Source organism: Sparus aurata, chromosome 22 (genome assembly GCF_900880675.1).
Source record: "Sparus aurata chromosome 22, fSpaAur1.1, whole genome shotgun sequence".
Taxonomy (NCBI): domain Eukaryota; kingdom Metazoa; phylum Chordata; class Actinopteri; order Spariformes; family Sparidae; genus Sparus; species Sparus aurata.
In genome coordinates, this window is record NC_044208.1 from 30770378 (window position 1) to 30839428 (window position 69051).

At 45.4% G+C, this 69051-nt stretch overlaps 6 protein-coding genes across 20 annotated transcripts in view; 2 read left to right on the top strand and 4 right to left on the bottom strand.

The window, feature by feature from the left end:
* Positions 1-261: 261 nt before the first annotated feature.
* On the bottom strand, positions 262-9539 carry ubr7 (ubiquitin protein ligase E3 component n-recognin 7). Of its 7 annotated transcripts, none has more exons than XM_030405672.1 (13): positions 7995-8294; positions 6964-7095; positions 5801-5934; positions 5494-5554; positions 5021-5116; positions 4472-4525; positions 3430-3535; positions 1822-1868; positions 1684-1779; positions 1118-1282; positions 843-1008; positions 699-760; positions 262-610 (listed from the first exon to the last, which is right to left on the bottom strand). In XM_030405672.1, the coding sequence occupies exons 2-13, from the start codon at positions 7078-7080 to the stop codon at positions 518-520; spliced, it is 1197 nt and encodes a 398-aa protein (XP_030261532.1). In that variant the 5' UTR covers positions 7081-7095; positions 7995-8294; the 3' UTR covers positions 262-517. The 7 variants fall into 7 exon arrangements, with proteins under 7 accessions (XP_030261532.1, XP_030261535.1, XP_030261534.1 ...); XM_030405675.1 differs by having other exon boundaries at positions 1831-1868; positions 7995-8293; XM_030405674.1 differs by having other exon boundaries at positions 1684-1770; positions 7995-8293.
* A 559-nt stretch (positions 9540-10098) lies between these two features.
* On the bottom strand, positions 10099-13693 carry tmem251 (transmembrane protein 251). Its single transcript, XM_030405676.1, has 2 exons — positions 13567-13693; positions 10099-11148 (listed from the first exon to the last, which is right to left on the bottom strand). The coding sequence occupies exon 2, from the start codon at positions 11138-11140 to the stop codon at positions 10751-10753; it is 390 nt and encodes a 129-aa protein (XP_030261536.1). The 5' UTR covers positions 11141-11148; positions 13567-13693; the 3' UTR covers positions 10099-10750.
* Positions 13694-13729: 36 nt separating this feature from the next.
* Positions 13730-23543, top strand: LOC115574256 (E3 ubiquitin-protein ligase TRIM50). Of its 2 annotated transcripts, none has more exons than XM_030405667.1 (10): positions 13730-13819; positions 15164-15296; positions 15784-15910; positions 16055-16225; positions 19429-19524; positions 19971-20201; positions 20528-20550; positions 20990-21120; positions 22684-22865; positions 22997-23543. In XM_030405667.1, exons 2-10 carry the CDS (start codon positions 15196-15198, stop codon positions 23405-23407), a joined length of 1473 nt encoding a protein of 490 aa, XP_030261527.1. In that variant the 5' UTR covers positions 13730-13819; positions 15164-15195; the 3' UTR covers positions 23408-23543. The 2 variants fall into 2 exon arrangements, with proteins under 2 accessions (XP_030261527.1, XP_030261526.1); XM_030405666.1 differs by having other exon boundaries at positions 13759-13819; positions 15176-15296.
* Positions 23544-27439: 3896 nt separating this feature from the next.
* Positions 27440-41998, bottom strand: asb2a.1 (ankyrin repeat and SOCS box containing 2a, tandem duplicate 1). 2 transcript variants are annotated; one of them, XM_030406296.1, is made up of 10 exons: positions 41759-41998; positions 35502-35873; positions 34634-34744; positions 34399-34568; positions 33987-34142; positions 33526-33771; positions 32697-32868; positions 31905-32481; positions 31343-31496; positions 27440-30898 (listed from the first exon to the last, which is right to left on the bottom strand). In XM_030406296.1, the coding sequence occupies exons 2-10, from the start codon at positions 35846-35848 to the stop codon at positions 30762-30764; spliced, it is 2070 nt and encodes a 689-aa protein (XP_030262156.1). In that variant the 5' UTR covers positions 35849-35873; positions 41759-41998; the 3' UTR covers positions 27440-30761. The 2 variants fall into 2 exon arrangements, with proteins under 2 accessions (XP_030262156.1, XP_030262155.1); XM_030406295.1 differs by lacking the exon at positions 41759-41998 and adding an exon at positions 36259-36394.
* A 4817-nt stretch (positions 41999-46815) lies between these two features.
* Positions 46816-66232, top strand: ppp4r4 (protein phosphatase 4, regulatory subunit 4). 6 transcript variants are annotated; one of them, XM_030404323.1, is made up of 26 exons: positions 46817-47143; positions 47832-48009; positions 53529-53602; positions 54471-54573; positions 54675-54861; positions 55537-55610; positions 55946-56052; positions 56255-56362; positions 56447-56568; positions 56715-56837; positions 56966-57105; positions 57633-57752; positions 58067-58144; positions 58431-58514; positions 60482-60655; positions 60749-60854; positions 61882-62029; positions 62123-62267; positions 62374-62412; positions 62503-62574; positions 62657-62714; positions 62815-62892; positions 63328-63418; positions 64196-64257; positions 64346-64850; positions 65948-66232. In XM_030404323.1, exons 2-26 carry the CDS (start codon positions 47908-47910, stop codon positions 65991-65993), a joined length of 2946 nt encoding a protein of 981 aa, XP_030260183.1. In that variant the 5' UTR covers positions 46817-47143; positions 47832-47907; the 3' UTR covers positions 65994-66232. The 6 variants fall into 6 exon arrangements, with proteins under 6 accessions (XP_030260186.1, XP_030260183.1, XP_030260185.1 ...); XM_030404321.1 differs by having other exon boundaries at positions 46818-47143; positions 62651-62714; XM_030404322.1 differs by having other exon boundaries at positions 46818-47143; positions 54471-54567; positions 62651-62714.
* A 178-nt stretch (positions 66233-66410) lies between these two features.
* Positions 66411-69051, bottom strand: part of serpina10a (serpin peptidase inhibitor, clade A (alpha-1 antiproteinase, antitrypsin), member 10a) — a 4082-nt gene continuing 1441 nt past the window's right edge. For both annotated transcript variants that reach the window (XM_030404333.1, XM_030404332.1), the window contains exons 2-6: positions 68924-69051; positions 68502-68795; positions 68098-68371; positions 67738-67885; positions 66411-67469 (exon numbers count right to left, since the gene is read on the bottom strand). The exon at positions 68924-69051 is cut by the window's right edge. In XM_030404333.1, the coding sequence (XP_030260193.1) occupies positions 67281-67469; positions 67738-67885; positions 68098-68371; positions 68502-68795; positions 68924-69051 (1033 nt within the window). In that variant the 3' untranslated portion in view covers positions 66411-67280. The remainder of the gene's footprint in view (positions 67470-67737; positions 67886-68097; positions 68372-68501; positions 68796-68923) is intronic.

A 69051-nucleotide genomic window follows, 5' to 3' on the forward strand; every position in this document is an offset into this window, starting at 1 on the left:
CGTTACAGCAGAGTTACAGCAGCGTTACAGCAGCGTTAGGGTAGCATTAGGATAGCATTACAGCAGCGTTACAGCAGTGTTACAGCAGCGTTACAGCAACGTTACAGCAGGGTTAGGGCAGCATTAGGATGGCATTACAGCAGCGTTACAGCAGCGTTAGGGCTAGGGAAAGGAAAAATATGCAGAGAACGCTTCCACTGTGACATCATCAATAATCAATCAGTTCTATTAATTCATCCTGAAATATGACAGGACTCCATGTTGTTGGTTCAAAGGATTCAGTTTAATTAGTTTTCAGTAAAAAGGAAACAGACTCATACATGTTGGTAAAACACACATTAGAAACAGGAAGTCTGACAGTTTCAAAATAAAATGAAGGTAAAAACTTTATTCAGAAAATCCACAACATCGCCTGGAAACAAGACATGGGAAGAAGATAACAGATGGACGACATTCCCAGTCAGGAGATCACAAAAGGTCAAAGGTCTTTAGAGGGACAGCTGGAGGTCAAAGGTCGTCAGGGGCTGTAGAAACGTCCGGCATCAACTCGCCGCCTCTTACGACTCTGCTGCTGCTCGAAGAACTGACGGATGTCATCAGGAGTCACAACCTATCAGAGAAGTCACATGACATCATCACTCAACCTATCAGAGCAGAGACAGTCACATGACATCATCAGTCTTCAGTCTCAAACTCACTTTTCCTTCTGCAGCGAATCTCTGCAGGAAGTCCTTCAGTTCACTCTTCATGTCGTTGTACCCTGAAACCAACAAACACAAAGAACTCAGTGACAGACCTGTGTGCATGTGTAGTACTGTGTACACATGTAGTTTTCCGTGTACCGTGGATGATCTCCAGCTGCTGCACCCGGTTCAGGTTGTCGAGCGCTGACATCAGCGGGTCGTGACCCGGCTGCGTCTGTTCGCTGTTCTTCCCTTTGTTCTCGTAGGCGAGGACGGTGTCTGATTCGTCCAACAGGAAAGACAGACTGGCAGCAGACACACGCTCCTGATGACAAAATCATCACATCAACATAAGTACACATTAAAATATCGGATAACCTCATAGTTGCATAATTAGGGCTTCAGCCAATAGAAACTCAGACAGGTGACGCTACCTGGCAGGCCGTGCAGGAGCAGAGTTTGGAGCGCCAGCCTGATGGCCAGAAGACCGCTCCTGATTGGACTCTTCTCTGACCAATCGTAAGCAGCTCCGCCAGTCTACAACTTGGCTCCGACTCCTCATGACTCCGTTTACAGCTGGGCTGGATGACATCATCACCCTGAAAGGTTAAGGACCATTAATCAATCGCACTGATCAGTGTGAATCAATTTCATCCCACAGATGGAAACAGACTAAATCGTGACTGATTAATAAAAACAGAATGTTCAATAATCAGTTTGAACTCTCAGCGTATCAGATGATTGAACGACTTCAGCTGATGACATTAATAATTACTTTGTTCCGGAACGATCAATCAGTTTGTATTTCTGTTACTTGCCTCGGAGAAATACAGTCTGGAAACCTTTGCACGAATTTGATGATGTTTTTAGAACTGAAATGTGATGTCTTAATTAAGACACGTGATGTCATCAACGACACGTGATGTCATCAACGCCTTGTAATCTCCTTTTAAAGACTCAACTGTGCACATTAAGATTCAGATCAGTGTTGCCCTCTCACCTTCTCTTCTTTGTTAGGAAGGTTTGTGTTTGACTCGTCTGCTCCCGTTTCCTCCTTCACCTCCTTCACCTCCTTCACCTCCGTCACCTCAGTCACCTCCGTCACCTCCTTCACCTCCGTCACCCTCACCTCAGTCACCTCAGTCACCTCCTTCACCACCGTCACCTGTACATCTGCACCTGGAACTGAACAGGAAGTTCATCACAGAGACAGGACGTGTCAGATGCACACATGGACAGATGTTTGTAGACCAGTTTTTCTTTATAAACAGTGAAACATTTGAACAGTAACAACCTTCAGTCCTGTGATTATCTGTGCTTTCAGAGGGACTTTGAACACATTAGAGGTTCTAATTGATCACCAGACGGACATGCTAAGCTAACAAGCTGTAAACATGACTGACAAACAGGAAACATCGTCGTCTCCCTCTGCCCTTTCTACCTTCCCACAGAGTTCCCACAGCTCGTTTCAATCCTGGTTTACATTGACCCCAGAGCAAACGCTTCCACCACCATAGACCACATAAAGACAACTAAACAAGCTGGAACTGATATCCGCGGACTCTCCCAAATTCATCCGGGGAAACTTCAACCACTGCTCAGCTGATAAGTCACTGAAAGGATTTCATTAATAAATGCCACCTGCACCGCCTGCCTGGGGAAGAGTCTGGATAAATGCTATGGATCTGTTCCAGATGTATAAAGATCTGTTGCTTCTCCCTCTCTTGGCCTTGCTGACCAAAACATCATCCTGCTGGCACCAGCCTACATCTGAATCATTAGGAGGACAGAGAAGGTGACCAAACACATCAAGCAATGGACCAATGTCAACACTGCAACTCTGCAGGGATGCTTTGTATCTACAGACTGGGATGACCTTCTTCCCCCCTCCAGCTACATCAGTGAGTGAGTAGACACGGCTTCTTCATATCTCCTTTTGTGTGGAAAACATGACTCCCAACAATAAAGTAACAATCTCTCCAAATAATAAACAAGAAATTCTCAACAAAAAGAAAATAATATTCTTCACTGGCACCAAATCTGAATAAAGGAGGTAAACAAAGAGGTAAAGTGTGCCAACAAACATGCCAAGCTGAAGTATAAGAACAAGGGAGCCTCTGTTCAGCCTGGCAGGAGATTAAGAATGTCTGACGTTGACATTGTGGAATCTTTTAAATATCTGGGTGTGGTGCTGGACAAAATTCTGGAGTGGACTACAAACATGGAGGCAGGCAGTCTACAAGAAGGGCCTGAGCTGATTCACTTCCTGAGGAGGCTCCAGATGTTTTATCAGTCTGCTGTTGGGAGCTTCTCCACTGTGGTGTTCTGGAGTGTGGGGCATTAAAGTGAAGGATGCAGGGAATCATTCCTGCCTGCTGCCATCAGACTTTACAACACTTTAAACAACAAAGGATTATGAATGTAAAGAAAACTGCAGCTTATGTTCCACTTACCAGTACTCCACGATACCTCAGCATTTTACTTTATTTCATACCTTCTTAAGCATTTTACTGTTTATAGTACTTTATTGTTTCTATATTTGCCTTTGTATTTTGATTGTATTTGTACTTGGATGTACCTGCTGCTATGACGACCTAATGTCCCCTGGGGGAGGTATAAAGTTATCTTTCTATCCATCCATCATTCTTCTTCTTCCTTTAAACTCTGAGATCACACAGCAGGAGACACACAAGCTGTGTGTGAACACATGAGCATGAAAACATGACAGATGAACAGGAGTCTTTACCTGCCAGGTGAGCAGCGTAGGTCCAGAGGAAAGGGTTTCTGTTCATACAGGATTCACAGATCATCTCCTGAAGCTCCACACAGTCCGGAACCACACAGCCCAGGTGCTGAAAATACAGACAGGTGGGTCAGTCACATCAGCCAGCAGAGGGCGCCACAGTAGTCTGTGTCAGGTGTGCTGCTGCTACCCGTGTCAGGTGTGCTGCTGTTACCTGTGTCAGGTGTGCTGCTGTTACCTGTGTCAGGTGTGCTGCTGCTACCTGTGTCAGGTGTGCTGCTGTTACCTGTGTCAGGTGTGCTGCTGCTACCTGTGTCAGGTGTGCTGCTGCTACCTGTGTCAGGTGTGCTGCTGCTACCTGTGTCAGGTGTGCTGCTGTTACCTGTGTCAGGTGTGCTGCTGTTACCTGTGTCAGGTGTGCTGCTGCTACCTGTGTCAGATGTGCTGCTGCTACCTGTGTCAGATGTGCTGCTGCTACCTGTGTCAGATGTGCTGCTGCTACCTGTGTCAGGTGTGCTGCTGTTACCTGTGTCAGGTGTGCTGCTGTTACCCGTGTCAGGTGTGCTGCTGCTACCCGTGTCAGGTGTGCTGCTGCTACCTGTGTCAGGTGTGCTGCTGTTACCTGTGTCAGGTGTGCTGCTGTTACCCGTGTCAGGTGTGCTGCTGCTACCTGTGTCAGGTGTGCTGCTGCTACCTGTGTCAGGTGTGCTGCTGTTACCTGTGTCAGGTGTGCTGCTGCTACCTGTGTCAGGTGTGCTGCTGCTACCTGTGTCAGATGTGCTGCTGCTACCCGTGTCAGGTGTGCTGCTGCTACCTGTGTCAGGTGTGCTGCTGCTACCCGTGTCAGATGTGCTGCTGCTACCTGTGTCAGGTGTGCTGCTGTTACCCGTGTCAGGTGTGCTGCTGCTACCTGTGTCAGATGTGCTGCTGTTACCTGTGTCAGGTGTGCTGCTGCTACCTGTGTCAGATGTGCTGCTGCTACCTGTGTCAGGTGTGCTGCTGCTACCTGTGTCAGGTGTGCTGCTGCTACCTGTGTTGGACTCACCCTACCGTGCAGCCAGTCCTCACACACCACACACTGAATCATCTCATCCTCCACCTGGACACAACCACAGACAGAATCACACACCTGTGAGGATTCAACTCCTGACCTGAATGAAGCGAACGATCCAGTCGAGGGTTAAACGGCTCCATCAAGACTAACTCAACAGGTTCAACTGTTAAAAATAACGTGTGCAGTTATTTACTTTTAATTTATTAAAAACAAATTAAACTTACATTTCACAGTTTCATTTTTAAACATTTAAAAGATATAAACCAAAACATTTAAACATGTTGCACTATCTCTGTTTTCCTCACAACAACCACAATCATAATAATAATAATAATAATAATAATAATAATAATAATAATAATAATATAATATAATATAATATAATATAATATAATACACACCTGACAGCTAACCTATCTCTGACCAGGTTAGTTTCCAAGTTTCAGTTGCCATAGTAACAGAATGGACTGTGTGGCTTTGCTTTATGGAACTAAGTGAAATGAGCCTAGCCAATGTGGTTACAACAGGTGTGTATCTCACCTGGTCGTCTGGGTCAGGGTAAGGTCGGCTGCAGGTGCAGTAAACCCCAAAGAAGTTATGACTGTATTTGTTTAGAGTGTTGACCTCCTCCTTCTCCTGAAACAAACACACACTTATAATTTATTTATCCTATTGCATACAGCACTTTTTCCTCTTCACTCCAAACATCTGGGCTAATATAGTGTCTATAATATAATATAATATAATATAATATGAAAGTTGTTTGGTGGGTGGGACTTGGTGCAGGTTGTTAACATGTGATTATGGGCTGGGCGGTACAGATGGGCTCCTAACGGGCTGGATGGTGCTGGTATTAAACCTGCACTCATCACTTCCATCCAGTGGAAACAGAACACGTGGAGAGTTTACACCGAGGCCTTTGTGTGTCTTTGCTCTCAGTGAATCCTCAGAACTGAACTCTGCTCCTGTTGTATGTATGTGAATAATGTTTGTATGACCACGTGTGAACTCACGGCGAACAGTTTACACTGCAGCTCTGTGAACTTCCTGTTTCCACAGTCACAGCGGAAGTTCCTAATGCAACCACAGAAAAAGAGTGAGTCAGTGACATCATCACGTTTGTTATGGTTATAAGTTTTATACATGTATTCATAATCAGATTTTTCCTTTATAACCTGAACATTTGTTTCTACAGTCAACAAGTTTTACATTTGATTGATTGATCAATGTGACAGTAAACTATGTTTTCACACATTCAGTCTAATTCAATCATCAGCTTATTAGAATCAGTGATACATAGAGAGGATATTTGACTTTGACCTCTTGGTGTAAAGTTCGAAGAGGTCGTGTCCTTCATGACATTTGTATGAACACGCCAAACACACGCCTGCTGCCTCTCCGCCTTTAGGTGTGCACGTGTTACAGGCATACAGAGCCTGACGCTTCACGTAGCCCTGAAACACACACAGATACACACATAAATACACACAGACACGCACATAAATACACACAGACACACACATAAATACACAGACACGCACATAAATACACACAGACACACACATAAATACACACAGACACACACATAAATACACACAGACACACACATAAATACACAGACACGCACATAAATACACACAGATACACAACATAAATACACACAGATACACAACATAAATACACAACATAAATACACACATAAATACACACAGATACACAACATAAATACACACATAAATGTCGCATGAAGGAGGAGGAGTTATAATGTACTGTATCAATAAAGATTTTTGATAAACCTGCCCCTGAGCCATGTCATGTGATCAATCAGCTTCAAACTCCACTCAGCTGTTACTAGAACGACATATTTCTACCTGAGGGGAACCGGACTACATCATCCTGAGAGGTGTTCTATTGTTCTGTTCACCCTGAAGAATATTATAAAACTGAACCCTGCAGACATCAATCGTTCCATTAAAACACCAACTGTGACCTCAGCAACAGCACTGCTGTGACTGAACCATCACGAGTGGATCCGTAAAGATCAGCTGATCATTGTTATGTCTTTATCCTGACCGCTTTTTAATAAGTTCAAATAATATTCAGCAAAGATAAACAAAACACCAGCTGCAGTTTCAGAAGTCTGTCCGAAGTGAACCATCGTCACAAACAAATCAATAAAGGATCTCTGAAAAAGAAAGAAACCAACATCCGATGCCGAATTTGACTGTATTGTTTATTGAATGTTGATTATTGGGTGTGAAAACATCAGAGCGCCTGACTGTACAGATGTGAACAGTCAGTGTTATTCCCACACGCTGCTCAGTGAAGCTACAGCAGACACACATCTGTTCAACATCTGGCTGAATGATTCTCAGCTGCACATCTGTTCAATGCTTCTTTCTCTTGTTTACAATTCACTTCACATATTTCAGATCTGATGGAGCCACTCAGTGATGGTAAACATTACACACAGGTGCACTCACCTGAGGATATGAGCAGTGATCAGAGTCACTTCCTGCCAGGACAGCTGACGCTTCTTCCTCCAACTCTTCATCTTCCTCCAGAACATCAACCAGAGACACCGTCTGCTCCTCCGACATGTTCAGAGCCTGCAGCTGCAACACCACACAGTCTGTGACTGTCACTTCTACTCACTCTGTCTCTGTCTCTACTCACTCTGTCTCTGTCTCTACTCACTCTGTCTCTACTCTCTGTCTCTACTCACTCTGTCTCTACTCACCCTGTCTCTGTCTCTACTCACTCTGTCTCTACTCTCTGTCTCTACTCACCCTGTCTCTACTCACTCTGTCTCTACTCACTCTGTCTCTACTCACCCTGTCTCTACTCACTCTGTCTCTGTCTCTACTCACTCTGTCTCTACTCACTCTGTCTCTGTCTCTACTCACTCTGTCTCTACTCTCTGACTCTACTCACTCTGTCTCTACTCACTCTGTCTCTATCTCTACTCACTCTGTCTCTGTCTCTACTCACTCTGTCTCTACTCACTCTGTCTCTACTCACTCTGTCTCTATCTCTACTCACTCTGTCTCTGTCTCTACTCACTCTGTCTCTACTCACTCTGTCTCTATCTCTACTCACTCTGTCTCTGTCTCTACTCACTCTGTCTCTACTCACTCTGTCTCTACTCACTCTGTCTCTGTCTCTACTCACTCTGTCTCTACTCAGTCTGACTCTGTCTCTACTCAGTCTGTCTCTACTGGTTCTGTCTCTACTGAGTCTGTGTTTGCGTTTTCATCTCTTGTGGATTACTTGACTTCTTAAGTACATGATGACGTCGCAAACAGCGCCACCGTCAGCCTCTACCTGAGCTCTGTGTGCACCTGTCGGATGCAGTCAGGTCGGTTTGATCAGCTGAATGATCGGGAAACGGTTTGAGGTCCGTCTTCAGTTAGCGTCAGTTAGCATCTCTTAGTTTGAGCAGCAGTGATGCATGTGAATCCGCTACCTGCTAATGCTAACTAACACTATTACGTGATTAAAAACACAAACTTACCGAGCTGAAACGGAACCGAACCGGAACGTAAGACAGATAGTCTGCACCGTCTGATCCGACTGTAAACCAGTCAATAACCCGATCAATAACAATCAATAATCCGCTGCGCCTGATCAGCTGATGGATCTTTGTTATCAACCCGCTAGCTGCTGTTAGCCCAATGACAACTTCCGGTTTATTTCCGCAGATCGTATTTGGCGGCACTATGGGGTCAGAGGTCAGCGACGTTTCTAACAAAACAAATTACACGAACAAAAACAGTCGAGCGGAGAAACACAACTGATTAAATGTGACGGGAAATTAACTGTAGTGACGTTACGACGTAAATAAACTATAATGTTGTACTGTGGTGCATTCACGTGACAACCAGAAATCACGGAAAGAGTAATTAAAGATCAGCGTAACAGATTAGTCTTGTCTAAATTTATGTTCGTCAAATAAAAACATCCTGTGTTCCTGCAGACACAACATTTCAACATCTGAATAAAAGTTGGAAGCTTCCTTGAATACAGCCAATAACAATAAAACTCAAGAAGAAAATGGAGTTTCAAAGGCTATGAAACTACAGTTTTCGAGGGTTGTGAAGGCGGCAGACTGTACGTGATGACGACAGCACTACGTTGTAGCAAAGATGGCGGCTATGGCTGTGTATGCGGAGCTGAAGTTCAGAGATGGATTGAAAGAGAAGATCAGCGTTAATGTAGAAAATAATCTGAGTTCTCTGATCAACGGAATTCAAGAACTGAACCCGAACGTATCACGACTGCTCAGCGAGCTGGTGGAGCGAGAGAAAGCCCGCGGAGACTGCGCAGACGGTGAGCTAACTGATGCTAACTGCTAACATGACAGCAGAACACATGACATGTTCATGCTATACTAAAACATCTCACATGCTGTTTTAGCATACTCAGTAGCATGTTAGTGTGGGATTTCGGACGCAGCCACATAACAAACACTGATAGGAAATGCGTTGGGGAGTATGCTATTCAATACAAAGGGAGAGCACACAACTACTGTTGGCAGAAACGTTAATACATGTTTCGTGTGCATATTTAATCTTCACTCTACTTTTCGCTGGAAGCAACAACCATACATTTACGAGTAACCCTGAACGCAGCATGTATCTCTGTGTACTGATGTCCAGACAGCCACAGCAGCGGTAACAACAGTCTCTGCAGCCCAGAGAGTACAGAGTACATTTAGTCATTATTTGTTATTATTAGGCTGTTCAGAACCCGGATGTTAGCGGCCAGTGTACCTGTGAGCTGTGGGACACATGTTGACCTACTGACTCCTGTCCGTACACACTCCACCTGAGTGCTGACGCACCGGGATGAACGCGGCCATCAGTAGTGTTGGTTATCACACCTGTGCTTTTCAAAATGTCCGCTGTCGTTCTTCTGATTCACCTGTTTGACCTGCTGCAGATGAGGAAGAGGAGGACGACAGTGATGAATCAGAGCCGGAGCATCCTGAAAACTCTGAAGTTCAGCCTCCAGCTAAAAGATCCAAAACCTGAAACACCTGCGGACTGCGTGAGACGGGATGACGTCACTGTCATACCTGTTTGGACTGTAATTGATGTCAGGTGATCAGTCACATGACCAGGTGAAGCAGGTTCAAGTGTGTCTGACTCACTGTTTACACTCGGATAAAGACCAAAAATAAACAAACACTTTTTCAAAATGTGGTGAGCAGTGTGTGTCTTCTTCTCCATCAGCTGATCACTCATCAGTCACCGCTGACGACAGGTGAGTTCACTCGGAGTCCAGATGTTATCAGAAATATTTATCGAGACATCAAATAGAAATAATTAAAAGAAAAATAATTCATCTTTATTTAAACAAACGAAATCACATGTTGTTGACTTCATGAAGATTTTAGTGTGTGTGACAGTGACACGAGTCCAGAAACCAGGAAGATCCTGCAGTATCACAGTATTACTGCAGTGATACTGTGATACTGCAGTGAGACAGTATTATTGCAGTATTACTGTATATTACTGCAATAATATTGCAGTGTTATTGCAGTATTACTGCACTCATCTCCTCAGTTTATTTCTGAATTTTAAGTTTTCAAAATAAAATACACATTTTAACTTCACTTCTTTTGCTGTCATTTTTATTGATGTTGTCATGGTAACCAGCATGTGTCACGTGACTCATTAAACACCAGTCATTTGATTGGCTGCTTGGCTCACAGCTGTCAGTTCCGTTCAGCCCCAACAGTATGTATCAAAACATTCATTTAAACAAAAAGAGGTGCGTTCAACACGCTGCACACACACACACACACACACACACCGCAGGTTCAGACACGTCGCTGCTGATTGGCTGATGTCTTCCATTGAGTGACTGCTGATTGGTGAACACCTCTTACACACAGTGTGCCATTCAACCTGGACGCTGATTTAAGATTGAACATGCTGCAGTTGAACTTTCAACTGCGGGTAACCATAGCAACAGTACTGATGCTAACAGGCTAAACTGGCCACAGACAACCAATCAGAGTGTAGGATTATGTGTGTCCTAACAGTAATAAATAACTGACCAGATCCTGACAGTCACGCTCAGGGCAGTTTGACTCTAGTCCTGACAGACGGGGCGGAGGGTTTAAATCCAACAGGAGTGTTTGTTACACCATAAAAAGGCACACAGGAAGTGACATCACAAACATCAGCACAAACAGTTCAGTTTGTTTTATGGCCTCAACCTCCCCCATGGCCCCGTCCCTCTGTCACTGATTGGTCCACTTCTCTATGTGTCGATGAGCGGCGAGCCTCTCAGATTGGCCGTTTTGCGGGCAGCGTGACGCCGGCTGCACAGCAGGGCGAGGCAGACAGGAAGCACGCAGTAGCCGACGGCTCGAGGGTCGGCTCTCGTGCAGGAGAACAGGAAAAGGAAGAGTTGCAGGTATGGCAGCAGGAAGACCGACGCCCACATCCAGACAGGAAGTGGTGGCAGGCGAGAGCTGATGCTCTGAGACCAGCTGTTGGGGAGGGGCGGAGCCGAGGGGCTGGTCCCACCTCTCTGCACGTGCTCCAAACTGAAGCTGTGAACTTCAAAGACATAATACACCGCCACGATGCTGAGCAGCAGGTAGAGAGCCACACCCACCCATCCCATCCGCTGACGGAAGTTCATCATCCTCCATACTGCAGGGAAAACAATCAATACTCAATCAATAATCAATCTATAATCATCAACACTGCAAGAAATCAGTTAATCATCAATACAACATCCCATTTACTGTGATGACGTGATGTTCATCATCCTCCATACTGCAGGGAAAAAACAATGAATAATCAATCAGTGAACAATGATCAATTTGTCATCCAATCCACTGATGGAAGTTCATCATCCCGTGTGATCAATACATCTATACTCTGAGGAAAATACAGCCATCATGTATGATCACTAATCAATACAGTGATGGAAAACATAATATATGCTAAATCTATCAATACTGAAAACAAACAACAATAGATCAATACATCTTCCATCTGTCTGTCTGTGACATGACTGTGTTACAGCGAGGGGTGGGCCATATGGGCAAATAATAATATCTCGATATCTTGGGGGATTTTGGCGATAATGATAATCAGTCGATATCCTTTAAATGTGATTGAATGTGTCCAGCAAACACGTTTTTAACTCCGAAGGCGCTCAGCGCTCTGAACGCTGAAGCTCATAGGATTTATATTCAAAACAGGCGCTGCTAGCACTAAAAACGTGTTTGGTGGACACAGACCCTTATACCTACTTAAAGATTACAATAATGGGCACAATGTTTAAGGAAAACACTTATGTATTTTCTTTAAACTTTAGAATTAAAGTACAAATAAAACAAAGACTCTCCATTTTTGAACTTCTGAACTCAATAATTGAACTACACTGTAGGAATACTGAATTCTGTAACGTTCAGATGCTCTGCTGTCAGGTAAATTGTGCTGTAGTGCAGACAAAAAAGAGCATATAATAAAATAAAAACAGTAGCATTTGTAACAAAGTGCTCCATGCAAATGTTGAGAACTATTGTGCATCATCATCAAGTCTATCTTATGGCCTTATTAAACAAATGACTAACTTAAAGTTCCGTCCAAGATTGTACAACAACAACAACAAAAAAAAAAAAGACATTTGCTAAAAAGGTTCACTGAGGGTTTTCTCAAATATTGTACAAAAACAATTCAACACGCTGTAGTTCATATTCCAGCCTATAGTTGGCGCTTGAAATTCACCACAAACGGAGAAGAAGAGACGGAGCTTATGCATAAAGCTTGCGCGCTGTAAACAGACAGTAGACGGAGAAACCGAACACAACATGAAGAAGACAAAAATGGCGAGTGCAAGGAAACCAGAATCGTTAGTGTGGACCGATAATGACGTCGAACTGCTGCTGCGACTCACACTCGACTACAAGGAGAGTAAATCTTCTGCAGCACGAACACAAGCATGTAGTCCGCCATTGTTGTTGTTTTTATGAGACGTCGCGGGGTTCAAAGGCCGAAGCCCGAGGGGTGGGGCGATGGCGTCATCGATACGCAACGAATGCGGATTCGGTGTCCACACAAGAACGCAAGGGCTGCTTTTTCAGATTTTTCCAGCCTGAGACCCGGTTTCAAAAAAGTGCGTTTTTAGGATCCGTGTGAACGATGAAACAATGCAAAACGTGCGTTTACACAAAAGAGCGTTTCCATGTGGACGCCCCGAAGTGGATGTGCGTTTCAATATTTTTGGCTAAGTAATTTAAATACTCGATAATGGAAATGTGCACATCGTCAAAACAACAGTGAGGATATTATCAAAAACATGACGGTGTGTTACAACATGAAGGTGTGTTACAACATAAACATGACGGTGTGTTACAACATGAAGGTGTGTTACAACATAAACATGACGGTGTGTTACAACATGACGGTGTGTTACAACATGAAGGTGTGTTACAACATAAACATGACTGTGTGTGTTATAACCTCTGTTGATAATCTTATTCATATGTAGGACAACGATATTAAATCTGACCTTTTTGCCAGTTTTAATCTGTTGTTTTCTAAGTCTCCCATTTTAAATCTGACTCTGTGTCAGTGCAGAGCCACGGGGTTCTGGAGACTCTCTGCCAGGTTTCATTCATTTTTCGCCCAGTTTAATTCTGAATCAAATGAATGTCGGACACGGGATGTTTCCTGCCTCCATCTTGCTCTCTGTTTATTTCAACACAGACACGTTAGCAGTCTGTTAGCAGTCAGTTAGCTCTCTGTTAGCAGTCTATTAGCTCTCTGTTCGCAGTCAGTTAGCACTCAGTTAGCAGTCAGTTAGCTCGCTGTTAGTAATCAGCTAGCAGTCAGTTAGCTCTCTGTTAGTAATCAGCTAGCAGTCAGTTAGCAGTCAGTTAGCTCTCTGTTAGTACTCAGTTAGCTCTCTGTTAGTAACGTTACTCAGTTATCACTCAGTTAGCTCTCTGTTAGCTCTCTGTTAGCACTCAGTTAGCTCTCTGTTAGCTCTCTGTTAGCTGTCAGTTAGCTCTCTGTTAGCTGGTTCAGTCGTGTTTTGTTGTGTAAAACTGCTCTTACCTTCCTTCGCGCTGATTCTTTCAAATTAAAATTCTGCTGTCGACTCGTTTTGAAGCCGCTGTGGTCCCGGGAGGTCCGGGAAGTCTTTCTGTTCCTGTTTTGTCACCTGACACCCATGGATGACGTCATGCATAGGCCCAACTCTCCAGCGCCATCTGGTTTTCAAACAGCATCACTGCGTCCACAGAGAGCAGCAGGTCCGCTGCTGGCTGCAGCTGATGATCTCTGAGGATCCACATCTGACACAGAGAAAGTAAAGCAGGACCTTTATTTATTTGACCATTTCATCAAGAAACAAACAACTTAGTCACCTGCAGCCTGTTAAAATACTATGAATGTGTTGCACTAACTCTATAATAGAGAACAGTCTGCTGTCAGAGTGACATAACTTTACATTAACTTTACATTAAGCTGACATAAGCGACTGTAAAACTGTGAATTAATATTTTGGATTGGATCCATTCAGTCTGATAAGTCTAGAAGAGCTGCACACTTAAATAATGTTGTCGTCATTCAAGTTAGCAGAGGGCTAAACAGTCAGACCAGACCAATAATAACATTTCAATGCAAACAAACGATGCATAGACTTCTTTTACATGATTTTGGTTATGATGGTTCTTTATGAATTAACCCCTGATCTCTGCACTACATGCAATGAAACAGGAAAGATGAAAAGAAATACTGTAATTTTGGCCAATAAAACTTTTAAAAAACATTATTGTGAGAATCCAAACTACTTAAAGACTTTGTGCCATGTGTTGGTGCGGGGCCGACGCCTGGGTTTAGTTTTAATAGAGCACCTGTGACGTCTCTGTGACTGTGGAGACGTGTTGTTTCTAGGAGGAAGGTGACATTCAGGTTTCCATTTATCAGAAACTCTCAGGAATACAAACACTGCTGTTCAAACTGACCCAGTTAGAAAATATTAACAACAAGTATACTTACAGGGCGGCTGTATCTCAGGAGGTAGAGCAAGTCGTCCAGAAATCAGAAGGTAGCTGGTTTGAATCCCGGCTCCTCCAGTTGCATGTTGAAGTATGCTTGAGTGAGATACTGAACCCCAAATTGCTCCTTATGATCAGATGGCAGCCTAAAACTGTTACTACTAATATGTGTTAATACTACTACTGGTAATATTAATACAACTACTGCTTCTATCACTGCTATTACAGATTCTCTACATATATAGTTTTTTAAGACAGTGTTTATTTTCTGCTAAATACTTTTAAAATAATTTGGTGCCTCTTCTGATCAATTCACAAAATGTTGAAACATAAACGACCCCGCTTCAGCTTCTGGACCCGCCCAGTCCGTCTGTCCATCCAACCATATCAAAGACAAAACAACCAAACCCTCGGTCTTTAAATAGAGTCAGAAACACGAGCGAACATCAGTCGACTCAGCTGGACTCACGTTAACTCTGACACTTTCACTCAGGGCAAGTTTGTTCTGCTGCTGATCTGGTCGGATCTCCAAGTTTGTGTTTTTGTTTTATTTGTTCTGGGATTTTTTGTTGTTATATTGTTTGAACATTTTGAAGGGTATTTGTTTTGTTGGATTCTACTGATCCCTGTGGTGCTGGTTCTGGTCCGGGCAGTCCTGCTCCCAGTGTCAGGGATCAGTCAGGACATGGAGCGTCGTCAGAGTCTGGAGGAGCAGCTCAGGTGTCCCGTCTGCCTCGATGTCTTCACTGAACCTCTGATGTTACAGTGTGGACACTCCTACTGCAAGTATGAGAAATGGATAGGACGCAACCTTCCTGTCCCTACCTGTCCTTTCCTCATGTGTCTCGTCCTCACTTGTCTACACCTGTCCTGATTTCACCTGCCAGTATCCCACCTGTCCTCACCTGTCTCTCACCTGTCCCTCACCTGTCCCTCACCTGTCCCTCACCTGTCTCTCACCTGTCCCTCACCTGTCCCTCACCTGTCTCTCACCTGTCCTCACCTGTCCCTCACCTGTCCCTCACCTGTCCCTCACCTGTCTCTCACCTGTCCCTCACCTGTCTCTCACCTGTCCCTCACCTGTCCCTCACCTGTCTATCACCTGTCCCTCACCTGTCTCTCACCTGTCCTCACCTGTCTCTCACCTGTCTCTCACCTGTCTCTCACCTGTCCCTCACCTGTCTCTCACCTGTCCTCACCTGTCTCTCACCTGTCTCTCACCTGTCCCTCACCTGTCCCTCACCTGTCCCTCACCTGTCTCTCACCTGTCCAGGTGTTGTGTACGCTCCATGACGATGGACCTGCTTGGTCAGCTGCAGTGTCCTGTGTGTCGCTGCTCTGTAGATGGAGACAGTCCTCCTCCCAACGTCAGTTTGGCTCGAATCATTGAGGTTCTGCAGGTAAGAACAGCTGAGATCAGTTCACCTGTCAAACAGCTTGTGAATACAGATCTAAAGAATTAAGAAAAAAACTTCATCTAATGTAAATAAAACATTCAACTTTACCATTATTTTATCATCACACCATTTTCTTCATTCTGACAGGAAGTGAGTGTTTCAGGTGGCGCTCAGCCGGAGTTGTGCCCTCAGCATCACAACCCGCTCAGCCTTTACTGCGAGGACGAGAGAATGGTGATCTGTGGCCTCTGTGGAAGCATCGGTGATCACAGAGGACACAAAATCACACCTGTGAGCTCCGTCTACAGCCACATGAAGGTAGTAAATCACACCTGTGAGCTCCGTCTACAGCCACATGAAGGTAGTAAATCTCACCTGTGAGCTCCGTCTACAGCCACATGAAGGTAGTAAATCTCACCTGTGAGCTCCGTCTACAGCCACATGAAGGTAGTAAATCACACCTGTGAGCTTCGTCTACAGCCACATGAAGGTAGTAAATCACACCCGTGAGCTCCGTCTACAGCCACATGAAGGTAGTAAATCACACCCGTGAGCTCCGTCTACAGCCACATGAAGGTAGTAAATCACACCTGTGAGCTCCGTCTACAGCCACATGAAGGTAGTAAATCTCACCTGTGAGCTCCGTCTACAGCCACATGAAGGTAGTAAATCTCACCTGTGAGCTCCGTCTACAGCCACATGAAGGTAGTAAATCACACCCGTGAGCTTCGTCTACAGCCACATGAAGGTAGTAAATCACACCCGTGAGCTCCGTCTACAGCCACATGAAGGTAGTAAATCACACCCGTGAGCTCCGTCTACAGCCACATGAAGGTAGTAAATCACACCCGTGAGCTCCGTCTACAGCCACATGAAGGTAGTAAATCACACCTGTGAGCTCCGTCTACAGCCACATGAAGGTAGTAAATCACACCTGTGAGCTCCGTCTACAGCCACATGAAGGTAGTAAATCTCACCTGTGAGCTTCGTCTACAGCCACATGAAGGTAGTAAATCTCACCTTTGAGCTCCGTCTACAGCCACATGAAGGTAGTAAATCTCACCCGTGAGCTCCGTCTACAGCCACATGAAGGTAGTAAATCACACCCGTGAGCTCCGTCTACAGCCTTATATAAGAAATGATCATTTAGGTACAAACAATATTCTGATGATTATTTATCACAAATTTGATGTTGTTGTGTTGAATGTAAACTTTTGATCTCTGGCCTGACAACAGACTTTTCATTGGCTGACGGTTAAAGTTAAACCTGGAACAGTTTGGTTTTGTTGACTGTGTGTAGATAAGCAGCTGAATGACAGATTAACAGTGTAATGTTTCACACAAACCAAATATCACCTTGGTGTTTGCAGTTTAACCACAATAAGGTCACTTTTTTGTCATAAACAGTTTCTTGCTCAAGTGCAGACCAGTGTGAGTGTCAACGATCAGACCATTGAAACCAATACACCTTGCTTTATTCACCTGTCCTCTGGTAAACTGTATAGTGCGTTCTTCCTGTTCGACTTTGAGTGCCATTTTGGGCCCAACCTACAAACAGTCAGCTAAAGAAAGTTGTCTCTATAGCTGTGGGATCATCAAGTTAGACACAACCGAAAAACCTGTGGATCCACCAGCAGCAGGGTCCTGACCCGGCTTAGTAGCTCCACCAGAGTGTCGGTTCAGTGTTTCATTCACTAAGGTTGAACAAAACTATAAGTGCAGGTCATTTCATGATGGAGGGACCTGAGGAACCTCATATGAACATGAATGGTGCTTTTTTATCAGGCTTCTGTGCTGGTCATTGATTGGCCATAACAAGCGATGATGCATTAGGTGTGTGTGGTATCTGAACACCTGAGGCCAAAGATCGAGGATCACCTTTGCTGTTGAATGTTGTGAACTAACAGATAGAGAGAGCAGCAGCCTAACAACATCTGAAGAAATGTTGAATCTGAGTGGACTGTTCACATCCTCCATCCACCCGAACCCTGACCTGTTGTGGTCTGAGGGTCATTGGGTCCTGTTGGGGTGGTAACCAAAGAACTTGATGGGGAACTGATGATTGATCAGTGACAACGGATGCTTAGGAGGGATTTCTGACAGGTTTGGTTGGCCAAGAGGGCTCCTGGGGCCGCATACAGGCTTAGGAATTCAGATGAAATGCTGTGTCTGTGGTCACAGGCAAAGACACTAGTACCGTTTAGTCTGGGAAGGTCATGGAAAAGGACTTTCACTCTACCTCTGACAAACCATCAGCTGACTCAAGAGAGAGCCGCGGGACTGCTGACAAGGACTGGGGATTATGTTGGACAGTAGAGGGAACACTTTGAGGAAGTCCTGAACCAGGCTGACATGTCCTCTGTGGAGAAGGCAGAACTAGAAGATGAGTCCACTTTGTTAGTGGAGGATTCTGAGCTAGTTAAAACACTCTGCAGTGATACCTGGTGTGTATGAGGTCCACCCTAAGATGCTGAAAGCCCTGAGCATTATTGGACTGTGTTGGTTCATTCAGGGCCTCATGGAGATCGAGGACAGAACCTGTGACCTTTCAAGCCAGGGACATTTTCTGTCAGGCTGCTGATTGATGATCCTCTGGTGATCTGGCTGATCTTGGAGGGGTTATTAGAGTTTTTCTGTCCAGTCTACATGTGTTTTGTGAAGAGGTTTTATCACCGTGACCCCCGGGGTATTTTGTGGGGGGTTGATCCGGAGTATGAGGTACCAGTGTTGATATGAGGCCTTCATTCCTTGTATAACTTCAGTGAGAGCTGAGTCTCTGTTCTCAGGGTATGGTTTTAATGACCAGAAGTCGAGGTATGAAGAGAGTTGGTATGGTGACCTCAGGTGGTTGTCTTGTCTCATCAGACTGGACCTCTGGTGAGCACTTGGACAGTTTACTGCAGGTTGAAAGTTTGAGGTCATTGTACTCTACTGGAAACTGGTGCATCTTTCCCCTCAGGTAGGGCTTAGTCGCTGACACAGACCCTCTGAGAGTCTGGGTCGCCACGAGGGTCAGATGATCCAAGAGGTGGACTGATGTGGACTCAGTTGTGAACCAGCAATGGTCCTGGACTCTGCTCAGATTCTGAACTGTTGTCCTAGTCTTTGCTTCAGTCCTTAACTGAGGTTGTTGTCCTTCTGCTGTGGTTGTGGTCTCTGTTCCGGTCCTCAGCTGTGGTTCTAGTCTCTGTTCCGGTCCTCGGCCGGGGTTACCGGTCTCTGTTCCAGTCCTCGGCTGTGGTACCGGTCACTGTTCCAGTCCTCGGCTATGGTTCTGGTCTCAGTTCCAGGCCTCAGCTTTGGCCCTGGTCTCTGGGTCTGGTCTCTTTGTCAGGTTCTCTTGATCAAGGCCAGGATGAGGAGCTCAGAGGAATACCACTGCTCTTTAATGTTGAAATGTTAGGATGAAATAACCATTTAAGAATAAAGTTTGACAGTACTGATTGTTATTTATTATTCTGCTTTTAATGATGTGATTCTTCAGCACTGGTTTATTTGATTTACCTGTCTGTGTCTCTCAGGAGGACATTTCCTGTTTGATGACGGAGTTCCAGCATCAGAAACGTAAACTGGAAGATCAGATCTGTAAAATGACGTACAACAAATCCAGGATCACTGTGGGTGACGTCAACATTCACTGTTTGTTTATCAATGATCAGTTCATCCGCAATCAATCGTATGATGTATGTATAATCTAAAAGATTTTGGTTAATCAAATGGGTTGCTTTTCCAACAATTTTTTCCTCTGTCACGACTGGAGGAACCATAAACAAACCTCTGTTTTGTTAGATGGTGTTGTGGTTTAAAGGGTCAGAAAGAGAGTGTAAACAGTTTGAGCATCATCTTTCTCTGCACAGCAACATTAACGATCATCATGTTAATCATTCATCTGAGTTGCAGCACCGTCCTCCACAAGGCTGGCAAATTAAATACTTCATGTAGAAACACCACAGAAAGACATCAGTGACGGTCTCTCTGTGAACCCTGAGGTGCAGATCTGTGTGAGACTCTCAGAAGATTCAACACCTGCATTCAAAATGAACTTGTGACTCTGTCCAATCAGAATGAGTCTGACGTGCTGAAGTGGGTGGTGAGGAAGGAGTTTGGTGAGCTACGGCGCTGCCTGGAGGTTGAGGAGGCGGGCTTCATGCAGCAGGTGGAGACGTCCGCTGCCATCCTCATCTCATCCCTCCAGAACCAGACGGACCAGTTAAACCAAAACCTGAACCAGCTGCAGGAAGCCCAGAACACCCTGCAGGACCTGAGCAATGAGGAACACCTTGGCTTCATCATGGTACTGTCAGTCTTCATCATGTCAGTCCGTGGCTGATCACAGGTGTTAAACAATAACAATGACTTTTAGTTTTCTTTTCATTGTTTTACTTCAAAGCTTCAGTTTTTCAGACTCGGCTGATTTTTATATATTTTTTACAAATCAGATGACTGAATCTAATATCTTTGATGGATTTCATCAACTCTTTTTTCCTGTGATTGATCAACAGAGAGAATAATTTATCTGAAAGTTGATCAATTATCGAACAATTGTTTTAAACAAATAGGAACTTATCAACTGTGTCGCTCTGATTAATTTCCCTGATAATTTTCCTCTTCTGTTTACAGAAATATGGTTCAATTGCTCCAAGGTAACAGACATGTCATCAATTAAGTCAATTAATAGTTAAACATACAGAAATATTTTCACCCCAGTTCTCCTCTCTCTCTCTCTCCTCCCTCTCCCTCCCCCCTCTCCCCCCCCCCCCCCCCCCCTCCCCCCCCCCCCTCCCCCCTCTCTCCCCCTCCTCCCCCCCCCCCCCCCCCTCCCTCTCTCCCTCCTCCTCCCCCCCCCCCCCCTCCTCTCTCTCTCTCCTCTCTCTTCTCTCCCCCCCCCCCCCCTCTCTCCTCTCTCTCTTCCTCCTCCTCCCCCCCCCCCCTCTCTCTCTCTCCTCCTCCCCCCCCCTCTCTCTCTCTCCCCCCTCTCCCTCTCTCCCCCCCCCTCCCCTCTCTCCTCACCCCCCCCTCTCTCCCTCTCTCTCTCCTCCTCCTCCCCCCCCCCCTCCCTCTCTCTCTCCTCCTCCTCCTCAGGTTCAGGGAGGTTCAGGAGCTCCAGCAGAAGGAGGAGAGAACTTTCATCTCACTGAACTTTAAACCAGGTTTCAACCACAACAACATCAAACTGACCGTCTGGAAACGGTTACAGAGAAAAGTCCTGCCAGGTAGCTGTCTGTCCGGTCACCTGTCTGTCTGCTCACCTGTCTGTCTGCTCACCTGTCTGTCCGGTCACCTGTCTGTCCGGTCACCCGTCTGTCTGTTCACCCGTCTGTCCGGTCACCCGTCTGTCCGGTCACCTGTCTGTCCGGTCACCTGTCTGTCTGTTCACCCGTCTGTCTGTTCACCCGTCTGTCTGTTCACCCGTCTGTCTGTTCACCTGTCTGTCCGGTCACCTGTCTGTCTGTTCACCTGTCTGTCTGCTCACCCGTCTGTCTGCTCACCTGTCTGTCCGGTCACCTGTCTGTCTGCTCACCTGTCTGTCCGGTCACCTGTCTGTCCGGTCACCTGTCTGTCTGCTCACCTGTCTGTCCGGTCACCTGTCTGTCTGCTCACCTGTCTGTCCGGTCACCTGTCTGTCCGGTCACCTGTCTGTCCGGTCACCTGTCTGTCTGCTCACCCGTCTGTCTGCTCACCTGTCTCTCCGGTCACCTGTCTGTCCGGTCACCTGTCTGTCTGCTCACCTGTCTGTCCAGTCACCTGTCTGTCTGTTCACCCGTCTGTCTGCTCACCTGTCTGTCCGGTCACCTGTCTGTCTGTTCACCTGTCTGTCTGCTCACCCGTCTGTCTGCTCACCTGTCTGTCCGGTCACCTGTCTGTCTGTTCACCCGTCTGTCTGCTCACCCGTCTGTCTGCTCACCCGTCTGTCTGCTCACCTGTCTGTCCGGTCACCTGTCTGTCCGGTCACCCGTCTGTCTGCTCACCCGTCTGTCTGCTCACCTGTCTGTCCGGTCACCTGTCTGTCCGGTCACCTGTCTGTCTGCTCACCCGTCTGTCTGCTCACCTGTCTGTCCGGTCACCTGTCTGTCTGTTCACCCGTCTGTCTGCTCACCTGTCTGTCCGGTCACCTGTCTGTCTGCTCACCTGTCTGTCTGCTCACCTGTCTGTCCGGTCACCTGTCTGTCTGCTCACCCGTCTGTCTGCTCACCTGTCTGTCCGGTCACCTGTCTGTCTGCTCACCTGTCTGTCTGCTCACCTGTCTGTCCGGTCACCCGTCTGTCTGTTCACCCGTCTGTCTGCTCACCTGTCTGTCCGGTCACCTGTCTGTCTGCTCACCCGTCTGTCTGCTCACCTGTCTGTCCGCTCACCTGTCTGTCTGCTCACCTGTCTGTCTGCTCACCTGTCTGTCCGGTCACCTGTCTGTCCGGTCACCCGTCTGTCTGCTCACCCGTCTGTCTGCTCACCCGTCTGTCCGCTCACCTGTCTGTCCGGTCCCCTCTGTCCGGTCACCCGTCTGTCTGCTCACCCGTCTGTCTGCTCACCTGTCTGTCCGGTCACCTGTCTGTCCGGTCACCTGTCTGTCTGTTCACCCGTCTGTCTGCTCACCTGTCTGTCCGGTCACCTGTCTGTCTGCTCACCTGTCTGTCTGCTCACCTGTCTGTCCGGTCACCTGTCTGTCTGCTCACCTGTCTGTCCGGTCACCTGTCTGTCCGGTCACCTGTCTGTCTGTTCACCCGTCTGTCTGTTCACCCGTCTGTCTGCCCACCTGTCTGTCTCTTTGGTTCCTCCAGCTCCACAGCTATTGAAGCTGGATGCTCAGACTGCTCACCCGATGTTGGAGCTCCGTCGTGGGGACACGGTGGTGTCCTGCGGGGCTCTGCTGCGGAGGCTTCCTGATAATCCAGAGAGGTTCAGTTACAGCTACTGCATCCTCGCCGACCGTGGGTTCTCCTCCGGAAAACATTACTGGGAGGTAGACATTGCTCACCTGTAGGGAACCATTACATATACATAATAATTACTAATAACTATCATTAGTTAACTCTATTTTTTTATCATGTGTTTAAACTTACAGCTGTTGTGTTTCTGCTGTTTACCGTCCAGGTGGAGGTGGGTCACAAACCTAAATGGCGTCTGGGGTTGATCAAAGGAACGACCAATCGTAAGGCCAAGCTGGTGAAGAATCCAGAGAGTGGAGTGTGGTTGATCGGCCTGAAGGACGGAGTCTATGAAGCCTTCACATCACCCAGGGTTGTCCTGCCGGTGGTGTGTCCTCCCCGCAGGGTGGGACTCTTCCTGGACTATGAAGGCAGAAATCTGACCTTCTATAACACCGACAGTCCCGACGAGCTGGGCTTCATCTACAGCTTCAGACTGGAGGTCCAGGGGAAAGTCTACCCCCTGCTGGATGTCTGCTGGCATGACCGAGGTGGCAACAGACAACCCCTGGTCCTCCCCCAGCCTTATAGGGAGCATCTCCTCCCCCTCCCCTCACCCAAGACACATGACAAGTGACAGTCCTCCTTAAGATTACGCTTCATTACCCTCCTGTATACTCATGTATACTTCACTATACTCATGTATACTCATGTATACTCCTGTATACTTCACTATACTCATGTATACGTCACTATACTCATGTATACTTCACTATACTCATGTATACTTCACTATACTCATGTATACGTCACTATACTCATGTATACTTCACTATACTCATGTATACTCCTGTATACTTCACTATACTCCTGTATACTTCACTATACTCCTGTATACTTCACTATACTCATGTATACTTCACTATACTCATGTATACTTCACTATACTCCTGTATACTTCACTATACTCCTGTATACTCCTGTATACGTCACTATACTCCTGTATACTTCACTATACTCCTGTATACTTCACTATACTCCTGTATACTCCTGTATACGTCACTATACTCCTGTATACTCCTGTATACGTCACTATACTCCTGTATACTCCTGTATACGTCACTATACTCCTGTATACTCCTGTATACGTCACTATACTCCTGTATACTCCTGTATACGTCACTATACTCCTGTATACTCCTGTATACGTCACTATACTCCTGTATACTCCTGTATACTTCACTATACTCCTGTATACTCCTGTATACGTCACTATACTCCTGTATACTCCTGTATACGTCACTATACTCCTGTATACTCCTGTATACTTCACTATACTCCTGTATACTCCTGTATACGTCACTATACTCCTGTATACTCCTGTATACGTCACTATACTCCTGTATACGTCACTATACTCCTGTATACGTCACTATACTCCTGTATACGTCACTATACTCCTGTATACGTCACTATACTCCTGTATACTTCACTATACTCCTGTATACTTCACTATACTCCTGTATACGTCACTATACTCCTGTATACGTCACTATACTCCTGTATACGTCACTATACTCCTGTATACTTCACTATACTCCTGTATACTTCACTATACTCCTGTGTAGGAACACCAGCCCTTATGTCTCCATCACGAGGCTCTGCTTCCTTTCCCCATCCTCTGACCTCTCACCTCTCAACCACAAGACAAGACTAATTTAACAAACAAAGCATATCTGTTTGACTGAATATTTGCCTCTTCTCCCCCCTCACAAAGAAGATGAAGTCCTTCTTCCTCAGGCCAAACTATGGCCTCTTCTCCCTATAGATTAGGACGGTGTGTTGCTCTTGCTATAAACAGATCATTGGAGACGTTTTCTTATCAATTTTAACGACTTACTACAATAGAGTCCTCTCTCTCCACATCAGATGACAAGAAGTGGGGGTTGATGTTGGTTGGGGTAAAGATGACCCAGTCCTCCCTCCTCACAGGCCAAAGCGTTTTACGACCCTGTCTGTGACATTCCAATCTTTGCTGCATCCCAATCCTATACTTATCCACATTTCAATATGTTCTGAATAACTATTAACTACAATTTCATCTTCTTAATTTTATCAGATTTCGAAAGTCATACAGTAGATATTTTCCATGTTATTGTCAAGCCCAAATGAAGTTTATTACTTGATGAATTTTGGGTTTGAAAGAAACCAGCCCCCACCTTTGCGATGGGCACAGACTTGCATATCATGATCCTCTTTGTGTGTAATGCTTGTGTTATTTACCAGTTAAATGTCTGATGTTTTCTTAAGATAGAACTACAAGGAATATGTATAAGTCCTTGGTCCTACTGTGTATTGTATGCTTCATGGTTTATGTTGTATACCATTGTTTTATGCCTTAATCATGTTTTTAATTCTTTCATTCTTGGATCATATTCATGTTACATCTTTTAACGAAGACAAAAATTCGACTTTTAAGATGGTGAAGTTTTTGGGAAGTTAAAACACGATTTCGAAACATTAAGGCAATATAGTTTATTTGAATTAAAGTGTTGTGGGTCACAACTCCCAACACAGAAGGAGCATTGTCAGCCAGCCCCACCCCTGCTCGGTGTGCCTGCTGTAAGGTCATAAAAACAGAGAAGATGCTCTTCTCTCTTCACTTCGCTTACTCTTCTCTGGTCTTCTCTCATGCTGAGGCTTTGCTCTCACCTTCGGGTCCTGACTTCGGTCAGGACTTTGGCTCACTCTCTCTCTCCTTTTGGGTCCTGACTTCGGTCATGACTTGGAGTCTTCTCCTCCGGGCTCTCTGGCCCCCCTGTTTCTCCTCCTGACTTCTCTTCTCTTCTCTCTCTTCTTCTCTTAACTTCTTTATTTTTCATTTATTTTTAAAGTAATCTTTACTTTTATTTTGCAACAAGCTCTAAGAAAGCGAATTGAACTACTTTAAGTACTCTACTTTTATCCAAGTCTTTAATAGAACAAATTCTTTTCTTTTTGATTTTTGATTTGATTTTAATATAACTTTAAAGTATCACCGCCCAATCCAGAAGAAGTTGAATTAGTGAAAGGATCAGAACTTGAGAACCACCTTGAAACATCCAAGAAAAGTCTTTTTCAAGACTGTGATCGTCTGATGAAGAACGTTGCAGTCCATCGTCTGCCTCAGAAGCCGTGCAAGGAGTCTCCGTAAATAGAGCCTTTGTGTGCTCCCAGCCGAGATCAACTCTGCCCCCAGCGCTCCCAAGGCGGAAACCCGCTGGGCCTTCGGACCAAGAGTCCCTCAACAGAGTACCGGCCTTCCCTCTGGCTACTGGACCGACGCGCTGTGCCGTGGTCCAACCCAGAACTCTCAAAGAGACCAAGCTTCAGTGCCTCCTGATGCCCAGACAAACAGGCTGAACGTCTTCATACAGTTGGATCCACACACGTGAGAATGAGTGGTGTCTAAAGTTCTGACTCCTGTCTACAGTTCTGACTTCTGTCTAAAGTTCTGACTTCTGTCTAAAGTTCTGACTTCTATCTTATAAACTTAAGAAAGTTGAGGTTAGGGTCTCGTTAGTATTAAAAGATTACTCCCGTTAAACTTAATATATAAAAACCCGACCCTTTAACTTTACCATCTGCCAACGGTCACGTAATTTATTTATTTCTAATTACAGTCTTTACCTTTTCTGTTATCTGTTGTTCGTCCTAAAATTGTCCGTTCATTTATGTTACCCCAAATTATTTAGTCAATAAATATATATAATCATTCGTTTTTGTCTGGAACTTAATTTTGATGTGGAGAATCGATGGATACGTGCAAAGAATTCACTGCTTCAGAATATTGAGATTGAATAAATTGATTTGAAATTGATACTCTAACCATCCAAGTCAAACTTGTACAGTTAGATGTTTGGAATAGTTCCCTCCAGCCTATTTCAGTAAATCAAACAATGGAGGTGGTGCCCCTTCTACGAGTGTAAAATTAATCACCAGTGATTAATGACCTTGATTATCAAGCAGTGATAGTCCCCTACATTTATATCCATGGTGCCGTCCACGTGAGGCCCGCATAGCCTACCTACATGTCCTATAAATTTGTGGTGCCCGTGTGAGGCATAGTTGATTACCAATAATTAATTAATTGCCAGTGATTAATTATCAAATATTTATCAAAGTAGTGTCTCCTACTCCTGTATACTTCACTATACTCCTGTATACTTCACTATACTCCTGTATACTCCTGTATACTTCACTATACTCCTGTATACTCCTGTATACTTCACTATACTCCTGTATACTTCACTATACTCCTGTATACTTCACTATACTCCTGTATACTTCACTATACTCCTGTATACTTCACTATACTCCTGTATACTCCTGTATACTTCACTATACTCCTGTATACTTCACTATACTCCTGTATACTTCACTATACTCCTGTATACTTCACTATACTCCTTTATACTTCATTACCCTGCTGTATACTTCATTACCCTGCTGTATACTTCATTACCCTGCTGTATACTTCATTACCCTGCTGTATACTTCATTACCCTGCTGTATACTTCATTACCCTGCTGTATACTTATCCTAACTGTGTATTCCAGTTCTCTGTTATAATACTTGTGTTCTTGAACACATCACAGCGTCTCAACATAAATGAAAGCACACAGAAATATTCACACATGTATTTCGTGATTTATATAAACAACTTCACACAAATGTCTTTCAATGCTCACAAAATATTGTCAGTATTTAGTAATAGAGAACTTTTGATCTGAGGAACAGAGAGAACATGAAGACATCTTCTGATGTGTAACAAACCTAATCAATCACAACTTTCAAATGAAAAACTCAGTAGATGTCATAAAAGGTCAATACAGTATAAATATCTGCTTATGAAGTCAAACCACTGAATGTGATACTTCAGCCAATAGCATAAAAAAATATATTTTAAAAACATATTAAATGATTAAGGAGTTTTTATATTTTTTATATGAATTTTCAAAAGTTTCAAGGAGACGTAATCCTCGACGAGTCATTAGTACTTTGAGTCTAAATGTTAATGTCTGATAAACCTGCACAGTCAGTGTGTGAAGTATTAATTAATTAAGTATTAAAAAGTATTTAAAAAAATAAACAAATAATCACTGTAATCCCTGGGATGTCCTGTAAGATTCAGCTGGATTAGAATCAGCCGATACAAAGATCCAGATGTTGACAGCCTCATTAAAAAGGAGTGGGTATCCTCTCTAGATACAAAGATTCCCACAGTTGTAACCAACTCTTTTATGGGAAGCAGGAAAAGCAGCTTCCACAAGAACAATTCCACCATAATAACAAATCTGGTAAATACTTTGTAAATCAATTAAACAAAATAAGGAAAAGGAGAATCTCCCTCTTTACGACCTCAGCAGAGACACCCAAACGTTCATTCACACGTTCATTTACCGCAACTCAGTAAAAAGCTAATTGTCTTTACTGACACACCAGTAACAGTGACTGAACTTTACTCTGCCCTCAAACTCGTCCTCAACAACAGAGCACCAGGACCTGAAGGCTCCCTGCTGAGGTCTATAAAGACCTCTGGTCGATTTTAGTTCCATTCAAAAGACTTTTAACTGAAATCAAACACAATTCAAGAAAGCCGGCAAACATGAACACAGCCACGGTCTTACTGCTTCTAAAACCCAACAAAGGTCCCACACAACCGTCGAGCTACTGCCCGATTTCTCTAATCAGTGTGGACATCAAAATCATCAGTTAAACACTCGCTCACAGAATAGAAAAGATGATTTCATCTATAATCTAAACTTGCTTTATCCAAAGTAGACATTCATCCAGTAACACTAGACTTTTTAATTTACATCTCTACATCAAACAGCATCATTATCGTCCTTCCACAGAAGACGCTGCTCATTTCTCATCCACTCTGCAACAATGTGGCACTGCTTTGAGGCAATGATGCCCACGGTCTCCCTTCATCTTCAACATTTCATCCAACCAGTAGCTGCAGACATTCATCAGAACACATCAAAAGAATCCAGACACCAAACACACATCATAAAATCAGTCTTTATGCAGATGACATATCCTTTAAAACCCTCACTCATCACTACAAGAAACTACTGAACTCATTGAAACTTACTCCAACATCTATAATCCCTCCATCCATAAACTGGCATCAATCCTCTATTCCTCCACTGCATAGTAACAGCTGGGATACAGCAGCCCACACATCACCTGTCCCTTCATGCACAAGTTACATCACATATCTGGGAATTAATATCTCCCAAGGATGTCAGAGTTGTTCAGTCTCACCTCCATCCCATTTCTCAAAACCATCATTGATGACCTCCTCTGTTGGATGAACCTTCCACTCTCCATCATGGGCAGGATAGCGATTAACATACCTTTTCATAATGATCCCTGTTGAACCCACCCTCTGATGGTTCAAATCTCCAGACTCAATGATCACCAAATTCTATTGGAAAAAAACGAATACCAGGAATCACATGAACAACTCTACAAAACACAAAAACACAAGGAGGACTTGCAGCACTAAGTTTGTTTCATTATTCTCTGGCAACCCGACTTCAATACATATTTAAATGGATCCACCCCCACCAATTAGAAAACCTGACATTCTAATCAACAACAAACTACAGCACAGTACTGAGTTCTCCCCTGCACTTGGTCAGAGAAAACAAAACACAAACTGGTTACATTCCACCACCTGGTCCTGAAGTATGGCATCGGGAACAATCAATTTCTTGATTACGTACAACTCAAATCATTGATCCAAGCCACATGTAACAGAATGACTCTCGACTTAGATCTACCCCTTCAGCTGCAGAGGTAATTAACATAATGGGAAAATGACCTGTCACTTACTCACGATGCCAACTTCAGAAACCAAATCTACATGCTTAGGTCCGTAAATATAACATAACTGGAGTCCATCTTTGTAGAAAAATGTCCATTCTCATTGGCAGTTTTGCCGTCATGTGCTCCGTTATAGAGATACATATACTGTTTCAGTCTCTGAGTCCACTGGAGTATGCACAGTTCATACTTCTTTTCTTTTCCTGTTGCATTTCCTCAAAGTACTCCGAGCGCAAACAACATGGGATCGATTGGACTGGCGGTGTTCATTATCTTTTCACTCTTCTCTTTTATATCCTGACAATATCCCTGTAACACTGGACGGTCCCAGAAGACATGGGAATGGTCACCTGTCATCCCACAATTCCTCCAACAAAGTGGAGACACTAAATCTTCATAAAATGTTGAAATTAGCACTGGTCTTCCAGTCAAACTCCTTCCATAGATTACTGGTGATGCCTTTGTGACTACTCATACACATGTCCTCCCAGGTCCCGTCTTCAGCCGTCACAGAGAGTTCCAGGTCCTATTGTTCTTTTACACTGAAGGTATTTTCTGCCATGTCTCTTATAATCTTATCCCGTTCTGTATGGTTAGGGATGTTGTGCCTTATTTGTAGACATTACATCGTTGTAGATCTTTCGGGGGATGTGCAAATTGAATTTGTATTTGTATTTGGGAGGGTTAAAATTAATTTATTTCACTGCCCTCCAAAAGCTGGTTTATCGCTCTTAGGCCATTATATTCTCACCGCTTGAATCCACTGTCCTGCACTGACAGGAGGAAATCTGTCACAAATTTGCTTTTTCCTAAATCCTCCCTCTGTTTACCCATCCTGTTTTCACACACACACACACACACACACACACACACACACACACACACCAACTTTTAACACCCTCAATATACAACAATATGTACTTATATATACTTGTATTTGTTTTTGCTTGTTTCATTTCATTGTCTCGTTTTGTCTTGTCTTATTGTCTCCAATTTCACTCTGTCTCTTCCTTGCCTTGAATCACATTACTTAATAAAGATTTTATAAAAGCTGCAGTCAGCAACACCAGAGGCCAAATGATCGACTGACGAGTTTAAACTGAACAAACAGCCGTTCAGTCGTCCAAAGGAACCTCCTGATGTTTCAGGAAGCGGATCAGACCTCCAGGCAGCGGCAACCTCTTCAGATGTCGATGTTGAACACGCTGCAGAATCTGCATCCGACAGAGCTGCAGCAGCGGCCGTGGAGGTGCTAAAGGAAACCAGAGAAACCAGTTACATCACTGGGAAACTATCAGACAAACCTGTTTGTGAACGTTCTCAGGTCATGGTAATTGTAAGTGCTGTATCGTTGGCAACTTTTGTCGGAGACCTTCCACATCTCATCCAAGAGGCTTCTTCAGTTCTAACTAACTGGAGGAGATGCAGGCTTTTAAACCTTGTGTGGGAGTGTCCTTGTATTGTTAACCCAACCAGCCTTAATGCAGTTGCTAAGTCCAGGTGAGCCCAGGTGTGAATGTTGTTAAGTTGTCTGGGGAGAGAACTCAGTACAGCATTGTAGGTGGGTGATAAGTAAAATGTTAGTCTACCTCCTCTGCTCAAAGACAATCGTTTCAGTTTACCTCTCTTTCAGACAAACCAGTAACATTCCTGTAGCACCTCATCAATTATAGGTTTGTTATTGATTATGGCTCACCTGCTTTGTCTTTGATGGCACTCCAGTCAGAGTAACTGTTCAGGTGTTCCATCAGTCTGGAGCAGAGAGTCACATGACCAACGTAGTCCAATAGGATGTCAATGATTGGCCCCGCCCACCGACTGATACTGGGGGCCGATATCATCTCACAGAACTGTCAGTCAATCACAGAACAGACAAATGAAGAACTGTCAATAATTCACAGAACTGTCCAACACAGAACTGTCAATCAATCACAGAAATATAAATGAGTCCAGAACTGTCAATAATTCATGAAACTGTTGATCAATCACATACATATCAGGAAGTCAAAAATTGTCCAAGAAATATCAAGTCATCAGAGAAACATCAATCACAGATATATCAGCCAATCAAAGAACTGTCAGTCACAGAACTAACAATCAATCACAGAACTGTCAATCACAGAACTGTCTATTGATCACAGAACTATCAATCAATCACAGAGGTGACAGACACACCTGCTCTCTGATCATGAAAAAAAGTGGCGTTCAGCTGAAACCTTCTTAGCTGACAGTTAACATCTGAAACAGACCCGTCTCACCTGAACGCCTCTCATCTGAGGTGTATTTTGCGTGTCGCTGTCGTAAAAAACAGCCCTTTCTGAACGGGTAGTTTTGATTGGTGGATGAGGATGGCTGCCGTAGAAACAGTCAAAGCAAGTGTGTGCGCAGCCTCCCTGGTCCAACAGGTACTTGAACATGGGCAGGTACTTCATGCAGAACATGTAGACAGCGGGGAAGGTGGTGGGGTGCGTGGGGATGCCAGCGTTGATGTCGGCACCGTGCTCCACCAGCAGAGTGACAGTCTGGATGCAGCCTTGTCTCGCCGCCACCATCAGAGGCCTGAACAGGTCCAGGTTTGGGTTGGCGCCTGCCGCTAGCAGCATCTTCACAGCCTCAATGTTGTTGTTGATGACGGAGAAGTAGAGCGCCGTGCTGCGGCGGTCCTCATACAGCTTTGTCCGCTCTACAGACAGCTGGTCATTGACATCGAAGCCCGCCTCGATCAGAGCCTCCATGACATCGTTACGGTTACGCTCAGCAGCAAGGTGCAGCGGGCTGATGCCGGTCCGCCGGACTCTGGCCTTACTGGTGGCCTGGATCAACATGGAGACAATGCTGGAGAGAAGAAACATCACAGGACCAAATCAGTCACTAAACTTCTTCACACAGAAATAACTTTGACGAAATGAAACCCACAGCGTTCAGTTCTGGTGTTACTGTGATCAACATCTATCATTAATCTGGACCACAGCTTCACTCAGTGTAAACTGTTGACAGGTTATCTACAACACTGAGCTTCTTGTGTAAAGTAAAGTCGACAGTGCACCTACGTGTCACTTCCTCTTTGGGCGGCGATGTGAAGCGGTAACAGGCCCGTCTTTCCAGGTTTGTTGGGATCAGCTTTCTGAGAGAGGAGGAACTCCACCACTTCCTCGTGGCCATTTTTAGCTGCTTCATACAGAGCGGTGGCTCCATCCGCAGCCTCACTGTTCACATCCGCACCTGCAGGGAGACAGATGGAGGAGTCAGGGAGACAGGTGGAGGAGTCAGGGAGACAGGTGGAGGAGTCAGGGAGACAGATGGAGGAGTCAGGGAGACAGGTGGAGGAGTCAGGGAGACAGATGGAGGAGTCAGGGAAACAGATGGAGGAGTCAGGGAGACAGGTGGAGGAGTCAGGGAGACAGGTGGAGGAGTCAGGGAGACAGGTGGAGGAGTCAGGGAGACAGGTGGAGGAGTGACAGTATGTGGGAGGAAAACCTTGTCTGCTGACCTTCAATTCCCTGCAGTGATGTCACTGTGATGTCACAGTGTACTGTGATTGTGCATGCGTGTGTGTGCTTGTGTGTGTGTGTGTGTGCATGTGTGTGTGTGTGTGTGTGTGTGTGTGTGTGTGTTAGTTCAGTGTGACCACCACAGGAACAAGAACCTTTTGAAGGAACTGTGGACCTTCACCTGATCCTCCACCAGAGGGACCACAGACTAAACTCAGGTCCTGTATGATGTAAAGACGTCCCTGTGGTTTTCTGTCCTAACAGCCAAAGTTCTGTGTAGCCAATAGGATTCAGGGATTGACAGGAAGTTGTCTCAGTTGTCTCACGGGACTCACATAACCAAATAAATGAAACAAATGAATAAAAACAGCAGAAAGATAAGCTGAACCGTGTTTGAGGAGGAAACGCAGCGCGGCAATCTGGCCAATCTGAGCAGCACTAAACAGCGGTGAGATGCCGTAAACGTTAGTCAGGCTGTGCTTGGCTCCGGCCTTCAGAAGCATCTCGCAGATCTCCACGTTGTTACGACACACAGCTTCCTGCAAAGCCGTCCAACCCAGAACACAGTGAGCGTTCACTGCCACACCGTGGTTCAACAACAGCGCCACCATCGCAGGACTGTTCCTCTCACAGGCTGCAGAAGAAGAAAACAGGGGTCAGCGGTCAAAGGAAATACACATCATTGTTATCATTGTTAAATAACAGTAATAAGGCCCTAAAGATGATCACGATCCACAGCTCCTGTTAGCGTCCAGAGTTTAATGACAGACACTGTTTCCTTCTTCATTAAACTCAGCGTAGGATGTAGATTCACAAGGTGACACTGACCTCACTTCCTGTCAGTTGTACCTTTGTAGAGTGGAGTCTCTCGTTCATGGCTTGAGATGTCGGCGTCCGCTCCTCTTTCCAGAAGCACCTGAATGCATCGCAGCTGGATACTGCTGACGGCCAGCAGCAGCGCCGTCTCACCACGCGTCGTTCGCTTGTTGATCATTCCTGGCTGAGCTGAGATCAGAAACAGAGAAACTGTGATGTCTCTGTGTGTGTGTGTGTGTGTGTGTGTGTGTGTGTGTGTGTGTGTGTGTGTGCGTGTGTGTGTATGTGTATGTGTGTGCATGTGTGTGTGTGTGTGTGTGCGTGTGTGTGTGTGTGTGTGTGTGTGTGTATGTGTATGTGTGTGTGTGTGCATGTGTGTGTGTGTGTGTGTGTGTGTATGTGTATGTGTGTGCATGTGTGTGCATGTGCATGTGCATGTGTCTACCTGACAGCAGCACTGTCAGACAGGTTTCTTGGCCGTACCACGCCGCCTCGTGAATGGCGAGCCAGCCTGGTTTACTCGGTAGCATCAGGTTTGTTCCAGGAACCATCACTAATGTTCTCACAGCTCCTACATCACCAACACGGATCGCTTTGAACAGAGGCTCCTCCTCCCTGCAGGGAAAATACCCATCAGCCACCTGTATCACCAGGACGTTAATGAACAGAACTAGACTCACTCCTCTGGTTCTGGACCGATGTGGACCAGATTGCCATCAGGTCTCCGATATGCAATCATCCTCTTCCCAGAACCTGTCATGAAGCGACTGATTGTCCCATCAAAGGTCTTTCTGAAAGAAAATGGCCAATCAGAGAAGAGAGGTGGATGTGAATGCAGTAAACAACAGTAAACACATCCTCACATCCTTTTATCAACCGTTGAGTGCCATGTTTGTTTTTTATGTATATTTAGCCAAAGGTTGATTTATCTGCAGAAGTAGTGTTGAATCCAGTTGGCTGCTTTGTCTCTCGTCTGACAGTCAGCTGTAAACAGGGTCGTGTCTGTAAATCTGATCTGAGGTCAGGAGCAGCCGGAACTGTTTCCACTTCCTTTGATTAGCAGGGACCAACTCAGACGTGTTGGTGTTCTGACCTCCACCTCGAGGCGGATCTGATCTAGACCGGCAGTCTGATGCAGTTTATATTGTTCATGTTCTCAATATTAGAGCTTGAGGACCGACAGGTGAGAGGTTATTATTAGTTCCAGAAAATGAATCACATTTCTGTATTTAATTTAATGTATGTAATTTTCATTCCCTCTTGATGGCTTCATGGTGATTTATCATACTGCTGATTATTTGTCATCCTGATTTGAGATCTCATTAACATCTCTGCCATGTTGCCAAATTAAAATTCAGTGTGAGCTCAAGATGTATGAAAAGCTCAGCATTAATGTAACTCTCATTATGTTTGTCTCTGTATTTGATCACTCTTGTTGAGCCCGTCATCAGTAATAATGAGTCCCTTCTCCTCTGGACTCACATCTGGATTCACTAAAACTCAAACCTGAGCATCATCAGGACAACACGAAAATAAAAACTGACGTACGGATCAGGAGGCTTTTCACTCGGAGGGTTTGGACTACTGTAATGTGCAGCTGTCTCTGCTGGAGGTGGATTGTGGGAGCTGTGGTTTGCAGGTGGATTGTGGGAGCTGTGGCGTGGTTGGTTGTGGTTTCTGGCTGCAGGATTCAGGCGGGTGCTGTCAGATGGATGAGGAGGCGCGGCGGCGGCAACAGTGTTGGTGTTTGCAGTGTTACAGTGCAGGTCGGTCAGACTGCGCTCGACAGCGAGCTGCAGCAGCTCATCATCGCTCAGGTTACTGTAGAAAGAATAATCCTCGAAGGCAACGCTGGGAGCTGCTGATCCAGAGGAGGAGAGGGGTGCTGCCGTCATGATGGAGCTGTGATGAGTTCACCGTCTGAAAGTAGACAAACAGCAGCAGAATGGACTTATGAAACCATGTGATCAGCGGAGAACTTAATAATTCACACTGCCTGCTAGATGATGTGTGTGTGTGTGTGTGTGTGTGTGTGTGTGTGTGTGTGTGTGTGTGTGTGTGTGTGCCTCAGACAGATCAGACAACCATCCAATCTAAAAAACACTCAGGATGGATTGAATCCATCCAGAAGAAGTGAGTATGAGCTGAACTGAACAGAGCAGTCTGACACTAGCATGAACAACTACAAACTAACTCAGCTCACTGCAGCAGTCTCACAAACAGCTGATTGCACATCTAAATACACTTTATCAGCAAAGCAGCACCAACAGGAACACTTCATCCAGCCAGCAGTAAACGTACTCACCTGTTTCTAAAGTATTTCTTCATGAATCCAGTTTCCTCTGACTTAACACACGTCCACGTGTTGTGTGTCTGTCTGTGTGTAATGCGGCTACACATGACCCGGTGTGGAGAGTGTTGTCGGGTCCTTGAGGTTTATTTTAAGGAGCTGCAGCCTGAGCTGACTGACCTGAGTCTAATGTTACAGGCACACTCATCAGAACCAATATCATATAATATAGTATAATATCATATCATATAATATAATCATGTCTTTTGTCAAATCAAGAAGTGATGTTCAAATATACTGCAGTGAGTTTTTAACAGGATTTAAAACCGTCTCAATTTAATGCCACTGTCTCCCTCTGATGACCTACATATACAACCAGGTCATCCGAGGGAAGACTGCCTGTTTCTATATACTTATTACACTTTATAACCTTATTACACTGTATAACCTTATTACACTTTATAACCTTATTACACTGTATAACCTTATTACACTGTATAACATCATAACACCATATAACCTTATTACACTTTATAACCTTATTACACTGTATAACATCATAACACCATATAACCTTATTACACTTTATAACCTTATTACACTGTATAACCTTATTACACTGTATAACATCATAACACCATATAACCTTATTACACTTCATAACCTTATTACACTTTATAACCTTATTACACTTTATAACCTTATTACACTATATAACCTTATTACACTTTATAACCTTATTACACTTTATAACCTTATTACACTATATAACCTTATTACACTTTATAACCTTATTACACTGTATAACCTTATTACACTCTATAACCTTATTACACTGTATAACCTTATTACACTTTATAATCTTATTACACTATATAACCTTATTACACTATATATCCTTATTACACTTTATAACCTTATTACACTGTATAACCTTATTACACCGTATAATCTTATTACACCGTATAACCTTATTACATCGTATAATCTTATTACACTATATAACCTTATTACACTATATAACCTTATTACACTGTATAGCCTTATTACACCGTATAATCTTATTACACCGTATAACCTTATTACACCATATAATCTTATTACACTGTATAACCTTATTACACTATATAACCGTATTACACTTTATAACCTTATTGCACCATATAACCATCCATCCATCCATCCATTGTCAACCGCTTATCCAGACTCGGGTCGCGGGGGCAGCAGCTTCAGTAGCGAGTCCCAGACTTCCCTTTCCCCGGCCACATTGGCTAACTCTGACTGGGGAATCCCCAGGCGCTCCCAGGCCAGAGAAGAGATATAATCCCTCCACCTGGTCCTGGGTCTGCCCCTAGGTCTCCTCCCAGTTGGACGTGCCAGGAACACCTCCCTAGGAAGGCGCCCTGGTGGCATCCTCATCAGATGCCCGAACCACCTCAACTGGCTCCTTTCCACGCAGAGGAGCAGCGGCTCTACTCCGAGTCCCTCCCGGATGGCTGAGCTTCTCACCCTATCTCTAAGGGAGACCCCAACCACCCTGCGAAGAAAACCCATTTCGACCGCTTGTACCCGCGATCTCATTCTTTCGGTCATGACCTATCGCTCATGACCATAGGTGAGGGTAGGGACGAAGATTGACCGGTAGATCGAGAGCTTTGCCTTTCGGCTCAGCTCCCTTTTCGTCACAACCGTGCGGTGAAGCGCATGCAACACCGCACCCGCTGCTCCGACTCTCCTGTCAATCTCACGCCCCATCATCCCCTCACTCGTGAACAAAACCCAGAGGTACTTGAACTCCTTCACTTGGGGCAAGGACACATTCCCCACCTGGAGTAGGCAATCCACCGGTTTCCTACTGAGAACCATGGCCTCAGATTTAGAGGTGCTGATCCTCATCCCTGCCGCTTCACACTCAGCTGTGAACTGATCCAATGAGCGTTGTAGATCTACAGCCGATGATGCCATCAAGACCACATTATCCGCAAAAAGCAGTGATGCGATCTTAAGGTCACCGACCTGTAACCCCTCCATACCACGACTGTGCCTCGAAATCCTGTCCATGTAAATCACAAACAGGATTGGGGACAAGGCACAGCCCTGGCGGAGGCCAACACCCACTTGGAACAAGTCCGACTTACTTCCGAGTATATGCACACAGCTCTCGCTTTGAGAATATAGGGATTGGATGGCCCTGAGAAGGGACCCCCTCACCCCATACTCCCGCAGCACCTCTCACAGAACATCTCAGGGGACCCGGTCGTACGCCTTCTCCAGATCTGCAAAACACATGTGGACTGGGAGATTGTACTCCCAGGCCCCCTCCAAGACCCCTGCCAGAGTAAAGAGCTGGTCCGTTGTTCCACGACCAAGATGGAATCCGCATTGTTCCTCTTCAATCTGAGGTTCGACAATTGGCCGGACCCTCCTTTCCAGCACCTTTGAGTAGACTTTCCCAGGCAGGCTGAGTAGTGTGATACCTCTGTAATTGGCACACACCCTCTGGTCCCCTTTCTTAAAGAGAGGGACCACCACACCTGTTTGCCACTCCTTCGGCACCGACCCCGACCCCCACGCAATGTTGAAGAGGCATGTCAACCAAGACAGCCCCTCAACACCCAGAGCCTTCAGCATTTCTGGTGGTATCTCATCGATCCCTGGGGTTTTGCCACTGTGGAGTTGTTTGACTACCACAGTGACTTCACCCAGGGAAATCGGCAACGATACCCCATCATCCTCCAGCTCTGTCTCCATTACAGAGGGTGGCTGAGTGGGATTCAGGAGGTCACCAAAGTACTCCTTCCACCGCTCTATAACCTCCTCAGTCGAAGTCAACAAGGTCCCATCCCCGCTGTACACAGCTTGGATGGTTCCCTGTTTCCCCCTCCTGAGGTGGCGGACAGTTTTCCAGAAGCGCTTTGGCGCCACCCGAAAGTCCTTCTCCATGGCCTCGCCAAACTCCTCCCACACCCGCTGCTTTGCCTCTGCCACAGCTGCGGAGTCCCCCGGGACAACATGTCCCTGAAGGACTCCTTCTTCAGTCGGACGGCTTCCCTGACCACCGGTGTCCACCACGGTGTCCGAGGGTTGCCGCCCCTTGAGGCACCTAAGACCCTATGGCCACAGGACACAGCTGCAGCTTCAACAATGGAAGCTTTGAACATCGTCCATTCAGGTTCGATATCCCCAGCCTCCACAGGGATGCTAGAGAAGCTCCTTCGGAGGTGGGAGTTGAAGGCTTCTCGCACAGGGGCCTCCCCCAGACGTTCCCAGCTTACCCGCACTACTCGTTTGGGCTTACCAGGTCTGTCCAGGGATTTCCCCTGCCACCGAAACCAACTCACCACCAGGTGGTGATCAGTTGACAGCTCTGCCCCTCTCTTCACCCGAGTGTCCAAGACACACGGTCGAAGATCAGATGATACAATCACAAAATCGATCATTGACCTTCGACCTAGGGTGCTCTGGTACCACGTACACTTATGAGCATCCTTGTGTTCGAACATGGTGTTCATTATAGACAGACCGTGACTGGCACAGAAGTCTAATAATAGAACACCATATAACCTTATTGCACTATATAATCTTATTACACTGTATAACCTTATTACACTTTATACTTATAACACTTAATACTCATTGGACTTTATAACCTCATTAGACTGTATAACCTTATTACACTATGTACCTTTCACTTTATAACCTTATTACACTTTATACTTATTACACTTTATAATTTATTACACTTTATAACCTTATAACATCTTATAACCTTATTACACCATATAATCTTATTACACTGTATAACGTTATTACACCATATAACCTTATTACACCATATAATCTTATTACACTGTATAACCTTATTACACCGTATAACCTTATTACACTTTATAAACTTATTACACTGTATAACCTTATTACACTTTATAAACTTATTACACTATATAACCTTATTACACTTTATAAACTTATTACACTGTATAACCTTATTACACCGTATAATATTATTACACCGTGTAACCTTATTACACTGTATAACCTTATTACACCGTATAATCTTATTACACCGTGTAACCTTATTACGCTGTGTGACTTTATTACACCATATAACCTTATTACACTATATAACCTTATTACACCGTATAACCTTATTACACTATATAACCTTATTACACTGTATAACCTTATTACATTGTATAACCTTATTACACCATATAATCTTATTACATTGTGTAACCTTATTACACCATATAATCTTATTACACTGTATAACCTTATTACACTATATAACCTTATTACACCGTATAACCTTATTACACTATATAACCTTATTACACTGTATAACCTTATTACATTGTATAACCTTATTACACCATATAATCTTATTACATTGTGTAACCTTATTACACCATATAATCTTATTACACTGTATAAACTTATTACACCACATAACCTTATTACAACATTTAATCTTATTAAACTGTATAACCTTATTACACTGTATAACCTTATTACACTTTATACCTATTACATTTAATACTCCTTGGACTTTATAACCTTATTACACTGTATAACCTTATTGCACTTTATAACCTCATTAGACTGTATAACCTTATTACACTTTATAACCTTCTTACACTTTATAACCTTATTACACTTTATAACCTTCTTACACCATATAATCTTATTACACTGTATAACCTTATTACACTATAAAACGTATCACACTTTATAATCTTATTACACTGTATAACCTTATTACACTATAAAACCTTATTACACTTTATAAACTTATTACACTGTATAACCTTATTACACTGTATACCTATTACACTGTATATCTATTATACTGTATAACCTTATTGCACTTTATAACCTCATTACACTGTATAACCTTACACTGTGTAGCCTTCACTTTATAACCTTATTACACTTTATACTTATTACACTTTATAACCTTATTACACTTTATACTTATTACACTTTATAACCTTATTACATTGTATACATGTTACACTTAATACTCATTACACTTTATAGGCAAGGCAAGGCAAGGCAAGGCAAGTTTATTTGTATAGCACAATTCAGACACAAGGCAACTCAAAGTGCTTTACAGGCACACACAAATTACATTAAAAGACAAACATTTCATTTAAAAGACATTAAAAATTGCATTATAAAAAAAAAAAAAAAAAACTCAGAGTAATAATGCAGTTCAAAGACTTCAGTTAAAAGCAGTGGCAAAAAGAAATGTTATAATCTTATTGCACTGTATAACCTTATTGCACCTTATAACCTTATTACACTTTATACTTATTACACTTTATAACCTTATTACACTTCATAACTATATTACACTTTACAACCTTATTACACTTTATACTTATTAGACTTCATAACTTTATTACACTTTACAACCTTATTACACTTCATACTTATTACACTTCATACTTATTAAACTTTATACTGATAACACTTTATACTTATTACAGTTACACAGTGCAGAAGGACTGACCTCTCAACTGACTGATGACGTGGTTCTGCTCGCTGTCTCAGTCCTTGAAGCAGACACCGGGGCGTTTTGCAGGTGAGAGTGAAGCCCCCATCCTAACCATGGTGCTGAAGGGAGACCAGAGTTGTAAGACAAAGCTTTGTGCTGGCTGACGTACATTTAAACCCTCACCAACGGTCATGATCATGAATACAGACCTGAAGAACGAGATCACAGAGAGGCTTCATGGAGAAAGGAGCCAGCTGAGGTTGTTTAACATCTGATCAGGATCCATTTCATGGTTTAATCACCTATTATTATCATCATTATTATTTTTATTATTGTTATTGTTATTGTTATTGTTGTTGGTGTTGTTATTGTTACAAACTGAGATAAAATAGTCATTCACTTTCTGATTTCCCACTGAACTGATAAAATAAAGTGTTTATCCAAAACCTAGTTAAACTGTGTGTGTGTGTGTGTGTGTGTGTGTGTGTGTGTGTGTGTGTGTGTGTGTGTATGTGTGTGTTTGTGTGCTCGTGCGTGTGTGTGTTATTTTAGGATGCAGCTGCTGGCTGAAAGTGAGGAGACGAGGTCAGACTTGAGCTAATAAAAACTTTCACTTTGTTAGTTTTGTGACCTTTAGTAACCTTAAATCACAGACATGTGTATACATTCGACATGATTATATATGTATTGTTATAACTGATTTATTAACCTTTTAAACTTCTGGTTTTAACTGATATTTGTTAGTTGTAGTTTCCAGGTGTTGTTGTTGTTGTTGTTGTTGTTGCCATATAATTTTATGTTATTGTTGTTGTTGTCATATAATATTGTGTTATTGCTGTTGCTGTTGCTGTCTGTCTCCATACTTGAAGCTTGTTTGGATTTTTTAGGCAGCACTTTTTGGATTGTTTGATTGTGTTTTCTGCTGAGGTGAAAAGAGAGAAATTCCCATGTCTCTGTGTCTCTGTGTCTCTGTGTTTTCTACACCAGCTTGTGTTTGACGTGTTGCCATTGTTTAATGCTGCTGGACTGTGGGTTTCTCTGTGAAGGATGAGTAAAGGGTCAGGGTTCGACTAAGTGTCTAAATGAAGGGACTGTATGTTCTCGAGTGCTTGTCACAGGGCCTCTCTGCTCTGCTGACGCGAGCAACAGCAGCTAATGTTAGTTCAGAAATGACTCTGCTCACATAAACAACCAGCGTCAACACAACACAGACAAAACTGTGTGTTTGTTGTTTTAAATGTTTGTGCTGTTTGCAGATGGTCTGAGTCTGAAACTGGGGCTGAGACTGAGACTGAGACTGAGTCTGAGTCTGAGTCTGAGTCTGAGACTGAGTCTGAGGATGAGACTGAGTCTGAGGATGAGACTGAGTCTGAGGCTGAGACTGAGACTGAGTCTGAGTCTGAGTCTGAGACTGAGTCTGAGGATGAGACTGAGTCTGAGGATGAGACTGAGTCTGAGGCTGAGACTGAGACTGAGTCTGAGTCTGAGTCTGAGACTGAGTCTGAGGCTGAGACTGAGACTGAGGCTGAGGCTGAGGCTGAGACTGAGACTGAGTCTGAGGCTGAGACTGAGACTGAGGCTGAGGCTGAGACTGAGGCTGAGTCACCTCTTCAGGAACTGGAATACACCTGATGGAGGTTTGTACAGTCTGGGTCATCTGAGGGGTCTGTCTGAGATGGAGGAGTTCTTGTGGGGTTAGGATGTCTTGTTTGGGTTTGGGCGGAACAGATGATGATGATGATGATGATGATGTCTGATCACAGACCAGATGAAGGTATTTGTCTCATCAGGCAGTTGACTGTAACTCTGCAGACCGCCATGTTGCATCTGATAGAGAAACAAACAACCATCAATCTAGTATTATTTATATATTTTTGATATATTTGATAAAACTGATCGATTACATAGATTTGATCCAACTTCAGTAGCAGTCGGTGTGACGGACCTTCAGCAGCAGTTGTCAGGATGAATAACTGCTCTGTGTAAACAGCAGCAGCTGATTCCAGATTGACCTCTTTAAATTTGGCTGAACAGCAGCTGAGTGTGAGAACATGACTGACTGGACACCTCGCAGACCAATGTGCTGACTGGACGGCTCGGAGGTCAGTGGTGCTGACTGGACGCCTCGTGGGTCAGCGGTGCTGACTGGACGGCTCATGGGTCAGCTGTGTTTCCTCCAACCTGAAGCCAAAAGAGTAACACTGAGAGATGATCGTCTGCTCTGCTGCAGCAAACATCAAAACGGATTCTGTGATGAAACTCAAACTGACTCAACTTTGACCAACTTATCAAACATTTGGACCGGATCAGAACATTTCTATGGTCGTAACAGCTGCTCATAGCACTCAGCTCTAAATAGAAACCTTTAACTCTGTATAATCATGTAGCCTTTTCCAGGCTACCGTGAGTTCTCTTTGCACGCAACAAGCACACAGTTCTGGGTTTAAGCCTATTTTTTGCTCAAACCACATACACAATAATACAGACAAAACCACCCCCAGCCCCCTGTTTGAAGCATCGGTCTGTAGGAGAAAGGGAGAGAGAAGTTAGGGGTGTGGAGGAGAGGCTCACCACACAGGGCTTGTTTGACCTTCTCAAATGAAACCGTAACGATTTGGTGCAAACCATACGGGGTGGAGAAGGCCATCTTGTCCTTAAACCCTGTAGACAAGGGAATCTGCCAGTAGCCCTTGGTCAATTCCAGTGTCGTGAAAAAGCAAGCTGTGCCCAACCGATCCAGGAGCTTCTCGACCCGGGGCATCGGGTAGGCATCAAATTGTGAAACATCATTCACCTTGCAATAGTCCACACAGAGCCGGACAGTCCCATCATTCTTGGCCACCAACGAGGTGCCCTGGTCAGTTAGGAACTCTTTCGGGATCTCCATTCGGGAGATGACCTGAAACAGCGCCTGTGCCAAACTCTTTGCACAGATAGCTTGCAGGGGCACAGCTTCAGGATATCATGTTGCATGGCCCACGAGGACTAACACAAAACGATACTGTGCGCACTGATGAAACAGCCAGATGAGGTCCATACCAATCTGCTCAAATGGGACCTCCATGAGTGGCAATGGGCACAAAGGCGCCCTTGGGATGGCCGGTTGGTGAACCAGCTGACATTCAGGGTAAGACACACACCAGCAGTGTACATCTCCCTGAATGCCAGGCCAATAGAATCAGGCTGTTTTTCGGTCTTGTGTTTTGTCATCCACCATGTGCCCAGCCATTAGGTAATAATGAGCCACCTGGAAATCAGTTTCCCGGTGACTTTTTGGTACCAGCAACTGGGTCATTTCTTTTTCTGACTGAGACTCTATACAATCTATCCCTAATCAATGAAAAGTGTGGATATGCCTGCAAGCTGTCAGGGCGCACCAAATGACCATCAATTTTTAATACTTGGTCCAAGGCAAAGCATAGATTATCATCACGAGACTGTTCGAGTGGAAAATCTTCCATGGAGTGTAAAGGCAGGAACACACCGGCCCAACCGTTGGACGTCTGAAGCGTTTGGAGAGACTCAGACGAGGTCGGGAACAAATATGTTTGGTGTGTTCAGCTGCGTCGGAAGCTTTCGGAGCCGCGCGGACGTTGTCGGATCCGACTGAGCATGCAAAGTCTGAGGAGGAGGGCCGTCGGACGTCTGAGCCATTGGATTCTCTGATTGGTTGTGTGCCAGCTGAATAGCCGTTCTGATTGGCGGTGTGCTAGCGAATCAGCGCGGTGTGTGGGAGGGACGGAATACTGTGTGCGCTTTGTTTTTCTATGTACTCCGTTCCGTCATTCCCCGTTTTCATGTTTTGCAGTACTGGCACAGACTAGTTGTTCTGTCCGTTCAGGACGAATTAATTCTTGTTCGTCTGGTAATGCCTCGCTGCATGTTTAGTATGCAGCTGTTTTTATCGGAAATAGTTAAGTTTCGTTTTGAACGAAAGTAAAGAGAGTTGCGTGCATAAGGTTCTCGTTTACAACTCACAACACAAGCGCCACCCGCTTATTGCATCTTGCGCAAGCGCAGAACGTACACACTACTGTGGCGTAGGCAGCACGTCGAAGCGGTGTGTTCAATGCAACTTTTCTGCCGAACAGGTCAGACAAGAGGCAACGGAGTGGTCGGAGAGTGGTCGGATAAGGCAGTTGGACGTCTGGGCGGTGTGTGGGGGCCTTAACACCGGTTCCACCTCCCCATCTGCAGCGTCGGACAACCTTGCGTCACCACTGACCCCGCACACATATTTGGTGTCCCTGCAAGTTGTGAATACACCCCCACACATTGCCCCACTAACTTATTAAACCCAGGCCAATCTGTACCCAAAATTAGAGGGTGTGCCAGGCGGGAGCTAACCATAGCCTTAATGCTATGCTTTTTCCCCCCATGTCACGCCACCACAGGGTAGCTGTGAATATCCCCATGCAAACACCTCCAGAAACAGCTTTGAAGCCAGTCTGACTCTTCTCTTGGACCAGAACCAATCCTCCTCCCAGGTAAGAACCAGCTCTCTTCCCAGAACAGAACCATTCTTCCTCCCAAAACGGTACCAGCTCCCGTCCCAGAACAGACCTAATCCTCCTCATAGAACAGAACCAGTCCTTCTTCCAGAACATAAACAGCTGTCCTTCCAGAACAGAACCAGTCCTTTTTCCCCAACAGAACCAGCTCTCTCCCCAGAACAGAACCAATCCTCCTCCCAAAGCATAACCAACTCTCCTCCAAGGATGTCCCAATTTCTTCATCATTGTCCAACGTGTTGTTCTGCAGCCTCACAGAGGTTCTGATCCAGGTTTAGGTTTAGGGTGCCCACTTGTTTATATTTGAGTTGATCGTACGGCTTCGGCTTCATGTGAGTCCACTGGGCTTCATGTGAGTCCAGCAGGCTTCATGTGAGTCCACCAGAATTCATGTGAGTCCAGCAGGCTTCATGTGAGTCCACCGGGTTTCATGTGAGTCCAGCAGGCTTCATGTGAGTCCACCAGAATTCATGTGAGTCCAGCAGGCTTCATGTGAGTCCACCAGAATTCATGTGAGTCCAGCAGGCTTCATGTGAGTCCACCGGGTTTCATGTGAGTCCACTGGGCTTCATGTGAGTCCACCAGAATTCATGTGAGCTTCATGTTCATACAGATGAACTCTCAACTCGTCTCCTGCTCCACAGCTCGGTACCGCCCTCTGTGTGGGAGCGACTAGACGAATCTGGGTTCAGAAAGATCGACATTTTATTAAAATAATCTCTGGTTCCGTCCTCAGTGGGTCGGATCTATTAATGTCTCATGTTGTGGATGTTTTTTGGGTCACAGATTATTCTTGTCTCGTTCCATTTGAACGTAGTTCGGCGTGACGTTGGTACCGAGCAGGACCGCAGGTGGGATTTTATTTAAATGGACCTGTTGATGTGTTCAGGTAAAAGATTTCATTCATTCTCGTTCTTATTAAATCGTGAATACGTCATATGAGTTTTGCGTGTCGTTTCCTCCGCACAGCTCAGGACGAGACCACCGAATAAAAGATGGATTCTGAGGACATGTATCATGTCTGCTGTTCCGAACATCCGCCGAAATGTGCACTGATGTCTCGGGTGTCCGACAGTCTTTGGTTTTCTGCCGTAACCAAGTGCTCAGTCTACTACTTTGGAAGTGAACGATAAAACGTCCATTTTTTTGTAAGGAGTCTAGTTTAGTGTTTCATCCGCGTAGGAGAGAGCGGATCCAGCGGCGGGCTGTGGGATCTGTTCTCTAACGTGCTGAGATATTTTATTCAACAGATGTTCGACAGAAATGTGCATATTTGAGAGAAGCGGTCGCCGGTGGGAGGACTGAATGTGCGCCGAACGGAACACTGGACTCTGATCATTTGTTTCATGTCTTAGTTTAATTTCCGACACGTCGTTTTATTCGTGGATGAGCGAAGATTCTTTTAAATTCGTGGAATTTTAAACGGAGTCTGGAGTGACGTCCCCCCACCCACCCCGGACAGATCGAGTAGGGATCTCCTTGGAAACGGTTGGTGACAGTGGGACCCCCCCCCCCCCCCCCCCCCCCCCCCTCCTCCTCCTCCTCCTCCACCCCCTCCTCCCTCTGCTCTTCATCAGGGATGGTTGGTACTGAGGTCCGCCGCCTGCTCTCCCACTAACCACCAGAACCGACTGGGAGATTTCCAGTGAGCAGATGTTCTCCAGCAGGATGAACCCGTCCAGCCTGCTGTTCGGACCGCTGGAGGAGCTGCAGGAGCTCGCCTTCATCGAGAGGCCGATCCGCAGGAGTCTCAAGGTACCTTTCACACCTCCTGCTGTAATTAACGTGAAGCTGCAGATCATGTGATTAACACATGTGTCATGTGAAGTGCTGATGATGATGATGAAGGCGCTGATGATGGGACATGTTGTGAGTCAGTGGGAGGAAGATGAGCTGCCTCCATGCAGGAAGCAGAGGGGAGACCCGCTATGTGCGCAGCATGACGCAGTTTCTGTCTGTCTGTCTGCCTGTCTGTCTGCCTGTCTGTCTGCCTGTCTGCAGTGAGACACACACAGCAGCTCTACCTGCAGTCAAAATGTGATTAACAATGAATCCGATCAGAATGTATCAATACATCACTTCTCAATCACTTTCTGAGCAGTTTGTAATGAGATAAATATATATATTTACTGTCAGTGCTGTAAACACACACACACACACACATCTCATGACAGCTGCTGTTGTTATATACATTATATATATATATATATATATATATATATATATATATATATACATACATATATATTATATATATATTACATATATATCTTTACACATGGTTCATTATGAACTGAAGTTTAAACCATGAAAAGAAACTTTATCGATCTCTTTTCACACACGTAACAGGACTTTTATTAACAGCCCATGTTAATGTATGGAGAGGAGTCAGAGCAGTTTGGGATTCACTTTGCTCAATGGCTCCTCAGCAGGAGATGAACTGACACCTCTCCAGCCTCCGCTCACACTGAACAGCTGACCTGTTAGTAAAGAATAATTAACCATTAATAAAACACAACAGCAATAATAGTGATAATAATCATGATATAATACTAACTGACTGTCATCTCTAATGTAAACCTAAATTAGTTAGATCATGTTGAGTCTTTCTGTTTTGTCCAAATGTTTCAGTTTAACGTGGAACAACAAAATCAGAAATTCACAGACGTGAAGCTGAAACTCTACAAATGATCAATCAGTCCATTGATCACGACAATTTAATGGGAATAAAGTCTGCTGACAAATTAATGATGACATGTTTTGATAATCAGAAGAATTAACAATACATATTCTGTTGATGTCCCAGTTTATAAATGTTCTGAAGTGGGCGGGGCTTCCAGGTGAGCTGACTGTGACATCACAATGTTCAGCGGGGACTCATTTCCTGGATTTCCTCAAACTGACCAGTTTTTACTGTCCGACTCTGATTATTGATCACTTTGTTATAAACATAAAGTTTCTTTAAGTCAAAACTTTTTCATGATTTACGTCAGAAATCTGAGATGGAAACAAATCCTGCAACACACACTCCTGCTCCTTCTCCTTCTCCTGCTCCTCCTCACCTCAAACAGTGTGGGTGGAAGGGGCGGGGCCTAATGACGACGATGACGTGGGGTGGGTGGAGCCTGCGGGGGCCACATATGGGAGAAACCCCGACGTCATGACGACGCAGTCACACACCCCCGTCTCCTCCTACACACTCACACACACACTCACACAGACAGGGGAACAGAGCTGATTGGATGGATTGTGACTGGTGTGTGTGTGTGCGTGTGTGTGTGTGTGTGTATTTTATTTCTTATCAAAGTGAATAAACTCAGTCCTGTGATCAGTGTTGGTGAAGCTACTTTGGAAGCGTAGCTTGTAAAACTACATGTAGTTCAGCCTGGCAGCAGTTTGAACAAACTACATTTCTACTCCTGGAGAAATGTAGTTTGTAAAACTACTGCTTTAGCAACTACTTCTACTCATTATACTCATTTAACTCAGCGTTAAATAAACCAACATATGGTGTATGTGAAACAAATTATAATAGCCTACAAAAGATTCCCATGCCAGCAGAAATAAGCCTCTCTGCTCAGGTTTTATGTTTTAAAGAACCAAAGCTGACATGTTTGGTCACATCACAGGAACTTCAGAGGCTCTAACACTGAGGCAGTGGAACTAGATGTCAGGGCAGAATCACCTGCTGACACTACACATGAGAAGTCCTCAAAGGTTTTAGGACACATAGTAAAGGCCCACAGGTATACCAAAAACATTAAACAATAATCTGCTCTGACTGGAGGAGCTGACAGCGCCACGTCACGGCCGTCTGGACTGAGCCGTAAAGGAGTTGGTGTTGTGAAACTGTTGCATGTGCACGTCTTGAACCTTATTTTGGGCCAAAGTTACTAAACTTATTCAGCAGTGGTTATCAGATTTGAGTGTTGATTCCATTTTTGATGTCTTGGGGTCAGTAAAGAAACGAGTCTGGTCCTGTTGGCCTGGGGCGGTTGGAGCAGACAGGTGTTGTTGGTTGGAGCAGACGGGTGTTGTTGGTCGGAGCTGACAGGTGTTGTTGGTTGAAGCTGACGGGTGTTGTTGGTCGGAGCTGACAGGTGTTGTTGGTTGAAGCTGACGGGTGTTGTTGGTCGGAGCAGACGGGTGTTGTTGGTTGGAGCTGACAGGTGTTGTTGGTTGGAGCAGATGGGTGTTGTTGGTTGGAGCTGACAGGTGTTGTTGGTTGGAGCTGACAGGTGTTGTTGGTTGGAGCTGACAGGTGTTGTTGGTTGGAACTGACGGGTGTTGTTGGTTGGAGCTGATGGGTGTTGTTGGTTGGAACTGACGGGTGTTGTTGTTCGGAGCAGACGGGTGTTGTTGGTTGGAGCAGACGGGTGTTGTTGGTTGGAGCAGACAGGTGTTGTTGGTTGGAGCAGACGGGTGTTGTTGGTTGGAACTGACGGGTGTTGTTGTTCGGAGCAGACGGGTGTTGTTGGTTGGAGCTGACAGGTGTTGTTGGTTGGAGCAGACGGGTGTTGTTGGTTGGAGCTGACAGGTGTTGTTGGTTGGAGCTGACAGGTGTTGTTGGTTGGAGCTGACAGGTGTTGTTGGTTGGAACTGACGGGTGTTGTTGGTTGGAGCAGACGGGTGTTGTTGGTTGGAGCAGACAGGTGTTGTTGGTTGGAGCAGACAGGTGTTGTTGGTTGGAGCTGACAGGTGTTGTTGGTTGGAACTGACGGGTGTTGTTGGTTGGAGCTGACAGGTGTTGTTGGTTGGAGCAGACGGGTGTTGTTGGTTGGAGCTGACAGGTGTTGTTGGTTGGAGCAGACAGGTGTTGTTGGTTGGAGCTGACAGGTGTTGTTGGTTGGAGCAGACGGGTGTTGTTGGTTGGAGCTGACAGGTGTTGTTGGTTGGAGCTGACAGGTGTTGTTGGTTGGAGCAGACGGGTGTTGTTGGTTGGAGCAGACAGGTGTTGTTGGTTGGAGCAGACGGGTGTTGTTGGTTGGAGCAGACGGGTGTTGTTGGTTGGAGCTGACAGGTGTTGTTGGTTAGAGCTGACAGGTGTTGTTGGTTGGAGCAGACGGGTGTTGTTGGTTGGAGCTGACAGGTGTTGTTGGTTGGAGCAGACGGGTGTTGTTGGTTGGAGCAGACGGGTGTTGTTGGTTGGAGCTGACAGGTGTTGTTGGTTGGAGCTGACAGGTGTTGTTGGTTGGAGCAGACGGGTGTTGTTGGTTGGAGCTGACAGGTGTTGTTGGTTGGAGCAGACGGGTGTTGTTGGTTGGAGCAGACAGGTGTTGTTGGTTGGAGCTGACGGGTGTTGTTGGTTGGAACTGACGGGTGTTGTTGGTTGGAGCAGACGGGTGTTGTTGGTTGGAGCTGACAGGTGTTGTTGGTTGGAGCAGACGGGTGTTGTTGGTTGGAACTGACGGGTGTTGTTGGTTGGAGCAGACAGGTGTTGTTGGTTGGAGCAGACGGGTGTTGTTGGTTGGAGCAGACGGGTGTTGTTGGTTGGAACTGACAGGTGTTGTTGGTTGGAGCAGACGGGTGTTGTTGGTTGGAGCTGACAGGTGTTGTTGGTTGGAGCTGACGGGTGTTGTTGGTTGGAACTGACGGGTGTTGTTGGTTGGAGCAGACGGGTGTTGTTGGTTGGAACTGACGGGTGTTGTTGGTTGGAGCAGACGGGTGTTGTTGGTTGGAGCTGACAGGTGTTGTTGGTTGGAGCAGACGGGTGTTGTTGGTTGGAACTGACGGGTGTTGTTGGTTGGAGCAGACAGGTGTTGTTGGTTGGAGCAGACGGGTGTTGTTGGTTGGAGCAGACGGGTGTTGTTGGTTGGAGCTGACAGGTGTTGTTGGTTGGAGCAGACGGGTGTTGTTGGTTGGAGCTGACAGGTGTTGTTGGTTGGAGCTGACGGGTGTTGTTGGTTGGAACTGACGGGTGTTGTTGGTTGGAGCAGACGGGTGTTGTTGGTTGGAACTGACGGGTGTTGTTGGTAGGAGCAGACGGGTGTTGTTTGTTGGAGCTGACAGGTGTTGTTGGTTGGAGCAGACGGGTGTTGTTGGTTGGAACTGACGGGTGTTGTTGGTTGGAGCAGACAGGTGTTGTTGGTTGGAGCTGACGGGTGTTGTTGGTTGGAGCAGACAGGTGTTGTTGGTTGGAACTGACAGGTGTTGTTGGTTGGAGCAGACAGGTGTTGTTGGTTGGAGCTGACAGGTGTTGTTGGTTGGAGCAGACAGGTGTTGTTGGTTGGAGCTGACAGGTGTTGTTGGTTGGAGCAGACGGGTGTTGTTGGTTGGAGCAGACAGGTGTTGTTGGTTGAAGCAGACGGGTGTTGTTGGTTGGAACTGACGGGTGTTGTTGGTTGGAGCAGACAGGTGTTGTTGGTTGGAGCAGACAGGTGTTGTTGGTTGGAGCTGACAGGTGTTGTTGGTTGGAACTGACAGGTGTTGTTGGTTGGAGCAGACAGGTGTTGTTGGTTGGAGCTGACAGGTGTTGTTGGTTGGAGCAGACGGGTGTTGTTGGTTGGAGCAGACAGGTGTTGTTGGTTGGAACTGACAGGTGTTGTTGGTTGGAGCAGACAGGTGTTGTTGGTTGGAGCTGACAGGTGTTGTTGGTTGGAGCAGACAGGTGTTGTTGGTTGGAACTGACAGGTGTTGTTGGTTGGAGCAGACAGGTGTTGTTGGTTGGAGCTGACAGGTGTTGTTGGTTGGAGCAGACGGGTGTTGTTGGTTGGAGCAGACAGGTGTTGTTGGTTGGAACTGACAGGTGTTGTTGGTTGGAGCAGACAGGTGTTGTTGGTTGGAGCTGACAGGTGTTGTTGGTTGGAGCAGACGGGTGTTGTTGGTTGGAGCAGACAGGTGTTGTTGGTTGGAGCAGACAGGTGTTGTTGGTTGGAGCTGACAGGTGTTGTTGGTTGAAGCTGACAGGTGTTGTTGGTTGGAGCTGACAGGTGTTGTTGGTTGGAGCTGACAGGTGTTGTTGGTTGGAACTGACAGGTGTTGTTGGTTGAAGCTGACAGGTCTAATCGGTAACATCTGACATTAAACTACAACCTTAGACTCTTTGTTATTTGTTGGACAGGAAGCAGCACCAGCTGGACAAGTTCAGAACCGACTGGTCTCCAGAGGAGGTCCAGCACACCTCACTGATCTCAGTGTTAGCTCACTTTGGATTGTGCCAATATGAAGTCTGTCTTGTCGCCTAGCAGCCGCTGAAATTATCTGAGCAGGTTTCTCACAAACCGGTGCTTCTCGCGGTCCCAACTTGTTTAACTGTGTTATCTGTTTCCTGTCAGACAGCCGAGGAGATCGATCAGCTGACTGTGGATGAAGACCTGAACGACATTGAGAGAGCTGTCTACCTGCTCAGGTAAGAGCTGTCTACTTGACCTCTGGTGTCAGACACAAACAGCAGTCTTCAGGCCTCTGGATGATTTTTGGATATTAATGTCACCATGTAGCATGACGTCATAGTTTTATACATCTGTAGCTTGTTCAGATCAGCTAAAGTTGGGCCGAATTAATTTCTTTTAGAGAGAGAAAAATCTAAAAGGTTGCCAGTGGTCACACGTGATTGGCTGTTCATGGCTTCACGCCGCTCACAGTTGTGAGTTTATGTTTTCAGACTTTGGTTGTTCGCCCATCCAGTTCTTGTGAACACAATATCTCAGGGTCACCTGGAGGGAATTTGGCACAAACGTCCTTTTGGACAAAAAGATTAACTGATTAGAGCTTGACAGACGAGGGTCAGAGACATCTAGCAGTGATCCTACTGACAAAACGTCACTGCTAAATGCTAAATACATTTTTTAAAAATCTGTTCTTAGTATTAAGGATTCTGTTGAGGCGGAGGAAGTCATTTGTGCTGCAGAAACAGAGCAGCAGTCCTCTGACCCACTAAACTCTGAATCAGTGAAACAGTGAAGGAAACAGTCGTCTCCTCCCAGAGGATCTAAACTAGTTCACTGAACTCATTCAGTGTCTGGGCTCAAATCTGCAACACAATTAGGACTGAAGCTGCAGGATCCAGAGATCCTGAGCTGAAAAGAGGATTCTGGACATGAACTGATCACACCTGATGTTACCTGAGAAACTGAATGTGAACACCTGAGAGCACAGATTAGACTGTTCAGATCCAAATCCAGATGAGTTCCTGTGCAGGTGTCAGTGGTAGAGTCCCTCAGGGTTTCATTTGAAGTGTTCTCACCTGAAATATGTTTCCTGCTGTACCTGCTCAGCGTGGGTCAGGAGGTGCAGAGAGCGAGTGTCATCAGTAACCTGCCGAGCCTCGTCCGCCAAAATCCAGCGGAGACGTTTCGGCGTGTAGTACCAAAGGTTCGGGTACGTACATCGACAACAGTATGACAGTATGTCAGTAATATCAGTGTGAAGGCAGTCACAGGTGGGCAGGATGTGGACTGTCACTCACGTGCGTTGTACAGGTGTGTCAACAGGTAATGTGTCCTGTCTGTCTGACAAAGGAGGTTCTGAACGGAGCCGGAGCAGAAATCCAGCTGGCAGCAGCAGGGTCATTTTTAACCATCCTACAGGATGACATCATCCTGATCCACACCCACACCTACTCCATCCTGAAGACGGTCTTGCTACACCTGAACCACCGTGACACAGGTAACAGCACATGAACACCTGAACCTCAGACACACAGGTAACACCTGAACCTCAGACACACAGATAAAACCACCTGAACCTCAGACACACAGGTAAAACCACCTGAACCTCAGACACACAGGTAACAACACCTGAACCTCAGACACACAGGTAACAACACCTGAACCTCAGACACACAGGTAACAACACCTGAACCTCAGACACACAGGTAACAACACCTGTTGATGTCAGTGTTGATATCGTATTGATGTTGAGGTTGATGTAAATGTTTTATAGTGATGTTGTAGCCGATGTAGTTGATGTTGGCGTTGAAGTTAACGTTCTTCTTGACGTTGAAGTTAACGTTGATGTTGGCGTTGATGTTGGCGTTCTTCTTGACGTTGATGTTGGCTTTGATGTTGACGTTGATGTTGACGTTAACATTGATGTTGATGTTGACGTTCTTCTTGACGTTGATGTTGGCGTTGATGTTGGCGTTGATGTTGGCGTTGATGTTGGCGTTCTTCTTGACGTTGATGTTGACGTTGGCGTTGATGTTGGCGTTCTTCTTGACGTTGATGTTGACGTTGGCGTTGATGTTGGCGTTGATGTTGGCGTTCTTCTTGACGTTGATGTTGACGTTGGCACTGATGTTGATGTTGACGTTAGCATTAACGTTGCTGTGTCTGTTGACAGTGGTGAGCAACGCCTGGTTGGAGACTCTGCTGTCGGCCATCAACGCTCTACCGAAGGAGACCATCAAACAGGAGGTACAGTGATCACACCTGCTGATCTACACCAACCAGCTGCTCATTGATTAATGATCAATACATGTGCATGGTTTTCAGTCATGGTTCTATTCAGTGCTGCACTACTTCCTCCTTCTCTACATGTTTACCTGTCTCTCTCTTGTTACCTGTCTCTCTACCTGTTTATATACCTTTATACCCGTCTACCTGCCTTAGTTCTACATCCACTTCTTTCTGTTCACCTCTACCTGTATCAACCTGTCTCGCTGTTCGGGGGATTTCAATTCCCAGCTGACTCTGTCTGCTTCCTGTCTCTCTCTCTGTACCTGTCTGTCTACCTGTCTGTCTCTTTGCAGGTGCTGAACCCTCTCCTATATCAGTCTCAGCTGTCTCATTCTCTTCAGGCTCGTCTGGCAAGCTGTCGCATCTTAGGGAAAGTGGCCTGCAAATTCGATTCTCAAATGTGAGCTGCACATGCGATACTACACACTGTACACACTGTACTACACACTGTACACACTGTACTACACACTGTACACACTGTACTGCACACTGTACACACTGTACTACACACTGTACACACTGTACTGCACACTGTACACACTGTACTGCACACTGTACACACTGTACTGCACACTGTACACACCTGGTTTTCTGTGTCTCAGAGTGAAGAAGGAGCTGCTGCCGTTGGTGCGTTCCTTGTGTCAGGACGTGGAGTTTGAGGTCCGGTCCTGTATGTGCCGTCAGCTGGAGAGCATTGCCAGAGCGACGGGGTAAACATCAACAAACGCTGACTGAAACAAACACAAACAAATGTCTGCTGAGGTGAGACAGTGTGTTACCTGTGACTCCCTCAGGGTGGATGACACCAGGACTGAACTGCTTCCTGAACTGGTGGAGCTCACCGATGACGAGGAAAGCAGCGTCCGCCTCGCTGCCTTTGACACCATCATCAACCTGATGGAGATGATGGACGGTGGTGAGTCAGCATGCAGACCTGTGGTCAGTAAATGTCTGCATGGTGTCAGATTTCCTCAAACTGAACAAAGCATACAGCTTGACACAGCCACACCGTCCTCTGTCAGCAGTCAGGTCTCTGTAAACATCCACCCCCTCCTCTCTCAGATGACAGACTCCATGTCGTGGTTCCTCTGGTGATGTCAGTGTGCGAGGTGTCGTCACAGGCGGACGAAGCTGTCTTGGCATCTTTGTCATTCCAGTTTGGGAAGCTCTGCAGCGGCCTGGCAGGTGAGAGTCAACATGGTGTCACACAGCAGAGACAGTACAGTCAGATCTACTGTAACTAAAGTGTTGTGTGTCAGATGAGTCGTGTGTCTGATGAGTCGTTGTGTGTCTGATGAGTGGTTGTGTCTCAGGCTCTCTGTCAGACGAGCAGAAGGGTCGGTTGCTGCAGAAGTTTAAGGTGCTGTGTGTCGCTGGACTGCAGACTGAGGGGAACCAGACTGATGGCACTGAGTCAACGCTGATCCGCTGCAACTGCTGCTACAACCTGCCGGTAGACACAGAAACACACGGGTCATTTGACTCGATGCTCCCAGTTTTGCACACATGAACAGGCTACACCCTCCCACAACCATGCAAAAACTCAATGGCTGCACCTGATGGATGAAGGCCACTCGTAGGCAGCTGCTCAGGGATTTCATTCGAATCAAACATAGCGGCTCATTTGGAAACTTTCTCTACTTTCATCATGTTAAAAAAAAGTTCAGTGAAATGAACATGTTAGGAGATAAATGCTACAGCTGCTGAATCTGTCCTCACATTAACACAACCACATTAAGTGTCTCGGCTCGACTTCTTAACTAAACTTTAGTGTTTCTCAAGTTGCCAGAGGTGTCACGCTGCGCCGGGCGCCCCTGATTTGTAGCAAGTAGCCAGAATTCAACCACAATGCATTGCACGACTTTCTCCAGAGACAATGAATGGGAAGCGTGAAAGCAATGGATCCTATGGACACTAACCTTGAGTCTTCAACCCTCCAGACCACTGATGTCACCTCCTGCTCTCTGTCTCTCTCTCCAGGCAATGGTGGTGTTCTCTGAGTCGACACACTTCCTGTCAGAGCTTTACCCGTCCTTCTCTAGTCTCTGTTGTGACCCAGAAGTCAGCGTTCGGCGAAGTGCTGCAGCCAGTTTCCACCAGGTCAGATAATAACCACAGTTACCCAGAGGAACATTTATATGCTCTCAGGGTGAATTCTGAAGCTGTGAGGTGCTGGACAGACACACAGACATCACCATCTTCAGGTTCCTTGTTGGGAAATAAAGCTGCATGATTTAAAAATGGTTAATTAAATATGAAACACAAAGTAGAAGTTCTTGAATTTTACAATTCTCTGACAGTACATTTGCAGACTTTCAGAATAAAAGCACAGCTCTGTACATCAGCCTGTCGTTTATAAGACTCTGGTCTGTCTTCTGGGATGTCTCATGATTGACACCACCTCTTCCTGTCAGGTGGTGAAGCTGCTTGGATCAAACGTCCATCTGGTCCACAAAGAGTTCCTCGCTCTGCTGCAGGACGATGCTCTGGAGGTGAGAGGCCACGCCCACCACCAACACTGCCCAACCAATCATGAGTGTCATGTGTTTTCATGTGGTTGTCTCAGTCGAGATTTTGGCTTTGAAATGACAGAACATTGGCATTTATTCTTTCTTGATTATCTTATCCTGATAGTTTTGTATTTTAACATATCGATCCTGTTCATTGAAATCAGCTTCCTACATCATCACTCAGCAGCACAGATCTTTGGTTTTTAGATGTTTGTTTTGTGGGTTGATGTCACATGAAGCTTTTACTGATGTTGTTGTTGTTGTTGAGGTGTTGGACGCTCTCATGAACCACCTGGAGGACACTTTGGAGGCGGTTCTTTCAAGAGGAGAGAACCTGACACTGGACAACAAGGTGGGAAAATAAACCTCCACCACAAAAACGAGTCACAAAACGTGTTAATGTGGTTCCTTTGGCTCTCCTGAGATCTTTCTCTTTGTTTTCGTTCCTCTGTTCTCCTTTTTGTTCTTCTCTGGTTTGTCTGTGTTCTCTTCTGTTTTCTCCTCTGGTTCCTCTGCAGTGTTTCCCACACATTCATTTATGTGTGGCAGTCCGCCACAATATCAACATTTGCTGCCACATATTGATTTATTTTTTTTGATCTGCGTCTCTTTCTCACTCACTGAAGTCAGCAGCCGTCAGTGAACAGCATGATGTCATATACCATGATACAGTGGATGGCTTGTGATATTTAGTCCGCCGGTAAAACCAACAAAGAAGAGGAGGAGGACTATTTAACACAGTAGGCTTTACCGTAACTTTCTCTGCAGAAAAGATGGCTGGCCGCACCGTAGAGATCAAACCCCCACAAAGAGCGCCAGGCCATGAAGCCAGTGTTTGTTGAGGCGGAGCCGTGTCATTACATCGTCATGTGATGCACCGGGGACTTTTTCCTAAAAGCTAACATTGTGAAAGACGCGTCTGTAAAAAGGTAATAAAGCCTCATGACCCCGCAAAATGACTTGTTTTACTGTCAGAATTGCGCTTTATCTCCATCAAAGTCCTCTCAAAGTTAGCTCAGCGCTACACGGGAAGTTAGCCGACTCAGTCGGCGAAAGTCTCGAGTGCACATGCTCTACAGCACCCAGCTGGACAGCAGAGTTAAAGTCTGATTCTGTGGGAAACACTGTCTGTGTTCTCCTTTGCATTCTTCTGTGTTCTCCTCTTGTTCCTCTGTGTTCTGTTCTGGTTCCTCTGTGTTCTAGTCCCATTCGTCTGTGTTCTGGTCTGGTTTCCATGTGTTCTCCACTGGTTCCTCTGTGTTCTTCTCTAATTCTTCTGTGTTCCTTTGTGGTCTGGTCTGGTTCCTCTTTGTTCTCCTCCGTGTTCACCTCTTTGTTCTCCTCCGTGTTCACCTCTGTGTTCTCCTCCATGTTCACCTCTGTGTTCTCCTCTGGTTCCTCTGTGTTTTCCTCTGGTTCCTCTGTGTTTTCCTCCGTGTTCACCTCTGTGTTCTCCTCTGTGTTCACCTCTGTGTTCTCCTCTGTGTTCACCTCTGTGTTCTCCTCTGGTTCCTCTGTGTTCTCCTCTGGTTCCTCTGTGTTCTCCTCCATGTTCACCTCTGTGTTCTCCTCTGGTTCCTCTGTGTTCTCCTCTGTGTTCACCTCTGTGTTCTCCTCTGGTTCCTCTGTGTTCTCCTCTGGTTCCTCTGTGTTCTCCTCTGTGTTCACCTCTGTGTTCTCCTCTGGTTCCTCTGTGTTCTCCTCTGGTTCCTCTGTGTTCTCCTCTGTGTTCACCTCTGTGTTCTCCTCTGGTTCCTCTGTGTTCTCCTCTGTGTTCACCTCTGTGTTTCCTCTGGTTCCTCTGTGTTCTCCTCTGTGTTCACCTCTGTGTTTTCCTCTGGTTCCTCTGTGTTCTCCTCTGTGTTCACCTCTGTGTTCTCCTCTGTGTTCACCTCTGTGTTCTCCTCTGGTTCCTCTGTGTTCTCCTCTGTGTTCACCTCTGTGTTTTCCTCTGGTTCCTCTGTGTTCTCCTCTGTGTTCACCTCTGTGTTCTCCTCTGGTTCCTCTGTGTTCTCCTCTGTGTTCACCTCTGTGTTCTCCTCTGGTTCCTCTGTGTTCTCCTCTGTGTTCACCTCTGTGTTCTCCTCTGGTTCCTCTGTGTCTCCCCGTGTTCACCTCTGTGTTCCTCTGGTTCCTCTGTGTTCTCCTCTGTGTTCACCTCTGTGTTCTCCTCTGGTTCCTCTGTGTTCTCCTCTGTGTTCTCCTCTGGTTCCTCTGTGTTCTCCTCTGTGTTCACCTCTGTGTTCTCCTCTGGTTCCTCTGTGTTCTCCTCCGTGTTCACCTCTGTGTTTTCCTCTGGTTCCTGTGGTTCCGCATTAGTTCCCGGAGCTGCTGTCAGCCCTCCTGTTGGCGGAGCAGAAGGTCGGATGTTCTCTGCGTTGGCGGCTGCATGAGAAGCTGCTTCAACGTTACAGCTGTCTAGCCAGACTGTTGCCTGGAGAACTGCTGCACCAGAGCTTCTCCCCTCGCATCTTCATCATCCTCACCACCAACGTCAGCACAAAAGCACTCCAAATGATGCAACAATAGAACATGAAGGGCAGGTGAACAGACAGGTAACCTTCTCTCTGGTTGGTGTTGTTGCAGAAGGTGTTGCCAGTTCAGAAGGAAGCAGCTCGAACATTCTGCACATTCCTCCGTTACAACAGGAAACAGGAGCAGCGACAGGAGATGATGGAACGACTGATCCAAGGTTTGAATACTGCTGTCCTTCAGCCTGTGACTGTGATGTCCAGTTGAGCAGTGGACTCCGGTTACCTCATGTGATGAATTTTAAATCCATCAAACGCCTAAATTCCTGTCTAAAAGAGGCAGTAGCCCCACTCACACTGCCCATTGATTGTGGGAATCATGCGCCAATTCTCAGCATCGTCCTTTATGTGATAGTTTCGCCTCCGGAGGTAGTTTCAGAGCTGCAGCCGGCATCTGTGTGAATGGATAAGCTGGCAGCACGGAGCGAGGACATGTCGGTCTGATGGTGTTCACATTCTGATAACTAAACAGAGCAACGTTACAGGACCAAACAACATGTGGTAACTAGAAGTGTCTTTGGCAACTTATATGAGGAAAAAAAAATACCACAGATGTATGTCAAGTGTCTGTCATCCTGTCTGTCATTTTGTCTGTCCTACTGACTCTTCGCCACATTTCTGCCCAGAAAAACACTCACCACATGTCTCCTTCCACCACTGTGTTGTTGGAGTTACTGTTGTCATGGTTACGGTCAGCCCTCCAGAGTCAGACAGCGTCCAGTTTACTGATGGCGATTATTTAGTTATGTAATTTAGAGAAGAAAACGTAACTTTATCACTTTTTAGGATGTTTGGTGGCTCAGGATCTCAATCACAACACATTATAACAGCATCCATATGATAATAAACTGTCAACAGGTTCATGTTCAGATTAACAGGAGGACAGCTGGGAAACACATATGGCGTTTGTGTGTTTTTTTCAATGTGTTTCCCAGCATCATGGTGCAGCTTTATGCCAGAGCTGCTTTGTTCTATGTGAAAAAACACGTGGAAAATTGGCAAGCCGTTGCTGCGGAGATAATGTGGAGTGTATGAAAAGGGCTACTGAGTACGTGTCAGAAGACTGTTTGATAAGTTCGTTTGAAAATGTCAAACAGTGTGACAGGACCTTTTGATGGCTGTCAGACTGATTGTTGGCGAGTCATCTAGTTTCATCTCGTTTCATTTGGTTGTGTTTCTGATCATCAGACCTGGCTCAGGGGCGGAGCTACTGGAACCGTCTGAGGTTCCTCGACGTTTGTGAAACAGCCACTGAGGTTTTCTCCAGGAAATACTTCAACAAACACTTCCTGATCCCGGCACTTGAGCTGGTCCACGACCCCGTCGCCAATGTCAGGTAGTTATGAGACCGTTCTGTCCAGTGTGGCAGGTCAAACCAACTGTCCCTCTGACATCAGAACTAACACCTGTCTGTTCACTTGTCTGTCAGGTACAAGCTGTGTCAGTTGTTGCCCAAGTTGCGTTCATCACTGCGTCTGCCAGCTGACAAGCAGCTGCTGCAGCAGCTCGACTTCTGCGTGCAGAAACTCCTCTGCAGAGAGAAGGACAAGGACGTGGTGGCCACCATCCGCAAGGTAACATCTTCCCCACCTGAGACCTTCAACAGCTGCCATTAGAAAGCTCAATGTGTCTTTGAGAAAATCAATCAATGATGGACTAACTGTGTTCATAATGTTTCAGACAGTGTTGGAACTAGACAAACTGGACCTCACAGAGCCTGTAAGCAGTTTTTACACAAAGGACTAAACTGTAGAATTAAATCAAGTGTTTTGTTTCACCACTGATCTTCTGTTTGTTGTGTCTTTGTAGTTTCACAAGAGGCAGGAGAGGGATTTGCTGGACCAGAAGAAGGAGAAGGAGGAGACTCTGCTGTTGGAGATGGTGAGTCTGAACCTAACAGATGATGTTCAGCCTTAATCTCTCTGACTTGTTTAATTGATATATTCTCTGTTGTCAGGAACAGCTGGAGCGCCAGCAAAGTGAAGGGAAACTGAACTCTGAAAAACATACAGAGAGAAAACGTGAGCAAACATAAAGCCTGACATGATATTAACATGAAGGAAAAGGAACAGTTCGGATTCATTTTGTCTAACTCAGCTGTGAACTGTCTTTGTTTGACAGGAAGAGACAGTAAGACCAGTTTATCTGCTACCAAATCCATGTCTGTGTCCTCGTCTGGAGCCACTTTGTCCTCCTCCGGTAAGACCATGTTGTGTGAAAATGTTCTCCCTGTGAACCGTCATCGAGACCTTTTCAGCGCACCTTCCATGAAATCTTTCATTTCTGTTTTAACAATTCATCAAATTACATATGGTTGACCCAAACACAAATGAAGGATCATTTTCCTCAATGACTGCCGGATGTGGCAATAAGCAGAAATTCACAGACTCACCTTCAATGGTGATGTTAATGTTGTCGGTTATGAAAACAGGTCAGTTAGGTCGGGTTTAAAGACCGTAGAGAAACACAGTTCTATTTCCTTCAGGTGATCATTGATATGTGTTGGTCATGTGGTTTAGTTTGAACATTTATGGAACGAGTTTGATATGTACTAGACCGAAGTGGATGTAACATGCTCAAATCTTAGACTGAATACAAACCATGTGATGACGATGATGTTTGTTCTTTGTGCAGGTAAAGAGATGAGGAAGGCTAAACTGTCGCGGAGTCGGTCCCTCAGCAGTCAGCCAACAACATCCAAATCCACCAACTCAGACAGACCTCTGTAAGAACCTTCTGTCAATTTAACTGTCACTGTCAGAATCTCAGGGTCTTCTTCAAAGGTTAGGATTATGCTAAACTGGACTATTGTAGTTCAGACCACTATGGATCCACAGTGGATATCTGAATCTCTGGGCTGTAGTCTGGTCACTGCTCCAGTCCTCAATTGTGGTCCTGTGGTCTGTGGGTGCTGACTAAAAGAATGAGGTGGTGGAATCAAGCAGCTGAAGTTTGCTTGTCAAGGTGTCTGGACTAAACTTTAGAGGCAGAGAGAGGAGCTCAGAGGAGAATCCATCAGATCCCTGGAAGGACCCATCAGACCTCCTGGCGGACCCATTAGACTCTGGGCTGACTGATCAGACCTCTGAGCAGACCCATTTGACCCTGTGCAGGCCCATTAGACCCCGGGAAGACCCATTAGACCTCTGGGCAGACTTGTTAGACCCTGGGCAGACCGATCAGACCTCTGGGCAGACTCGTTAGACCCTGGGCTGACTGATCAGACCTCTGGGCAGACCCATTAGACCCCGGGAAGACCCATTAGACCTCTGGGCAGACCCATCAATACTTAGGGCAGACACTGGGAACATGACAAAGTTGCCTGATGAAGATCCCTTTCACATAATGTCTTCTGAACTCTAGGAGTGTGGTAACATGAGGAACCCCAAACATGCCTGGTTTTGTGGAGGTTTATTGGTTAATTACTGTCATGTGATGTTCAAAAGTTGACAAAAAAAGCTTCATGTGTTTGAATGCTTTGTTTTCTGGTTCTGTGTTCCAGGAAAGTGAAAGAGCTGAGCAGTACGTCTGGACCTGGGAAGTCCTCCATGATATCAAGTAAAGGTACCACTTCCTTACATACAGTAGTAGTAGTTGTAGGGAGGACACTCCATGTGATTGCCTTTATTCAGACATCACCTGTGTTTTATAGACGACTCCTTGAGGACCGCCCATTTCACTATGGCAACCCAGTCCACCCCGTCCATGCCAGTTCTTATCCGCAGCAACACCACAAGCCTCCTTGACCGGGCCAGCACATTGGACCATCGAAGCAGTACAATGGAGCACAAGACCAGCACCCTAGACCAGAGAGATCATAGAACCATTACACTGGACCACAGAACCAGTAACATGGACCACAGGAACAATATGATGGAGCAGAGAACCGGTACAATGGACCATAGAACCAGTACCTTGGACCATAGGACCAGTACCCTGGACCAGAGAGACCATAGGACCAGTACCCTGGACCATAGAGACCATAGGACCAGTACCCTGGACCAGAGGGACCTTAGGACCAATACCTTGGACCATAGAGACCATAGGACCAATACCCTGGACCAGAGAGACCATAGGACCAGTACCCTGGACCAGCGCAGTAAAACAATGGACCGGGGCTGTGCGGTGAAGGACAACCAGTCGAGAAAGCTGTCGATGTGAGTTCTTGTTTAAATGTTCTGGTAGAAGAACCCTATGGGTTAATGATCCCGCATGGTTTTTATGGTGCTTTACAGTTTGTAACCCCCCAGACCAGGTCAGGGATTGCCCCCCTAAACAAACCTTTTTCTGACCAATCACAGGGGTCTTCATGAATCATTATTTACCTTGTCCTTTATCTGAGACAATCCTCAATTCAAGGAGGGTTTGACAAACCCTCTGGATTCATTATATACATTTACAAATGTTGCCATTTAATCTCTTGTGGTTCTACTGCTTTGACCTGGTTCATCCCCTTCTGAACCTGTCCTAACCACATCTGCCTTGTAATTCTCTAGCCCAGACATGAATCTGGCTTTGGCCTGATTAAACACTTGTTTAAACTTTAGTCCTACTTATACGCAGTATTAACCTTGTATTATCTTCCTTTGTCCTCCCAACCAATGAACTTTTAATCAAGGTTCCAGTTTATTGCCGTGATGCGGTCTAACCCCATTAAAACCAGTTTTTGTTAAATTCCACATTAACTCTGGTTTAGGCTTGTTAATGTCTGGTTTGTCTTAGTTAAATCTGTTGTTTACACTGTTTTAGTTCTAGCTTCCCTTTGTTTGATCCAGATTTGAACCTGATCTAACCTGAGCTATCCTGGTATTATCTTGGATGATCCCCATTTTGTCATGGTATTGTTTAATCCAGGTTTAATTTGCTTTTCTCTAGCCTTACATTTACCCACGTCAAACCCTAGATTACCTTGTTTCATTTCCTGGATTTGGTCCATTTTGTTCTGTTTTAGCTGTACCTGTATTTGTAGCCATTGTAGTCCTAGTTCCACCTTGCTTCAGGCCTGTTATTGTTGAGCTCAGACTTAATTCTGGTTTAAACTTGTTTTTCTCTTGTTTCAGCACTGACTGTGCTTCAATTCAATCCTGTTTTCCCTGTTTTAGTGCTAGATTATCAGGATTTAATCCAGTTTTCTTTCTTGATCTAATTCTGTTGTGTTTATTTAAACCTGTCAAATTTCTCCCCAGAGCAGAAAGTCAGATTTGAGTTCACTGTTTTCAGATGATATATGTGCTGTTTTCTTTTTAATTCACAGAAACAGGAAGTCAAACTCTTTTAGTGTCCAATCAGGGCGAGACTGAAGATGATGATGTCATTGTACCCCCACTGGGCCATCAGCCAATCAGCAGTCAGGGAGTGATGGCCATTAAAACAGCAGCTTCACAAGTGAAAGGACGAATAATACTTCAGAAGATTACCCAGAATGCAACAGGACATCATCTGTTCAGAGACAGTGTGACCTATTTTCTGAGTACTGTGCGTTCTAATGAGCTCATCCTGTCACCTGATTGGTTCAGTAAAGTCACATATACAAACTGTTGTGGTGTGTTGTTTTTGGTTAGTAGTTTCACTGCTGACATGTGATTGGTTTGGTAAATGCTCACGTCACAGGACTTAACTCAGCGGTCGAACAGGTTCGTACGATGTAATCGTTCAAAGCATTGATTGTTTTGGAAACTGTGCTGTCGCTGTGTGTCGGAGCCGTTACATCAGATTCATTAGGGAAAAAATGATATTTAATGTTTAATGTTTAACTGTAGGTGGTACACACATGTTTAACAGTACATATATTTAAATAGTTGAATACAATTAGTATGCTGCAGTCATGAACTTTATATATATAGTACATATGTATGATGGTAGTTGTCATGCTAACATTTGCTAAACAGCTGAAGTGATATCATAAGTTTATCAGTAGTTATTCATCTTTACCTGCAGAGCAGAGCATCATCCATATGCAACAAAACAGAGTTACATAAAATAACCAGCAGCCTCAGTGTCAGGCCGGAAACTAGTTTACCACTAATATGTACTAATACTACGACCAGTTCTAGTACTATTAGTACTACTGAGAATACTCATATGCGATGTTGTACTATCACAAATTTTTACTATATTTGTTTTGTTGTAGAGCATTCAGAGCCAGAGAGGCGTAACAGGCAGACACAGACCAAATCAAGCCCTGGATTTAATATTAATTACTTATTAAATATTTAATATTAATCATCTGTCCTATAGAGGGCAGCCTTCAGCCTTCAGTCAGCTGAAGACTGAAGAATTTCTATCAACCCGATGACTGTGTTCGCAATTCTTTAGTGAATCTGGCGGTCAGACTGTCAGGTGTCACCAGCAGGGGGCGTCATTAACCAACAGATCCCTCCTGCAGCCTCAGGTTAGCAGGTAAACAGGTGAACAGGTACAGTTTAACCTGTAAATGATTTCATCCCAGTTTAACATCAAAATCAACCTGATCACAGACTGACGAACAAAGAAGTTCTGATGAATCCAGGGCTTGAATTATTGTCTGTAAACAGGAAGTGCATTTTTACAGGTGTAACAACGGTAACTCAGGTGGGCAGGGCTTCATTTTACTTCTTGGTGGGGTCGATGACGCGGCCCATGCACAGTACGCTGCCGGTCGCCTGGTGGTAGACGATGAAAATAAAAGGTCTGTTGATGGTCAGTCGAGGAGGGAGAGTGGAAAAGGTGTTCGTTCCGCCTCCCGCGGTGATGTCATCGCTGCTCTCATCAACGGACACGACCGATTTATGATAGACCTGTGGACGAGAAACAAACAGGTCAGAGGTAAAACGGGAAGACTTTCACAATAAAAGACGCGAAACATGAAATACAGCAATAAGTTTTAATATGAGTTTAATATAAAACTGGTGTATCAGAGAGAGACTGCCATGCTGCCCTGTCAGATATGCTCAATATGTCTTCATCAATAAGTCTTCATTGACACATCTTCATCAACTCCAGGCTAACAATGTTAGCCTCTTTAGCTCTGCTTTGTTCTGACATGACAGTAAAACAACAACTCACCTGTGTGAGTTTGGGTCCTTTGTCTCCACCCATGTTGATGATGTCAGCGTCATCCTGAAACACCTGAGTGATGCTGAGAGTCTGCAGGACGTTGCGCAGAGAGTAGGAACGCTCCAACAGGAAGCGAGGCAGCTGCACCTCCAACTTCCTGTTTACAAAATAAAATGGCAATAGGCAGACAGCTTTAATTTGAAAGGGTAAAAGAATCAAACACATTTTTATAGAAAAAACTAAGTGTGAGGAAGGAGGAGTCAAGGAATTAAGGAAGGATGATGAAAAAAGGGAAAAGATAAGATGAAGGAAAGGAGTAAAGGAAGGAGAGAGCAAGGGAGGAAAGAAAACAGAGAGAAGGTATCTCACGTCTTCTTTAGCTGTCTGATCCAGGCCCGGATCTTCTCTCCAGTCACTTCTTCTTCGATGGTGCTGATGTCCACGTCTTCATCAGGCAGCAGAACCAACATGGCCGTACCGTCCGCCATCGGCAGCTTCAGCACACCAACTTTCAGCAAGCGGTCGTACGCCAGGAAGTACTTATCAGCCCGGAACATCATGGGAACCATGACGACGTGATACCTGTCCACGTAGAACCGCTCGTCCTGAGTTAACGAGGAGTTAAAGGAAGGACTGAAGCGGGCTGGAACACAGACAAAACTTTATTTCAACTTTATTTCAACAGACAGGTGACCATCCAACAGATGACATGTTCCTGATAGATGATCCTGTGTTCAGGTAGGTGACCTCACCCTCTGACAGGAGATACGTACTCTGATAGGAGGCAGCAGTGGCGAGCAGCAGCTGGGTCTGGGAGTCCAGGTTGGTGACCAGCTCCTGGATTCGGTCTCCAGTCTGGTCCTGGGCCCAGCGGTTGATAGTGTCAACAGTTTCCTGTGGCGAAGTGTAGGCCAGACTCTGAGCATTCCCCCCAAACTTGGTCTGAACCAGGTCCAGGTATGTTGATGACACCTGGAAGCTGCTGGAGGGTAAGATGGCCACGCCCTGCTGCAGGTTCATGACTATGCTGCCCTGCAGGACAGCGGACCTCAGAGCCTGAAACAAATCTGAGACCAGCATAGACCGACTGAGACCTCACAGTTAAAAGCCAGAATAGAGAAGTCTGAAGTCCTGCTCTGACCCTAACAGGTGACCTCTGAGTCCTGAATGGTGACCCCTGACCCCTCTGGCGTACCTGGTAGTGTCTGTGGGTCCAGTCCAGTCAGGCCGAGTCCCTGCAGCAGCTGGTCCTGTGTCGGCCCATTGGCAGTGCAGAGCAGCGCCGACAGCGCTGTGGACAGCGTAAAGACGGACAGGAAGACG

Excerpts from the sequence above, each read along its gene's own strand:
- LOC115574256 (XM_030405666.1), top strand. Across the intron at positions 15,297-15,783 it reads TGTGGACACTCCTACTGCAA|GTGTTGTGTACGCTCCATGA; the intron begins GTATGAGAAATG and ends TCACCTGTCCAG. Across the intron at positions 20,551-20,989 it reads TATGGTTCAATTGCTCCAAG|GTTCAGGGAGGTTCAGGAGC; the intron begins GTAACAGACATG and ends CCTCCTCCTCAG.
- asb2a.1 (XM_030406296.1), bottom strand. The coding sequence starts at position 35,848 with ATGACGGCAGCACCCCTCTCCTCCTCTGGATCAGCAGCTCCCAGCGTT. Across the intron at positions 32,869-33,525 it reads GCGTTTCCTCCTCAAACACG|GTGCGGATGTGAACAGTGAG; the intron begins GTTCAGCTTATC and ends GTCTCCCTGCAG. Across the intron at positions 32,482-32,696 it reads GCCCAAAGAGGAAGTGACAC|CATTGTCTCCATGTTGATCC; the intron begins GTAGGTGCACTG and ends TCTTCTCTCCAG.
- tmem251 (XM_030405676.1), bottom strand. The coding sequence starts at position 11,140 with ATGATGAACTTCCGTCAGCGGATGGGATGGGTGGGTGTGGCTCTCTAC.
- ppp4r4 (XM_030404321.1), top strand. The coding sequence starts at position 47,908 with ATGTTCTCCAGCAGGATGAACCCGTCCAGCCTGCTGTTCGGACCGCTG. Across the intron at positions 62,715-62,814 it reads AAAACATACAGAGAGAAAAC|GAAGAGACAGTAAGACCAGT; the intron begins GTGAGCAAACAT and ends TTTGTTTGACAG. Across the intron at positions 64,258-64,345 it reads CTCCATGATATCAAGTAAAG|ACGACTCCTTGAGGACCGCC; the intron begins GTACCACTTCCT and ends TGTGTTTTATAG.
- ubr7 (XM_030405670.1), bottom strand. The coding sequence starts at position 7,080 with ATGTCGGAGGAGCAGACGGTGTCTCTGGTTGATGTTCTGGAGGAAGAT. Across the intron at positions 1,869-3,429 it reads CTACGCTGCTCACCTGGCAG|TTCCAGGTGCAGATGTACAG; the intron begins GTAAAGACTCCT and ends CTTCCTGTTCAG. Across the intron at positions 1,283-1,683 it reads TTCCTAACAAAGAAGAGAAG|GGTGATGATGTCATCCAGCC; the intron begins GTGAGAGGGCAA and ends TTAACCTTTCAG.